This window comes from Quercus lobata, chromosome 9, assembly GCF_001633185.2.
Source record: "Quercus lobata isolate SW786 chromosome 9, ValleyOak3.0 Primary Assembly, whole genome shotgun sequence".
Lineage (NCBI taxonomy): Eukaryota > Viridiplantae > Streptophyta > Magnoliopsida > Fagales > Fagaceae > Quercus > Quercus lobata.
This window is the reverse complement of record NC_044912.1, coordinates 35,482,032-35,554,120: the sequence shown is the minus strand read 5'-3', so window position 1 is coordinate 35,554,120 and position 72,089 is coordinate 35,482,032. Positions and strand designations below refer to the sequence as shown.

Here is a 72,089-nt window from a genome sequence, read left to right as displayed (position 1 = left end):
AGTGTGGAGAGGTAACGTGTGTTAGTGGCTGATGCCAACTGTGGAGCAGAGAAAATAAAATGCAAAGAAAAAAGAAGGAAGAAAGTAAAAAGGAAAAATAAAAGATATTAACGTGTAGAAGAGTAGATAAATCATAAATATAGTATTTTATTATGGGTTTAGCTTACCTCTGGTATTTTTTTAACTGGAAATCTTCTTTTGTTTTAAATACACAATAGCAAGTGGAAGTGGGTTTTAATCTCCACATTTTATTTAGTTAATGGGTGATATGACAATTTCTCATTAAAACAAAAAGAGATTTCAGTTAAAAAAATACTAGAGGTAAGCCAAATCATTTTTTTTATAAGTTAAAAAAAAGCCAGTTAATATATAGATATACATTTAGCTTGCGGCTTGGTTTAAAAAGCCATTATTTTTTTTTATACTATTTAGCTTATTTTTGTTACTATTTAGTTTATTTTTGCTACTATTTATGGGTCTCATTGTACTTTTTAGTACTATTCATAAATCTCACTGTATTATTTCAGTTACCTTTTAGCTTTATTTATGGTACTTTCAGCAAAAAGTTTTCAGTTTCAATTAAATAAACTGTTTCTAAACAGACACTTAAAGTGTAGAGTTTTTTTTTTTTTTTTTTTAATTAGGTATTAACTTCTATAGTGGATAAAAGAGAAAGATAAAAATTAAATGAAGATTAAAGATAAAGATAGGAGAGAGAAAAAATAGAAAGAATAAATCAAATCAAATAGGAAAAAATAGAAGATTGTTTGTGTGAGTGAATAATCTTCTAACTCATATTTAATAGTTTTTCTGTGCATCGCACGGGTTAACGACTAGTTAATGTTATAATGGAGGTAATCAAGCTGAAATATGGCAAGAATTTTAAATAAAAAAAATCATGCAAAAAACTAAAAAATAAATAAAAATCGCAGCTAGCACTAGGTTCAAGTGTTGATTGGCACTTGGACTACCCCCTCCGTTTGCCAATCGATAGAAAGAGAGGGAATCCAAGTGTCAATCTTCACTTGGATTCCTCTAACTCAAAATTTTAACATTTTTCACTTTCATTTCAAATTTCAAAATTCAAATCTCTTTTATTCCTAGCCAACCTACCTACTCCCTCTCCAGAGTCTTATCCCCTTTGTAAATAGAGGGAGAATTTGCATTCCAAAGCCCACCACTCTCCCCTAGAGCTCTAGAGGATTGTGGCCAGGCATTCATTATCTCTCCTCTAGGATTTTAAAGAACTTTCCCTCTTTTTTTTCTTGTTTGATTTGTATGCAAGTATAGATTAGCTTTATTTGTTGTTACCATGCTTGAGTTAGTTCAAATTAACATGTTTGGTTTTGATATTACCATGATATTTAGGATCTAAAAGTTATAATGCATAGGATATTCATCTGCTAGATGTTAGTTTGTTGATGAATTCATGCAAAATAATGTTTTTCCTTGCTATGTTCATGTCATTCCTCTGTAATCACTCAATTTTGTACCCATAATTTAATCTTGGAAGATGGCTAGAGTGACCATTCATATACCCCAAAATTTATAATTGCATTACATGCATTAATTCATTCATTGCATATCATAAAAATGATCTTGAGATTCTAACAGTCGTGACAATATGTCCGATTTCCAAATTGGACTGTCAGATTGAAAGATATCACATGATCAAGTTTTCACAGTCTGTATGCATTTTATTTGGGTGGATAATTTTAATTCTGATTGGTTAGACAATTAAAATTAATTAAATAATTTTGTGATTGGTTGTTAGTTGGTGTCAAAAATAAGTCTGCTTGCATAGGAATAAAGTGGATAATCAGATGATAAAAAAGTTGTGGATAATCAAGTCTTTTTTGGAATATTTATCTACAATATAATTATTACTTTAAAGACCTGAATATGAAGAAAAATGGATTAATTTTTAGAATACGGATCAAAAATGCGTCTAGGTATGATTCTCGGCTAAAAAAATCCTTAAAAAGGGAGTCCAAACGCGAACCTAGCACCCAAGAGGGTCATTCAGCACTCTTGGAGTGCCGATCGGCACATGAGAAATGCCGATTGGCCCAAATTTGCGGCCCAGCCCGATGACTTCCTGATTAAGATAAAGCCTATCGTTTTCAACCTTTTAGAGATAAGAACGCGTTCCAATTCATATCTGATCTCATTCAGCATCCCAACCTCTATAAATAGAGGAAACAGATCAGAATTAAGGGCTCTTCTCTTCTGACTTTTCAATTCCCCTTATGTTAAAAACGTTCTAGAGGCTTTTGCTTTAGGAACTTCTTTTTTTGTAAGTAAAGTATTTTAGACTTCAAAGAGGTGAACAAACTTCTTTGATTTCTAAAATATTCTTTCATTAGAAAGGCACGTTCATGCAAAAGGTATCCTGTTCTTTTTCTTTCTTTTCTTTTTTCATTAATTAGTTTGGTTTTGTTTGATGCATGAATATGTTTAGTATATTTTATTATGTCTTGTTCTTAATATATAATTGCCATGTTTAGATACCTTGGATGATTATTTATTTCAATTCTTTCTTTTTGACTTCAAAATCTGCAATGATTAACAAATTTTTTTATAAAACTCAAAACTGATCTATATTTTCAGATCTGATTTTTTCTAAAACTCAAAACTGGTCTGTATTTTCAGATCTAGTTTTTTCTAAAACTCAAAATTGATCCATATTTTCAAATCTGATTTTTTATTATTATAAAAACTCAAAATTGATTTGTATTTTTATTAAATACAGATCTAATTTTTTTCTAATCTCAAAAATTGATTTGTATTTTCAGATCTAATTTTTTTTCTAATCTCAAAACTGATCTGTATTTTCATTAAATATAGATCTGACTTTTTTTTAATCTCAAAAGCTGATCTGTATTTTCATTAAATATAGATCTGATTTTTGTTTAGATGGGTTATGTAGGGATATTAGGCCCAGAAGTTCATTATCTACTTGTATATTGGGCCTATGGCTCAAGTCAAGGATGAGGGTTTGTCTGAGCAGGAGAAATCTTTATCAGAAGAGACTGTGTTAGTGAATAAAGAGGTTAGTTTTAGTCATAATGGCTCAAGAGGGTGGGCCAAGAATAAATGCATCCTCAGCTAGACAAAGCTAAGGTTCAAAGAGGTAGTCTGTTGATCAGGGTAACGTTCTAGGAAATTCTATTGGGGCGGATAAGCATTACAGAGACATCAGACAAGGAGGAGTCCTAAAATAGCAAAGGAGAAAGTTGCTACCATCGCATTAAATGCTCTACAGCTAACTCTTTGGCCGCATTAATGTGGAGGTGATACCTAAACAGTAGCCTTTAGGCTTATAGCTACTACCTAAAGACTTTGGGAAGGGGCTGATGGGACAAGTATCAAGATCAACCAATTTGGCCTGCACGTGGAGGGTAGACAAAGCCGAGGTTCGAAGAGGTAGTCTGTTGACCAAGGTAACATTCCAGGAAATTCTGTTAAGGCTGATAAGCATTGCAGAGACATCAGACAGGGAGGAGACCTAAAATATCTAAGGAGAAAGCTGCTACCACCACATTAAATGCTCTACAGCTAACTCTCTGGCCGCATTAATGTGGACGTGATACCTGAACAGTAGCCTTCAGCCTTACAGCTACTACCTAAAGACTTTGGAAAGGGGCTGATGGGACAAGTATAAAGATCAACCAATCTAGCCTACACGTGGATGGTAAAGATAAAAGGGGAAAAGGGTATAAAAGAAGGGGGAGCAAACAGAATAGGGGATCGAAAAAAAAGAGAGAGAAAAACACTGTAACACCAAGAACCAACTTTGTAATCAAACTTGAGAGAAATATAAAAGAACTGATCTCCTCGGACTATGCCGAAGACGATTTTCTTCAGTATAAACCTATATAATTTCATTCACTTGTCATCTAGATCTACTTTAATGTTTGTCTGATTCATTAAAGCCCAGTTTTCCAACCCATTCTCTACAAAGTCATTGTTTTGGGCTTTTTGAGCCGAAGTCCATCCACCTTTTAGGTTGAGGACTCAAATCTGGTCCTTACAGGTTAAAACTCTAAAGGATTCCAATAACACTTAAACTACTAATCCAAATAGGTTTTAATCTTTTATCATTTTCCTTAACTGATAAGGAGACTAAAAGTTTAATATGAATTCTTTTTATTTATTTTCTTTGTACATATCATAATATAAAATAATATCGCCTTCAAAATAAATTAAATAGTCGCTAACCGTGCTATGCACGGGAACCTACCTATTTGTGAGGTAAACTAAAATAATTTTATAAAATTTTAAATTGATTAAAAAACTACACCATTGCATGATTTGCTCTTATATGACTTCAATTTGTGTCATAATTTAATGAAGAAGTCATTGCTTGAACGTGTAGTGGTTTACAAAAAATTTGTCAGACAATTTTAAATACTAAAAAATATTAAAGAGTCAGATAATTCACTGCGTAGAAATTATTGAAATAAAACAAAATATATATGACTAAACAATAGAGAAATATAAGAGAAAGATGAGTTACATCCAAAAGAATAATCCATGGTTATAACTATTGAAAGGAATTAAAAGATTCACAGCCTACAAATTATAGAGATACATATATATATATGTGTGTGTGTGTGTGTGTGTGTGTGTGTGTGTGTGTGTGTGTAACCACACAACAGAGAAATATAAGAGAAAATTGTTTTACCATCAAAAGAATAATTCAGATGTTAAAATTTTTGAAAGGCAAAAAAATATTAAATAATCATAAGATTTACTTCCTATAAATTTTTGAAACAAAACAAAATGTATATGATTACAAAATAGAGAAATATAAAAGAAAAATTGATTACCTTCAAAAGAATAATTCATGGTTTAAGGACCAGAAAAACCAGCCCCTTAGGCCCATTTAGAATAGTGGCCGGATCGGTCCAACCATGGCCCAAAACAATGAATTTAAGAGTGAGGGAAACAAACAATTAAGGGGGATTCTGCCCGAGGAGAAAAATAAGGAGCAAAGGGCCGATCTTATTGAATGAATGGACTGCTTTCTTTATACAAATTGGCCTGAGGAGACCATAATTACGTAGAAATTATTACTGTTCACTCTCTTCTCTCTTAGTGTTTTTTTTTTTTTTGGGTCTCTTGATACTTGTGTCTCCTTTTCTGTCAATCTTCCTTTTCTTATATACTCCTCCCATTCTCATATCTCAACCATCCATCCTTACCTAACCTCCCTCCTCTCATGACACTTGTTACTTTTTACATCTAAAGAAGATGGTGGAAGAAGCCTGCTTAGCTGTGACTTACACTGTTCAAGTCACTTCCTCATCAATGCAGTTGATAAACCTGTTGCCCACCATTTAATGCGGAGGTGACAGACTACTCCAAACTAGAAACTTCCCCTATGACCACTAATTCTCTCTCTCTCTCTCTCTCTCTCTCTCTCTCTCTCTCTCTTCAGATTCTCGCTCCCACTTGGAATGCCTTAGAGTACTTTGACTTATCTCTTCCTCTCCTTAGGCAGCCTTCCTCTTCAGGTCCATGGACCGTGACCTCCCCACAATTATATTGCAACTCTTCAGATCCATCCTTGATTCTCAAGCACCTACAATAGCCCCCTAAAATGTTCGTTATTGTTTCTGAGACAAAAGTGAAGTTTTAGTTACAGAGTTAAACTATGCATGTGCCCTATGTGTTCCCACGTGTTAACATCCTTTCACTTGTCTCTAGCACGCTCTTGATGCTTCAAAATCCACGATTTCGCATTTATGGTGCCAGGTGGCTACTTGTCTCTACGGCTTGATCAGGATCCAACGGTTCCTATCTCCCATCATTTATGGGTGGGAAATTTACCACCCATTTTTTTACTCCTATAAAAGGAGAACTTGGGGTTGGCTGAGGCTCATATTTATGTTCTAGCGATTTGAGTTGAAGAAACCTCCCGAGGAGCATTTTTCGTGTTACTCATAGGTGTGTTGATTCTCTTGTTTCTATTTGTTCATAAGCTTAATATTTCATACCATAAAACTCCATGGGTAGATACGCTAAGTTAATGGACACTCCCAAGGCTAGGGCAGTCTTTTGGGCGCAATATAGGATTCCTGACGGTGTTGAAATCCGGCACTATGAATACGGTGAGTGGCTAGTCTTGTACAAACCCCCCGAATTTGTAGTGATTTCTATGATCGCCTTCATTGAAGGCGGGATGGAACTTCCAATGGGAAAGGTTACTAGAGATTTCCTAATAAACTATAGGCTAACCCCCACCTAATGCTCCCCAAATGTCTTTGGGGTCCTCAGGTATGTAGATATGCTAAATAGGAAAATAGGGACCAGCCTCACATGGCATGATGTAAATTGGGTGTACAATTGCCAAAAAGGGGAAAAGACCAAATTCTACATCAAGTGTAAAGTCCCTACTGTTAGATTAATCTCCTGCCTACCTGAGTCAAGCAAAGGTATGGATGAGGACTTCCTTAACGTCTTGGAAGACTAGTATGATGGAATGCATTGTCCCATCTAAGAAGGGGAACCGGGTAGGGTTCCCAAGGACCGAAGTCATACATAGGATCTTACTTGGCTTTATTAGTATGAAAGCCCCCCCCCCCTTTTTTTTACTCACAACCTTTCTTGTTTTACTTGGTAGACGAATACCACACCACCCCAACCAAGCACTTGGTGAATTTCAAAGACTTGAATCAGATTCTCAGTTCAGAGATCTTTTTGCACCGGGACAGCCAACTTCGAGCAGTTCACGTCATCCTTGGATACAAGCCCTCCACCAAATGCTTTCAAAGTCTGAAAAACATCATTAGAGCCAGGGACCTTCGCTTGGCTTTAATTTACGTAGCCGTCCCAAGATTCCTGCTATTCGAGAGGATGCCCAAATTCCAACCCCCTTAGCTGCTAGGCTCCTCTACTCCCAAGAACCACCTCTTCCATCGAACGATAAAGCCAAGGAGTCCATACCTAAGCCTGCCCTCCAAGAAGTCACTGACAAGGACTTCGAGGTCTTCTATCAACAAGAAGACCCCGTAGATGCTCCCAACACTTCACGCCCACATCTAAAACCCGCAAAAGTCAACGCCAACCAAGAGGCCACCAACATCCTAGAAGGCATGGGATTTGAAGAGAAAACGCTTGACCTCCTAGCCTTGCTTACTGCCCACGCTAGGGGTTCCTCCCTAGCCGTGCCAGTAATGACTCAGCCACCCACTCCTGCCCCAACACACACCTCTTTCGTGGAGGCAGCAAACAAGAAGTGGAAAAGGGCGCAAGAAGGCAAAGGCACTAAAGGTGCCGAGGAGGGAAAGGTCACCCAGTCCTCCCACCAACCCCCTACCAAAGAAGCTTGGATAGGGGGGGCAACAAAAGAATACCTCTTCAGTTGGGACTACCAAGGATAGAGGGGACCAACCCAAGAAGCCCACAATCTGGAGGCCCCTGTTCACCCTCAGCTTTGGTGGACCATTCCCTAGACGTGGCTAGGGAAGCTAAGAATAAGTTACAAACTGCTGAGAAAGCCCATGTGGATGTAGACAAGAAGCTCAAAGAGACTCTTGCCCAGTTAATCGAAGTGAAGAAGGCTCACAGGAATGCTGAGTCCACCCTCAAGGGCTACGAGAAACAAGCAGTGGACACCTTGGAGGCCCAGAAGAAGGCCAAGAACAAAATGGCTCTAATTGTGGTGGAGCTAAAACAAACAAAGAAGTAGTTAGAGGCTAAAAAGGTCGAGAAATCCCAAGCTGAGCAGGCGGCCTAAGATGTGGGTATGACTAAGGTAGCTGAAAGCCTTACTGCCGAATTCAAGGACGTTGCTCGAGCCTTTTGCTTAGAGGTATGGGGCCAAGCCCTGAGCGCTACTGGGTTAGCGTCAAATCAGAGCTCTGAGCTCCTGATAAGGTGTATTATCCCCATGCATTGTGTCTAGCACCCACCCTCCCCTAGTCTCCATTAGATCCCAGCTTCGCTCCTCCTTCTTCTTCGAACCAGCCCGCCCCTACTCCCTCTGCTGCCCTCACCAAGGACAAAGAGTAAGAGCAAGCCTTTCCAGTTGACGTGGTGGACGTAGAGACGGAGGAAATAACGGAGGCGGCTCAGCTGAAGAGGAAGAAGAAGGAGAAAGAGTCAGAGAAGAAGGGAGGGAAAGGAAAAGAGACCTCAGCCTAACTCCTTCTAGGACTTAAGAGGAAATAGCCATTTTGTAACTAGGCCCAAGTTTATCTGATGCCTCTCGTTTTGTACTTAATTTTTTTACAAATTAATGAAAGGGATTTAGAATTTATTTACTACTTCTTTAATTATTCAACTCGTACTTGTCAATTTATATCTTACACTTCTTTCTTTTCTTTATGACAATTTCATCATACTAACCAATAACTTATTCATGGAATTTCCCTATCCCTCCATCTAATTTGGAATGACTTGAACTACAATTAATAGATTGACCCACAAAACTTAGGAAAAATTTCAATCAACACTTACCTTAATTTGGACTTAGAATCTTATAGCAAAGCCTTTAGCAATGACCCTAAAACCCGAGGAGATAATTAAGGTGATTTACTTTACTATATATTTAAGCAGTCCATTGTAAGGATCACTCTATTCCCCTCTTATGATCCGAGGAGGCACGTCAGGTCTACGTCCCAGCCAATACTTAGGATTCCTCACACAACGTTAACTTACCCTAGGCTTGTGATCCTGAAAATTGAACAAGGCCTAGGTTCTGTTTAACACTTAGAATATTTCCAACAATGTTAATTTACCCTAGGCTTATGACCCGAGGAGCCGAATAAGGCCTAAGTTCTGTTTAACACTTAGAATATTTCCTGCAATGTTAATTTACCCTAGGCTTGAGACTCGAGGAGCTGAACAAGGCCTAGGTTCTGTTTAACACTTAGGATATTTCCAGCAATGTTAATTTACCCTAAGCTTGTGACCCGAGGAGCCGAACAAGGCCTAGGTTCGGTTTAACACTTAGGATATCTCATAGACTGATTATTTCAACAAATACATCCACAATAAGACACAACCAATCAAGATATAAGTGGTAAAAGAAATTATTAATAATAATAACATCATAGATTGTTTACATTCCAAGGGTGAGGAATTACATTTTCATCCAAATTTTCCAAGTAAAAAGCCCCAATCCCAACAATGGAAGTGATCCTATACAACCCTTCCCAATTAGGGCTTAGTTTTCCCCAGGCAGGGTTCTTTGCTATCCCCACCACTTTCCTCAAGACCAGGTCTTCTGGAGACAATGGCCTAGACTTCACCCCCTTTATCATATCCTTGCTTAAGTTTCTATTGGTGATATGCCATCTTTACCGCAACCACCTCTCTTCTTTCCTTGGCCACATCCAGGCTCTTTAGGAGTAAACAGCTATTCTCTTCAACATTAAACTGATCAATTCTCAAAGTTGGGAATCCAGACTTAGGAGGGATTACTGCCTCTACCCCATAAGTTATTGAAAAAGGAGTCTCTCTCATTGATCTTCAGGGTGTGGTACAATAGGTCCATAACACGTGGGGCAGTTCATCCACCCATCTTCCTTTAGCGTCATCCAACCTTTTCTTCAACCCAGCCAATATAACCTTATTGGTGGCCTCGACCTGCCCATTCCCCTAAGGATAAGTAGGCGTAGAATACCTATTCCTAACCCTTAACTCCCCACAATATCTTCAGAAGGCTTTATTGTCAAATTGAAGACTATTATCCAAGATCAGAGTGTGAGGAACTCCAAACCTAGTGATAATATTCCTCTAGATGAACCTCTTAGCGTCCATGTCCCTGATATTAGCAAGGGGCTCAGCTTTCACCCATTTGGTAAAGTAGTCCGTGCCGATGAAGAGCCATCTTCAGTTTCCTGTAGCTCGAGGAAATGGCCCCATTATATCCAAGCCCCACTAAGCAAACAGCCAAGGGCTAGATAACAGATTCAAGACTCCCCTCTGACTGATGAATATTTATGGCATACCTCTAACATTGGTCACACTTCTTCGCATAATCCTGAGAGGTTCTTCGCATGCTAGGCTACTAGTACCCTTGGGTGAGGGCCTTATGCGCCAAAGACCTACCCCCTGTATGACTCCCACATATGCCCTCATATAACTCTTCCAACAAGGGCTCCACTATTTCTGGGAGCATGCACAATAAATACGGTCCTGAGTAAGAGCGCGTGTACAACTTCTGCTCTTTGGATAGCCAGTAGCGAAGGGCACTTCTACATACCTTCTTTGCCTCACACTTGTCATCGAGCAACAATCCCTACTTCAGAAAGGTTACTATAGGGGTCAGTCCAGCTCAGCCCCACATAGAGGCTATACACCCCTACCCTTGATACCCTTGTAAGACTAAAGCTATCCATATCCTCAACAATAAAAACCCAAGGAAGACTTGATCCCAAAGAGGTGGCTAGCATTGCCAGAGAATCTGCATGAGAGTTCTATCCCCTAGGGATTTGCTTCAATACAAAACCCTTAAATTGAGCCTAAGCACTCTGCACCTTAGCAAGATACCCCTGCATCCTCTCATCCTGAGCCTTAAAGTCTCCATTTACTTAGCCCACGACCAGTCTAGAGTTAGAGTATAACTCCACCACTTCTCCACCTAACTGTTTGACCATAACTACTCCTGCTAACAAGGCCTTGTACTTGGCCTCATTATTGGTGGCTAGGAAACCTAATCATAGCGATTTCTCCATTATCAGTTTCTCAGGAGTAATCAACACAACCCTTATTCCTGCTCCCTTTCAGTTAGATGCTCTATCCATGTAAACCTCCCACAAGGGAGCAACAATGACCGACATAACCAATGCCCCCATAACTGCTTCTTCCTTCATGGGGGTACTCTTAGTGAAGTCCGCTACAAAGTTTGCCAAGATTTGTCCCTTTATAGTGGTCCGAGGCATGTACTTGACATCATAGGCTCCCAGCCTAGTTCCCCATTTAGCAATCCCGCTAGTATAATCCAATTTCCTCATAAGAGCTTGTAAAGGGAGTTGGGTGAGCACCACAACAGTATGGGCTTGAAAGTAATGAGGAAGCTTCCTAGTGGCATGCATTATAGCCAACACCGCTTTCTCCAAAGGTAAATAGCGTGTCTCAGCCTCTTGTAAAGATTTATTGATGTAGTAGACGGGCCTTTGAATTCTGTCCTCGTTTCTGACCAAGATAAGGCTAACAGCATAGTCTATGATTGCTATGTATGCATACAACACTTCCTCCTTCTCAGGTCTGGAAAGTATGGGAGGATGGGACAAATACTGTTTGAGGTCCTCGAAAGCTGTTACACACTCCTGGGTCCACTGAAAATCCTTCCACTTGTGGAGGAGTTGGAAGAAGGGACAACACTTGTCTACAAACCGAGAGATGAACCTATTCAAAGTTGGGGCCATTCTAGTCAATTTCTGCACCTCTGTGGGGTTCTGAGGAAGATGCAAGCTATTAATAGCCTTAATCTACTTCAGGTTGACCTCAATCCTGCGGTGAGTAATCGTGTAACCCAAAAATTTGCCCGAGCTCACACCAAAGGAACACTTGGCAGCATTAAGGCGTAGCTTGTGCTCTCTCAAAATTGAGAAAGTCTTCCCCAAGTCAGCCAAATGCTCCTCTACCTGCCTGCTTTCTATTACTATGTCATCAATGTAGGCCTCCATATTCCTCCCAATTTGTGACTCAAACATTCGTGTTAACATATGCTGATATGTGGATCTTGCATTTTTAAAGTCAGAGGGCATGACCCAATAATGGTAGTTCCTATTGGGAGCACGAAAGGCCGTCTTTTCCTGATCAGGGAATAATAGGGGTATCTAATGGTAACCCTGAAAGGTGTCCAAAAAACTCATTCGAGGGTGTCCCACCATGGGGCAAGATCTTTCGTCACCGCAATAGGATCTAAAGGCTGCCATATAATTGCCAACACCAAGCACTACCTAGTCGTGACCTGGCTACCCACCAACTCTCCCACTCTCCCCTAAGCAGGATATTTAACCTTCAGATGTAGGGTCAAGGACACGGCGCCCATAGAGTAAAGCCAGGGCCTGGCCAAGATAGTTGTATAGGGGAGAAAAGGCTTCTACCACAATGAAGTCAACCTGCACTTCCTCATCCCTAGCTTGCACAGGTAACCTGATCATTCCTCAGGGAACCACCATCCTACCATAAAAGCCCATAAATGGTGAGTCATACCTTTCCAGATCCTCGGGCCTCAGGTTTAGTCCTTTGTAGAAATCAAGATACATAATCACTGCTTCGCTTTCCTATTCGACTAGCACCTTCTTTACATCATAGCCCCCAATTCTAATGGTAACCACTAGAGCATCATCATGTGGTTAAAGAGTTCCCTCCTTATCCTCCTCCGAGAAACCTAGGGTAGGGGTGACCATTAGCCTAGCTCTTTTAGGAGCCCAATCACCAGTCTCCAATTCACAACTAACACTCACAGATATAACCTTAGCACCTGAGGCCCCTTTATTCCCTGGCTTGGCAAAGATCACATTGATAGTACCCAATGCTGGCCAAGGAGCACTATCCCTATGAAACTCAGTTGCGGAGTGACCGAACTATTCGGAAGGCTAATGTAGAAACGGGTTAACCTTCCCTACCTTCACCAATTGGCTCAGGAGATCCCATAGGGTTCTACAGTCCTCCGTAGTATGTCCTTTATCCTGATGGTAGTGGTAATAGAGGCTTTGGTTTCTCCTAGATAAGTCTCCGCCCATCTTATTAGGCCACTTAAAATAAGGTTCATTCTTAATTTTCTCCAGTATCTGATACACTGGCTCTTTAAACAATGAGTTGACCAACTGAGTTCCCAAAGGTGACGTTTGATTAGAAAACTCCCTTCGAGGGCGACTACCCTAGTATCCTCCTCCCCGAGAATCCTTCTTCTCTAGGAACATTTTTGCTTTACCTCTTCCTTGTATTTGGTCCTCCTCCACCCGCTTATACTTATCTATGCGATCTATAAGTTGGCGCATGTTCAAGGTAAATTTCTTCATCAACGACTTCCTTAATTTGTGCTCGGCAGGGAGCCTAACCTTAAATGTCCTCATGGCCACATCCTCAAAATTTCCATCAATCTCATTGTACATTTCCCAATATCTATCCGAGCAAGTCTTGAAGGTCTCTCCCTCCCTCATCGCCATAGATAACAAAGAGTCGACTGGCTTAGGGACCTTATTGCATGTGATGAATCTTGCCCCGAATGCCCTTGTTAGTTCCTCGTAAGAACCCACTGATCCCTCTTCCAAGGCATTAAACCAATGCATAGCCACAGACCTAGACTAGAAAGGAACACCTTGCACATAACGGCTTTCTTATTGGCATGAACTGCCATCTTTTGATTAAAATGGCTCACATGCTCCATGGGATCAGTCCTCCCATTGTAAATGGTAAACGTCGGCTGAGAAAAATGATGAGGAAGTTTTGCTTTGTTAATCCTCCTGACGAAGGGTGACTTAGAAATCTGCTACAAGGCCTTACTCATTATGTTATTTCCCATGCCATGATGGGAAGACCTTTTCTCACATTTATTACTACTCCTATCCAATCTATCCCGATGTGAAGAAGCTGAGTAGGACTCACTAGATGGAGTTCTAGACCTACGATGATATAAACGGTCCCTGCTTCCCCTAGAACCATCGCTTGGTAGGGAGGATGGACTCCTTCTATCATGTTCCTTGCGCTTTAGCCTCCTGCGCAGGTAATCAATTTCCAGCTGCAATTTTCTAGTCTCCTAATCATGCTAGACTTGACTCCTAGGCCTTGAATGACTCCACTCAGTATGGTAAGACTTTACCATAATGCTTGGTGTATGCTATCTATCTCTTCTTCACTCTAGGTTAACAAATTGGTTCTCCCTTTGCGAACCAACCGATTCCTCCCTATCCTAGCCCACGTTAGCCATGAATACTCAAGACAAATCCACCACACTTTGTTGTTCCCACAGATGGTGCCAATTGTAAGGACCAAAAAAACCACCCCTTCAGGCCCATTTAGAATAGTGGCCAGATCGATCCAACCATGGCCCAAAACAATGAATTTAAGAGTGAGGGAAATAAACAACTAAGGGGGACTCTACCTAAGGAGAAAAATAAGGAGGAAAGGGCCGATCTTATTGAATGAATGGACCGCTTTCTTTATACAAATTGGCCCGATGAGACCACAATTACATAGGAATTATTATTGTTCACTCTCTTCTCTCTTAGGGATCTTTTTTTTTTTTTTTTCTCTTGATACTTGTGTCTCCTTTTCTGTTAATCTTCCTTTTCTTATATACTCCTCCCTTTCTCATATCTCAACCATCTATCCTTACCTAACCTCCCTCTTCTCATGACAATTGTTACTTTTTACATCTAAAGAAGATGGTGGAAGAAGCCTGCTTAGTGTGACTTACACTATTCAGGTCACTTCCTCATCAATGCAGCTGATAAAACTATTGCCCATCATTTAATGCAGAGGCGACAAGCTACTCCAAACTAGAAACTTTCCCTATGACCACTGATTCTCTCTCTCTCTTTCTCTCTCTCTCTCTCTCTCTCTCTCTCTCTCTCTTCAGATTCTCGTTCCCACTTGGAATGCCTTAGAGTACTTTGACTCATCTCTTCCTCTCCTCGGGCGGCCTTCCTACTCAAGTCCATGGACCGTGACCTCCCCACAGTTATATTGCAACTCTTTAGATCCATCATCGGTCCTCGGGCACCCACACATGGTATAGTCATTGAAATCTACTAAACATGTTCAAATATTACAAAAACTAACACAAATTCAGATGTTAAAACTTCCAAAATGCCAAAACAGATATATAATTAAAGAATAAGTTATTGAAACAATTCAAAAAATATATGACTATTCAAAGCGAAATATAAGAAAAAGAAAAAAGTACACGAACCCATAAAGCAATAAGTTTTAAATTTTAATGGGTCTAAACTTTAAACAATGAAAAAAGTTCATATACAGTCACAGGCATAGGGTTTTGTCGTTCATGTAAGAAAATAACAAAGTAGAGGAGAAGAAAATAATAGATGAAGAGCTCATACCTCTACTCGGTTTTAAAAAAATAATATTGGGGGTTTGCACTACTTTTATAGTGTTCATTATTAACTTCGCAAGTTTGGAGATAAATTATCAACATTTGAGTTTGAGTTTAAGTTGGACTTATTAAGGATAAAGAGTTTCACTTCTTGTTAAGTTTGGACTTTGGTTGTTAATGTCAAAGATTAGTCCTCCTCAAGTTGAAGTTGATTTTTTAATTAAAAAAAGTTAAAAATTTTTAAAAAATAATAATAATGATGTGGCAAGCTCTAGAGAGGTCAATAAAAATTCATAGGCTTTGGTTATATATATATATATATATATATAATTCATCAATTTCAATCTAGAAGCAATCAAATTAAATTTAAGTGAAGCGGGTGTTACACACTTGGGATCTTCAATACTATGTCTAGTAATGGTGTAGACACCTTTAGATGACAAAAACATACCATAATGACAATGTTGATGGCTTGGGACAAGGAAAAAGAGAGAAATGAAATTTTTTATCAAAATTTGTACTAAAAAAATTCCTATAGTCCACTTAAAAAAATTTTGAAGCATTTATGGGGTGAAGAAACGATGTTAAAGGTCAACTTACATAACAACATAATATAAACATAATCATACAATATGTTTGTATATATGTGTGTGTCATGTGGGGGAGGGGAGAGGAACCATTTAAATATATTTGTACATGTGAACTTTAGCCACGCAATCAACATAAAAGCTTAATTATTCCCCTCCCCCCAAATTTCACTTTTAATTTTCCCACAACCATGCAATAAGGGCATTAACTACATAGAAGCATGGTCCAAAGTTTTTGGTATTTTTATTTTAAATTTAATGTTACACATTAATTTATATGGCACATATAGCATAATTCATAATATTATTAGCATCACTCTATTGTACCTAAAAAATAGATCACTGAAATGTTATTAATAATAATAATAATTATTATTATTATTATTATTATAATATTCAATTGACTTAATTGGTAGTATGCGTGGCATTGCTTTATTGTCTTACATGGTTTCTTTCTTTTCATAGGGGAAGATGACAAAAGCACAATTTTTTTTTGAAAGAATGTCATCTACCAACTTGAACTATTGAAATCGCTAAGTAAGACAATGATAATGTAGGAAGTATTTTTTTTCAAGACTTATTGGATAGCTCTATAATTGAGTGATACATTTGTGATGTTAGCGGATGAATAATAATTTAGATTGTTTCACGACTTTTCAAAGCTCACTTGGTTATACCTCTATATTTGTGGATTCAGAGAGAGAGAGAGAGAGATTTCATATAAAAAATGACCTGATAAAAATTTTCTACAGCCCACCCAAACAAATTTTTGAAGTGTTAATGGATTAAAGAAACAAAATTAAAATTCAAGTCACCTATGAATGAACATAACATAAATATACAATATGTTTATGTATATTTGTGTGTCAGAGGAGGGGGAGCATGTAAATATAGACTAAATTTCAATTGAGACCAAATCATTTTAATCTTGCCTCCTAAAGTTTCAAAATTTGGATCTATTCCTTTGGTGGCAAAGTCATGCTACGTCAAGAGGAGCCATGCATGCTCCCAATTTTTTTTTTTTTTTTTTTTTTAAATCAAGTGCATGAACTCATATATGAGTTATCCCAAAATTTTAAATTTTTTTCTTCAGCATTTATGCTTCTAGCTCCCCCAACTTTGGAGTCTTTGTTTAAAATATAAATTTTTATAAGAAAGTTAGCTTTAAAAAAATGTTATAAGAAAGTCTAAAGTTACAATTTACCTTCGTGTTAACTGGGTTACAATCCTATTACTGGTAAATTTACAATGAATATATAGTTAGTTTAACAATTACCTCAAAAAAAAAAATAATAAGGAGAAAGGAAAAAGGTTTCTAATTTTTTATCATTCCTTCTTCCAAAAAAAAAAAATCTCTTATGTGCTTTGAAGTTGACGGCATAATCAGGAGGTTGTGTTTTGCCACAACAATCTTAATAGCAACCCGCATCTTCTTCATTAAATAAAAAATAAATAAATAAATAAAAATTACACAATCATATGGTATCATCAATAGATTTGTATATGGGTAGATAAACAACTCAATTGGCACTCACAGTCCACATGAATCCATTATTGCTATTGCCATTAGTGGCCTTGTCGGCCTCTCTCTTTCTCTTTATAATCTTTAATTTAACTCCAGAAGAACCACAATTGATTCAACAAACACTGGTGGTTCACACTCTAAATTATTTTATTTTTTTGTGTAATTTTGTCTCAAACTAGTTCATGTAGTCCCACAATTTCCACCACGATCTACCTACTTACTACAATTACGAACAAGAGTCCTTGTTCTGTTATGGAGCTCACTGAATATTGGGGATTGGTTTGTGTGAACTTAGAATTTGTTGTTAATTGTTACTATTAGATAGCAATTGGGATTGGGAGGTGATGCTGCCATACAGTGCTATAGTGTTCTCATGAAGCAAATATATAAAGGAACGGGAGAGAATCACTATAAATTCAACGTGTTATGCTTAATAGCAAGTAGCTTCTAGAGAGAGAAATCAAAGGGAGTTAGAGAGAAAGGTAGGAGAGCCGTGGGTAGAGATAGTGAAGGAGGTGCGAGCCACTGTTAGCGGTGGCATTAGTGAGCAAGGCCACCAATGACAATGGTTGTAATGGGTTCATCAATGGTAGGAGCTCAATCTCTCTTAAATTTCTATTAATGGGTTTAAGGATCTCAAATTGGGCTTTTAATTTTTAATTTTTTTAATAAATGCTACTTGGCATCCAATCAACATAAATGCATTATTTTACTTTTTCCACTTGCTATATCAGATTTTTCCATCCAACACTTATTGTTAAGAATCTTTTGACATACAGACAAAAAGTTGAAAACGACACTAAAACATTTGAAAGGTTGTTAAGGACCAATGTGGCATTTAAACCTAATTTATCATAGTAAAATTATTAGTAATCTTTTAGGTTTTCCAAAGTTTCACATTTCTTATGTCAAGAACTTTGTAACTCAATCGACACTTATAGATGTTTTTAATGGAGATATCTATGACTCAAAACTTCCAACTAGGCCTCGTCAATGGGCCGGGCCGGGCCAGCCCGACCCGTTTTTACTTGGTCCATGGGTCTAATGGGCTGGGCTTAACGAGCTGTTAACTAGTCAATGGGCTGGGTCGGGCTGGACTGGATGGAAAAACCCTAGCCCATGGCCCTACCCATGGGCAAAGCCCATTTGGGCTTTAGCGGGCTGGGCCAGTGAGGTGGGTTTAATGGGCTACTCATAGGCATTTTTAACAGGTCTTCAATGGGGTTATAAAAATTTAACCAAAAAATTATAATTATATATTATTACAAACTATCAAATTGAAATTAAATCTACTAAAAAGATTCTATTAAAAAAAAATACTAAGACATACCTCTTAAAAAGGTACTAAAATAAGATTAATTAACTTTTATTGATAAGAATAAATAAGTACATTGAATTAAATATCAACTTTTAAAGGAAATATTTGAAGAATAAAATATCAATTCTTAAAGGAAATATATGAAGAATCAAATATCAACTCATTAAGGAGAGAATTTCTTCCAACCAACGGTAAGCTTTTTTTTTTTTTTTTTTTTTTTTAAGGAATTTTTTTTATAATTGTAACTTGTAAGGAAAGAATTGGAATTTATCAAGGAAAGAATGACTTTCTTTTCTAGAGGCACAGAGGTAGGCAACAGTCATCTTAGTAACTTTGTTTTAAAAATCAAAGCTACTAGACTAATACCCAAAATATATATTTATTATGCATATTGTATCACAATCATTCCAAGTATTTAGTGGTTAGGTGTGTGGTCTTAAAGTTTTTATAATGTCTAAAGTTCAATCCCTCACCCACCCAACCCCCAAATTATTTTGTTATAAATTTTGGGCAATGAGTCAGGCTAACTGGTCGGGCTACTGGGTTGGGCAAACGGGCCGGTCCACCGGGCGCCCATAGGTAAAGAAACCAACCCATAGCCTGTCCCATTGGGCTACTGGGCTGCCCACAGGTTTCAATATTACCGGACTGGGCTGCCCATTAGCCTGGTGGGCTAGCGGGCTGCTGGGCCAGCCCATGGGTCATGGGCTATTTGATGACCCTTACTTCCAACTCTAATATCAAAAAAAAAAAAAAATTAAATAAAATATATTCCATATTTTGTACAAAAGGAATGTGGTTTGCAAGATTCAGCCAAATTCTCCTATAGACACATATTTTGTCACACATTTCAATACAATTTGCATATTTGTTGACGAGTATGAAATTAAGATCACTGACGAGTACAAAGAAACATCATCCAAGTAAAGGACTATCTCGTCCATACCCGAGTCGGGGATGAGAATGAGCAAGAAAGCACGACGTCATTTGTCGTGCCTCTGAAGCTAGCCGAATCAGCACCTATTGAAGGCACACATAAATGTCGGCAAGTTAGCATATATGCAATAACTGCGCCAGACCGGTTACAAGAACAGTAATAGCTCAATGGAATCATTATTAGCAATCAATGCACCATTATTCTCAGGAGGAAAACGCTCAAAACAGCATTAACAGACATAACTACACCGACTCAAAGCAAACTATAAAAAGGTAAAGGGAATTCAGGTAAAGGGCATAAAAAATTACCAAAGAGAAAGAACTCTGAGAAGTTTATTCTGAGAACTTGTAATCTGACTTCAGCATCGGAGCATTCTTAGCTGGCCTCACGCCGGCTAAACACTTCTTTGTCTTTTCTTGTCTTGACAACAGGTCGTGAAGATCGTCCCTCGACATTGACGAGGAGCATGCTGACGAGGTCAACCTTCGGCTTCATCAGTTTGGTGCCGTCTGTGGGGAACATGTAACGAGTTGATTCTTACTCAAACCATTGTGCTCCTACCAATAAAGTTCATGTCTCTAGATGGACAATGCACCAACAATGCCTCTAGATCTTGTGGTGATGGCTCAACAAATCTAGGCCTTGATAGCAAATGTGCAAGAGCTAATGAGAAAAAACAAAGAACTGAAGTGACGAGCCCGTCCAGAGGGCAATAACACTTCGCATCATCGGCGAAGTCATAGCAGACATGATGAGGAAGCTAGCAGCCCTGGGAATAGCAAGGGAAAGGATACAACAGAATACACTGGATAGTCTGCACCTGATAACGACCATTTAATGAAAAATCTGCGAAAGGAGCTCGACGAAGTGAAAAATGCCATGAAGGGAAAGACAGCAATGAACCTGGATGGCATGCTCAAACGAAGGACCTTGCTTCACATAATCCATTTCACAGCTAGTGTTTTGGAGTGCCCCCTGCCTCCAAAATTTCATCTGCTGCAACTAGAGTTTTATGATGGTACAAAGGACCCCCTCAACCATATAGGGGCCTTCAAGACTATTTTGAACCTACAGCAGACCCCAGACAAAGTTATTTGCAAATCTTTCCCTGCCACCCTCAGAGGGGCTGCAAGGGTTTGGTTTGGTAAGTTGCCAGCATCTTTCATAGCAAATTTCGAACAATTCAGTGACTCATTCATTCTTCATTTCATTGGAGTGCAGCGCCACAAGAGGCCAACCTCTTACTTGTTGACAGTAAGGCAGCAAGAAGGGGAAAGCTTGATGGATTATGTGAAGCGATTCAATAAGGTAGTATAAGAGATTGACGAAGCTAATGATCAGGTCATGATGACGACCTTCCAGGTAGGGCTTAATAACCCCACCCTCATCTTTTCGTTAGGGAAGACGTCGCCAACTTCTATGACAGACCTGCTATTCAAAGCCCAGAAGTATATGAATGGGGAGGACGCCCTTACTGCTAAAGGACTAATAGGAAAACGGAAGAAGAAGGAGACTGAGGAGTCTCATGGTAGGAAGAAAGATCGTAAGGATTCATACTCGGAGGTTAAGGCCGGTAAGAGTAGTCCTGATGCCCCAAAGAAAAAGATGAACTTCACTTCGTTATTTATGCCTGCAGACAAAATCCTGATGCAGATAAAGGATGAACTGGGGTTGAAATGGCCTAAGCCGTTAAGCACGTCCTTAAGGAAGCGTGACCTAAAGAAGTACTCTCCTTTTCATAAGCATCACGGCCATTACACAGATGAATGCTGCGATTTGAAAAAGCAGATAGAGGAGTTGATTCAACGAGGAAAACTTCAAAAGTTTATCAAGAGGGATCACCAACCTCGATCAAGGGTTGAGGATAAAACTCATGACGACGCCAAGGATGACGGACGAGACCATCCAAAGCAGGCCGTAGGAGAAATACGGACGATAGCAAGGGGACCTATATCAGGAGGGTCGTATAAGTCTTTGAAGAAGACATATTACCGGTAGATCAATAGTGTCCACATCAAGCATCCATCCCCAAAGTATCGACGATCAGAGAATGACGACATCACGTTTTCTAAACGCGATGCAAGTGGGATTAAGCAACCCTATAATGATCCACTCGTCATTACATTGTGGATAGAAGGATTTAACACAAGGAGAGTGTTAGTTGATAATGGAAGTTCAACGGACATAATGTACATGACGGCTTACCAGCAGGTGAAGGTAGATCCTAAGAAACTTAGACCCTTCAATTCTCCACTGGTCAATTTTAGTGGAGATAAGATTTACCCAAACGGGATCGTCACCTTGTCCGTCACAGCTGGGGTACACCCGGCGCAAGTAACAATCCGAGTCAATTTCTTGATCGTTGATTACCCCTCATCCTACAACATCATCTTGGGACGACCAACTCTAAACAGACTCAAGGCTATAACTTCGACTTATTATCTGAAGATGAAGTTTCCAACTCTAAACGTGGTAGGCCAAGTATGTGTAGATCAGCTTTTGGCCAGGGAATGTTATCAAGTGGTGCTGGCTTCAAAAGAAAACCACACATGGGTGGTTGAGGAAGAACCAAAACAGTCGTCCCAAGGAAGAGGTGAACCTAGTAGAAGGGGATATTACCAAAGTGACAAAAGTGGGGATAGGACTTGACCACATTCTGAACTCATAAAGACATGCTAGGGATAGACAATAAAGTGATAGAGCACAAGTTGAATGTCAACCCCACCAGGAAGCCCGTCTAGCAAAAACAACGAGTTTTTGCTCTTGAGAGAAACAAAGCTGTTATGGAAGAGGTTGAAAAGCTTTTAGTTGCTAGATCTATCAGAGAAGTCTATTACCCCGAGTGGTTGGCCAACGTCGTCATGGTCAAGAAGTCCAACGGGAAATGGCACATATGTGTAGACTTTACAGATTTCAACTGTGCCTGCCCTAAGGACAGCTTTCCACTTCCCAGGATCGACCAGTTGGTGGACTCAATGGCTGGCCATAAGCTGTTAACATTCATGGACGCATTCTCAGGTTATAACCAAATTCGCATGAACGAAGAGGACCAAGAAAAGACTGCGTTTTTTAATAGCTAAGGGCTATACTGCTACAGGGTCATGCCATTTGGCCTGAAGAATGTAGGAGCCACTTATCAGAGATTAGTAAACCAGATGTTCAGCAAGCAAATTGGACGGAATATGGAGGTTTATGTAGATGACATGCTCGTGAAGAGCAAGAAAGTAGAGCTGCACTTGGATAACCTCAGAGAGACTTTCGATATGTTAAGGAAGTATCAAATGAGGCTAAATCTAGCGAAGTGTGTGTTCGGAGTTTTGTCAGGCAAGTTTTTAGGGTTCATGGTCTTACAGCGAGGTATAAAGGCTAACCCTGAGAAAGTTAAAGCCATACTGGACATGGTGTCTCCAAGGAGTGTGAAGGAAGTTCAGAGACTAACAGGGCACATAGCAGCCTTGAACAGGTTTTTGTCTAAGGCCACAGATAAATGCCTCCCATTCTTTAAAACATTGAAGCAGGCTTTCCAGTGGACGGATAAGTGTGAAGCAGCTTTCCAAGCACTTAAAGATTACTTGTCCAAACCCCCATTGCTAAGTCCGTTCGTCGAAGGAGAAGATTTGTTTCTGAACTTAGTAATCTCTCAAATAGCTGTAAGTTTGGCATTGATCCGAGAAGAACTTCAGATTCAAAGACCGGTTTACTACACAAACTAGGCTTTCCAGGGTGTGGAAGCAAGGTACCCAAGGATAGAGAAGTTGGTTTTTGCTTTGATCGTTGCATCAAGGAAGCTCCGTCCCTACTTCCAAGCACACACGATACTAGTCATGACGGACCAACCATTGCAAAAGGCTATGGGTAAGCCAAATGCAGCAAGGAGAATGGTCCAATGGGCAGTGAAATTAAGCCAGTTCGACGTTGACTATAAGCCTAGAATAGCAATCAAAGCCCAGGCGCTGGCAGACTTTGTTGCTGAATTCACCACAGTTGATCAAGATCCAGAATTAGGTTATTGGACGATGCAAACGGACGGTTCAGTGGCATCAGGCATGGGCGGAGTAGGGGTGATTCTCTTTTCCCCTGAGAAGGACGTCTTGAAGTATGAGGTCCAGCTTCAATTCCCAGCAACGAATAATGAAGCTGAGTATGAAGCGATATTGACAAGCTTGAGAGTTGCAAAGGCCCTAGGTGTGAGAAACTTGAAGTTGAACTCTGATTCAAAACTCGTGATTGGGCAGATGAACAATGAGTATGGGACTAAGAAGGATAGAATGAAGAGGTACTTAGCATTGAGTAAATAGTTAATTTCTAACTTTGATGATGTCAAGATTACCCAGGTACCCTGAGAAGAAAATTCTGAAGCATACGAGGTTGCTAGACTGGCATCATTAAAGACAAGTGAAAGACGACCTGGATTGCTCATGGAAGTGTAGTATCTTCCGAGCACTAAAGGGGTTGACGTGAATTATGTGTGATCAGGAGAAAGCTGGATGGACCCAATCGTCACTTACATCAAAAGTGGTAATCTCTCGTTAGATCCAACAGAAGCAAGGAAAGTCAAGATTAGGTCGTCCGGGTTTACGATCTTGAACGACGAGCTTTACAAGAGGGGATTCTCGCAGCCCTACTTGAAATGCCTCGATCTAGAAGACGCTCAATATGTTCTAAAGGAGATCCACGAAGGGGTATATGGAAATCATTTTGGACCATGTTCACTCGTCGAACAGGTCGTCGTGCAGGATATTTCTGGCCAACAATGCAGAAGGATGCAACTCAGGCCGTCCAGAAGTGTGACAAGTGCCAGCAATTTGGGAATGTGCAACATGTCCCAGTGGAGCATTTGACGAGCATAACTTCACCTTGGCCATTCTCCACATGGGGAATTGACATAATAAGCCCCATACCCTATGGTAAGAAGTAAATAAAATTCTTAGTCGTCACTATTGATTATTTTATGAAGTGGGTAGAAGCAAAACCTTTGGCAGTCATAACAAAGGCCAAGATACAGCATTTTGTGTGGAAGAATCTCATTCGCCGATTTAGGATTCCACGAATCATCATCTCAGACAATGGATGACAATTTGACAGTCATAAGTTTAAGGATTTCTACAAGGAGCTGGGGATACGGAACCACTATTCTTCACCAGGTCATCCACAAGCCAATGGCCAAACAGAAGTCACAAATCGGACTTTGCTCAAGTTGATCAAAACCCGACTTAAGGGGGCAAAAGGGGGGTGGCTTGACTAGCTCCCAGGGGTGCTATGGGCTTACAAAATGACGGTGAGAACCCCTGAAACACCCTTCAAGATGGCATTTGGGATAGAAGCAGTGATTCCTGTGGAAATTGGCATATCAAGCATTAGGAGGACATGTTATGACGAGAAAAGTAATGATGAGGGCCTCAAGCTAGCCCTTGATTGTTTGCCTGAAGTCAGAGACGATGCAGCCCAAAGAATGGCCCTGTACCAAGAGAGGATGACGAGGTATTACAACCAAAGGGTCAAGCTGAAGCGTTTTAATCCTAGAGATTTGGTTCTACAGAAGGTCTCAGAAGCCACCAAAGATCCAAATGAAGGGAAACTGGGCCCCAATTAGTAAGGCCCATATAAGGTCGTCCATTATTCAAGAAGGGGAAGCTACTACCTAGAAGACGCAAAGGGGAAACCTTTGCCTCATCCATGGAATGCAAAACATCTCAAGAAGTATTATCAGTAAGGAAGTAAAGCCTCTAATAAGTTCCAGGGTTTGGAACATCTCGTTGATTCATCCACAGATAAGCGAGATATCAATTTTCATTATGCATTGTTTCATTTCCCTTTCAGTACTTTGTTTTAGCACCTCTTTTGTTTCCATAAGTTTATATCCTTGTAATCACTCTTTATAAGCAAGGACGAATAAAACAGGCCAAGCGTCTGCAATGCCATTCTTTTTCAGAGCCACTCTTTTTCAAATGAGTAAAACAGCAAATGGTGAAAAAGTTTCTTCGAACTAAAAACTCTGTCGATACAAACGACGAAGTTAAAAGTCCACACCTAGTGATAAAAACTATAAGTTGAAATCACAAAGATAAAATCTCGTTAAGATGAATGACAAGATCAAAATCCAAGATAAGTTATAAAACCTATAAGTTTAAATCACAAGGATAAAAATCTCGTTAAGATGAATGACGAGATCAAAATCCAAGAAAAGTGATAAAAACTATAAGTTTAAATCACAAGGATAAAAATCTCGCTAATGACGAGATTAAGATCCAAAGTAAATGATAAAAACTACAAGTTTGAATCATACGGATAAAAAGATTGAATGACGAGATCAAGGCCCAAAGTACACGAAAAAAGTGCTAAGTTTAAATTGCGAGGTTAAAGACCTCGTCAGTTTAAGTGACGAGGCCAAAAACCTAAGAAAAAAAAAGGGCCTTAAAACCCCATCAACAAAAGCTAACAGAGACAAAATCACAAAGGCAAAAGGTTTAAACACAAAATCATAGCATATTGTTCAAGCATAATAGGCTCAAAACAAGGAAGCAACCATTGTTCGTCAAAATAAAAGCCCCAAAACAAGGGGACAACCATTGTTCTCCAAATAATATATATATATATATATATATATGTATATAAAAATAAAAAATAAAAGAGAAAAAAGAAGATAGAGAGGTTATGAAGGAAGGGCAGGAGATTCGTCAACATCTTTGTCTTCAATTTCCTTATCTTTCTCCGGGGCACCAAGCTAGGCTTCTTCTAGTTCCTTTGCCTCGTCTTCAAGAATCTCAATGTCAATTTTCTCAAAATTCAAGTTGGAAAAGTCTACAACTAAGCTATGGTGCTTCATAGTCCAGCGACACAAAAGTTCAAATCCCTTGAAGTACTGCATGAATTGAAGGTCTGAAAATTCTTCTGACTGCTTGAACTTCTTGATGACCTTATCCCTTTCTTTGTCAGTCTTTAGAAGAGCAGCGTGAATTTCTTCATCTTTCTGGATGACCAAAGCCTTCTCCACACGTAGGGCTTTTGTAAGCTCCTTGATCTTCTAGTTCGCGTCATTCTTCTCGTTCATGACAGCGTTTAAGTCCTTCTTCAATTGGGAACATTCAGCCTCCACGGATTCCACTTTTGATGTAGCCACTACAACCTTTTCCTCCACGTTCAGATAGTCAGTGGTGAGGCGCAACGACTCCCCAAGGACCTAATTTCAACAAATAGGGGGAAATTACACACATATACAAGACAAATTCTAAAAGTGACGCTGAAAGAACAGAGTTACTTACCTACACTAATTTATGGATGTGTCGACTGATGAGTTCATGAGAAGGAATAGACGATAAACCCTTCAGTTCATTGTTGGTAATAACATTGTGTGCACGGCCCAAGGCAGTAGCAGGGTCGTCCCATACACTCATCCCAATTTTGCTTTTTCCCTTTGAGTGAGTGAGCGGAGGGGTAATAGCAATCACCTCCAAAGATGGGGTTGGAGAAGAAGGGGCTACGTTAACAGGAGGAAGGACGGCAGCATTAACTTTTTCCTCACTTAGTTTTTTTTTCTTCGAGTCGGACGTTAGCTTGGCCAAAGGTTCGTTTTTCAGGTCTCTGATATGAGCATACTTATCTTTTCTATACCTGGTAGTCATTTCTAAAAAAAAAAAAAAAATTCCCCATTTAGACAAAGGACAAAGTTAAGAAAGACGAAGCAAGGGATAGATGGAATTACTCTTCTCTTCATGTCGGATTTTTTCCAAAACGTACTTGGAGGGCTCGAGGCCTAAGCAACAATCGTATAGGTGACGTGGGTCAACTAAGTCGTCAAAATCATCAATTTCATGGGCATAAGCAAGAGCTGCTTGAATCCGGTGGCAATGTTGATCCTCAAGGTCAGGACGATCAAAAGCTGCAAAGAGTCAAAGTAAGAACTTCGTCAGATGAGAAACCAAGGCATGGAAAAAGAACAAAAGGGGATCACAGAAACACGCACCAAGTGCTGGAACTTCCCATTTCCGTAGCAATCTCAGGATTTCCCCCTAAAAATCGTCAGACAAGGTTTCCTAACTCGATCCAGAAATGAAAAAGTACCGCGATTTCCAATCACAGAAGGACAAGGGAAAACCCCTCACAATCCTGGATTTCCTATCCTAGGGCAAGAGCTCAAAATACCCATAATGGGTAGAAGCCTTTAGACGATATAAAAACAAAAATTCGTTTAGAGTGATCATCTCTCCATCACAAGCGGACACCTAAATAGACATACAACTTATTATTGTCCTCCAAGCAGTGGGACGAGCTGTCTAGGGGCAATCTGAAATTTGTTCAGGAGATGCAAGATAAACGAATGAACTAGAAATCGAAGGCCACACAAAAAGTGAGCCTCATAGAAATAGACTTCTCCGTAAGAAAAGTTGCAGGCTTTCTCACCTAGGAGAGGCAGCCTAACGGAGGTGTTTTTGGGAAACTGAAATCTTTTCCTAAAACCCTTTAAATGACTCTCTTTCAAGGAACAAGATTCAAAAAGCGCATGTAATGGGCGAGAAGAAGAAGACAAGGGCAATTTTGAAACGGCAGTGTCTACCACCCTACTCAAAGACTCGGCATTGGAAGACAACCCAGTCTCCAATTTACTAGACCGAACGTCATCTACCCTATATTGAATGGTATCCATCTCCGAATGATGCCTTATCAGAGATTCGCGAATTAAAGGGTGAAGAAACAGTAAAACCGGCTTAAGGGCAAAAGAACGAGGAACAAATAGACCTACTTTGGGACGTCGACCTGAGGAATACTCTAAGAAAACCCTTAATTGAGCAAAGAAAAAAGAGACCAAGAGCATTCTTGGCTAAGAAAATCAAAACCAACCATTAAAGTATGAAAGAAAGAAGCCTTACCAGGGAAGTATGGAGATTTCTTAGGCATGCAGAAGTTCAAACCAAATAAAACAGAGGGAAATGAACAGTTTTTTTTTTTTTTTCCTAAAAGGAAAATGAGGAATTAAAGCGTGCCAAAATCAAGGAAGTTTTCACACGAACTACGTGTTGGAAAATGATACGTGCTCACTTCTTGAAAAATAGTCGTTTTGCGTTTAAAACAAGGGCCGAGTTCCAAGAATCAAGAAGAAACGAAATGTCATGACTGATCACATCCCTAGGATTGTCCAACTTCGTAACGACCCAGGAATTTGTGGGGGGGGGGGGGCAACTGACAAGTATGAAATTAAGATCACTGACGAGTACGAAGAAACATTGTCCAAGTAAAGGACTATCTCGCCAACACCCGAGTCGGGGACGAGAATGAGCGAGAAAGCACGACGTCATTCGTCGTGCCTCTGAAGCTAGGTGAATCAACACCCATTGAAGGCACACATAAATGTTAGCAGGTCAGCATATATGCAATAACTGTGTCGGACCGATTACAAGAGCAGTAATAGCTCAACGATCATCTGTTACACCTTAAAACGAAATCTGATAGGCCAAAAACGAATTGACCTCTTGTGATAAATTAACCAATTAATTTAATCAAGTGAATTAATTAAGTTAATTAACATGCAAATGCGTAGTAGCACAAACAAATCACTAATAAACTAATTTTGCAGTGGAAAATAAATAACACGGTGATTTGTTTACAAATGGGGAAAACCTAACGGCAAAAACCCCACAGGGTGATTTTCAGGTCACCACTCCCAAAACTCCACTATTATCACAACAAATGGTTACAAGTAAAGGAATCTCAAGTACCTTACCAACCTATAGTTGAACCCTTACCCCAATACCCAATTGGACTTGTTCTGTAGTAACAGTTTCCCCTTTTGTTGCACGACTCCCAAGTACGTGACTAACCAATTGCACAGATTCCAGTACGCGACTTCAATCACCAATTAAGAAGGTTGTTGGCTGCAAAGTTCTTCAGTTCATCCACACAATAAAGATCAAGAAGATGCTTGGTTACAAAACTCTACGGTGCACATACACAGCAACTTCTTCAAGAGCAAGAGATGAACTAGGGGAAGAACTTCGTCTCCGTTCACAATTTGCTTGAACAGAGTTTGCTCAATGTTTGTGCAAGTTGTGAACTATTTGACGGCCCTTAAAACAATCCTTTTATATGTCTAGGATTAGGAGAAAAGAAGGCCCAGAGACATATTCACGGATTCCAAGAAAAACAGATCAGAAATTCTGTTTTTGTAAACCTCGACAGATAGAAGCTGTCGAGCTAGCTGTTGAGCCACGAGGCTGAAACAGCTTCTTACACCTTGACACATGCTAGCTGTCAAGTTTTAGTAACTCTGCACTTTCAGCTTGTTTTCTTGGACAAACTTGAAAGCTTCAACACTTGATCTTGAAACATGGTTTCTTGAAGTATTTAAACACATCCTAAATCTACCCAAATACAAGTAAAATGCGTTTTGTCAAAGGATAAACCAATTACATAAAATAGTGACATATGTTCCTAACACGTAAATCACATATGTCCTAACAAAATCATCATTAGAAATCAATGCACCATTATTCTTAGGAGGAAAACGCTCAGAACAGCATTAACAGACATAACTACACCGACTCAAAGCAAACTATAAAAAGGTAAAGGTAATTTAGGTAAAGGGCATAAAAAAATAACCAGAGAGAAAGAACCGTGAGAAGTTTATTCTAAGAACTTGTAATCTGACTTCAGCATCGGAGCATTCTCAACTAGCCTCACGTCGGCTAAACACTCCTTTGCCTTTTCTTGTCTTGACAATAGGTCGTGAAGATTGTCCATCGACATTAACGAGGAGCATACTGACGAGGTCAACCTTCGGCTTCATCATTTGTTATAGTGTAATTGAGGGTCTATTTGTTACTATTATTTAGTCAAAGAAAACTATTAGCATACCGACCCCTCCCTTACTCAACAACCCCTTGTTAAGTACACTTCCTTAAGTAACGTACACTCCTTTGGACTTGGGTTTCAACTTCTTTTCATGGTTGAGCTTCTTTTATTTTTCAATGTTTAAACAATATTATACGTATTTTCACACTTTTTTACTTGTACATATTTCCAAAAAATTCAAACAACATTATTAGAATAATGTTACTAAACGGCCTGAATTACATTACTTACCCACATGAATTGCTATGGACACTTGTGAAAAGTACGCGTCTCTAGTCTCTAGTATTTTTGGACCCGTAGCCAACAATATTGATGCATTGTGAAAGTGAGATTGCAAAGAGAGGAAGGCGCGTGACCTAAGCGCTTAGCTCATTCCTGCTTTGTCCTTCGTGGACAACCAGGCTCAACTACGATTGGAGAAGTAAAACTCTACTCACGTCAAAGGCAATGAAAAAACATCACCTCCACTTCACACCAACTCGCACCGTACCAATCCACGCGCTCCCACAGTTCCCCCAGCAATCCCCTCCGCGCGTGTAATATCATACCTCGTTTCATTACAACTCACTCAAAAAAAGAAAACCTCTTCCCCCAAAAAAAAAAAAAAACGCAACGGAGAAATAGAATTCAAAACCCATTTTTGTTTTGCGTCCAAAGCCTCCTCGGTTCTCTCTCTGCTTCTGCGTCGTACTCTTCTCTCCCTGATGGCCCAGAATTTGACCTCACGCGCCCGAGCTGTGTGTTCGGTGTTGGTGGTGGTGGTGTTGTTCTTAACGACAAATCTCGTACCTGTAACAGAAGCGATATGGTTAACAATTCCGACCTCCGGTACCAAGTGTGTATCCGAGGAAATCCAGAACCACGTTGTCGTTTTGGCCGATTACTATGTCGTTGTAGACGAAGCGCCTCAACAATACCGTACTCCCACTATTTCTGTCAAGGTATGTGTCAGTGTATATAGATTTGGTGTTGTGAAAATAATCTTAGTTTTCTCTGTGTTAAAAACCAAAAAAAGAAAAAGCCTTCAATTTTTGACTTCGTAAAATATTAAGACCATAATTCACAATTCACAACCGAGAAATCCATCAATTTAAGTAGTGATTGAATTTGCAAACGAAATTGATCTAATAAATAATTGGGTTTTGATCAGTTATGAATGATATTGCCTTATCATTGATGATTGAAGATACAAGAACAAAGTGTTATCCACAATGAGTGTATGGGTAGCCTTAGATGAATGAACCACTAATTGGCTGTAATTTGACATGACAATTTGTTGTCTTAGTTTTGGGTCTTTTGGCATAATTTTTTTTTTTGGGTTGTACATCGTAATTAGATTTAAGTGTTTGGTTTGGAAATTTCAGGGCAAGACTATAATCTGATCTGATATTAGATTGTGTTTTAAGTTAATTGAGTTATGGGATTATGGCATAACAGGGATACAATGTAGCCTTTTATTTGTGAAACCCTAATTTTTACTTATAAATATAAGCCGATTGAATGGCCAAGAGCCTTGTAGCTTAACAGGTTGGCACCTCTTGATGTTTCCAATGGAGACATCCAGGGTTCAAATCCCCTTTCCCTCGTTATAACCGTTGAATTATTAAAAAAATAAATAATAATAATAATAAAAGCCATCTGAATGATGTTTAGCAAGCACCAAAACATCATGAATTCCCGGATTTTATCAGATAACAACCTTCAGTTCCTGTTGGAATTTGAAACACCTCAAGATTCATCTAACATGGCCCCCTTTTTTTTTCATCTTAATAATGCTATTTTATAAACTATTTTGTTAATTAGGATCATTTTAAAAGTATTTAGAGCTATATCCTATTTGGATCTGGGAGAGACAAGTTCCAGCACTGAGCTTGTTTACTGAAATCATGAAATTTGTCTCTTCAAACTCATCTCTTCAAGGATACCATTTTAAGCTCCTCTGTTAGGTACTCTTGATACAATTCAAAGCAAGGATATCATTGCCCACTTCTAATTTGTTGCTTGTTGAAATCTGAATGCATTGAGTTCTCTTCAAATTGGTACGATACCTTCTTGCAAATAGTGCATGATTTCTGTGTTTACTGAGGAACATTTTTTTTTTTTTTTTTTTGATAAGTAAGAAGAGAATATTATTGATAAGAGAATAGCAAGAGAAACACAAGGAGTTCATAGTAGTGAACAAAGGAAAAGAAAAAACAAAAAGACAGAAGCATCCCCTAATCTATTCTAATAGATGAAAGAAAATCCAAAAGGGTAGAACTATCCGAATAACCCCAACATCGAGACCAATCAAAGAGGGTCCGCTGGCAATACTCTAATAATTGAACCACAGTTTTTCCCTCATCCTCAAAAGACTGCCTATTCCGTTCAGTCCAAATAGTCCACATTAAACAACCTGGAACTAAATCCCAAATATCAGAGCAATGCTTCCCAAGCCAATGATACCAGCAAAATAATAAGTCCACAATTGAACCTGGCATGAACCATTCGATCCCAAACAACCGAATCATATACATCCACAAAGAATGAGCTATCGGACAGAAAAGTAACAAGTGATCCACATATTTCGCATTGTTACAGCACAAACAACAATGATTCGCCAAAGGGCGACCACGAAGCATAAGATTATCTAAAGTTAGAATCTAACCATGGGTTGCTGTCCACATAAAAAAAGCCACCCTTTTAGGGACCTTTAACTTTCCAAATTCCCTTCCAAGGTAAAGTGTAAGGAGCTGCATTTCGAATCTTATGATAAAAAGACCGAGTATCAAACTTCCCACTGCAATTAAGATCTCAACAAAGTCTGTCATGCCCTCCACCCCTAGGAATTCGGGTTTGGATGAAATAAAGAAAGGAGTAGGAAGCTGCCAACTCCCAATCATTGAATTCCCTATGAAATCTTAAACTCCACACTCTTTCATTATCACCCACTGGAGGGCTTAACACCTCAAAAATACAAGCCTCCTTATTTGCTGAGCACAAAAATAACTGAGGATACAGAATTTTAAGAGGAACATCCCCAATCTACTGATCATGCCAAAAAAGAATACAAGAACCGTCCCCCACCACAAAAGAAAAATGCTTAGCGAAAGATTCCCACCCTTCACTAATACTCCACCATAACCCACAACCAGGAGCCCTACTACAAGCTCTAGTGCACCAACCCCCTTTTCCTTCCCCATATTTCATGGCAATGACCCTACGCCACAGAAGCGAGGTTTCATGGCTATACCTCCAAAGCCATTTCCCTAATAGGGCCTGATTAAAAGGCACCAACTTCCGAACTCCCAAACCACCAACTCAAGCGGTAAGCAAACCTTTTCCCAAGCCACCAATGGAAATTTGAAACACTCAACTGTTGAACCCCACAAGAAGTTCCTTTGAATGCGTTCCAATCTAGTCGCCACAACTTTAGGGATAGTAAAAAGGGAAAGGTAATAAGTCGGAAGGCTTGAAAGGGTACTCTTCAGCAAGGTGAGTCTACCACCCTTTGACAAATAAAGCTGCTTCCAGCTTGAAAGCTTCTTATCCATCCTCTCAAGGATCGGATTCCAAATAGAGGGTGTTTTCTACAAAGTACCCAAAGGCATACCCAAGTAAATCATAGGAAAACTTCCCACCCTACACTGAAGGATATTAGCCAAAGACTGAATGTTACGCACCTCACCAGTAGGGACAATTTCACTTTTCCCCACATTCACCTTCAAACCAGTAAAAGTTTGAAAACAAGTCAAAACCAACCTAATAGAAAGAATCTGCTCTCTAGAGGCATCACAGAAAAGAATGTTATCATTAGCAAATAGAAGGTGAGAAACATGGATACTAGTAGAATTAACGGGACCCAAATGAAAACCTTGAATGAAACCCCCATCCTCAATTTTCTTCAGGATATGACTTAAAACCTCCATGATCAAAAGAAAGAGAAGGGGAGACAAAGGATCACCTTGTCTAAGACCTCTAGAGCTACCAAAGAAACCAGCAGGAGATCCATTAATCAGAACTGAGAAGTGAACGGTAGAGACACAAGTCTTAAGCCATCTCCTCCATCTATCCCCAAAGCCCATCTTCTCCAACAGATAAAACAAAGCGTCCCAATTTACATGATCATAAGCTTTCTCAATGTCTAACTTACACACCACTCTCAGAGTACAACACTTCAGTCTACTGTCTAAACATTCATTAGCAATAAACACATAATTCAAAATTTGTCTGCCACCCACAAAAGAATTCTGTGACTTCGAAATAAGTTTTTCCAGCACCCGTCTCAATCTGTTAGCTAGAACCTTAGACAACAGCTTATACACACTGCCCACTAGGCTGATAGGCCTGAAATCTTTGATATTTAAGGCATTATTTTTTTTGGGAATCAGAGATAGAAAAGAAGGATTCAGAGACCGTTCAAACTCTGAGCTCCTACGGAAGTGACCAAAGAATGCCATGACATCTATTTCCACTACACTCCAGCATTTTTGAAAAAAAACCATAGTGAAACCATTCAGACCTGGGGCTTTATCACTCTCCATCTCATGTAGAACCTTTACCACTTCCTCCTTAGAAAAATCCCTCTCTAAATCAAGCCACTCATCCTCCTCAATTCTAGCAAACTCTAATCCATCCATAGAAGGGCGCCAAGTATCTGACTCAGTGTACAACTTCTGATAGAAATTGACCACCTTAGACCGCACCTCATCCTCATCCTCATCCTCATAGAAGACACCATCTACCTCTATACCCCAAATATGATTAGTTCTTCTACTAGAGTTTGCAACTCGATGAAAGAAGCGAGTATTATTGTTCCCCTTCTTCACAAATAAAATCCGAGACTTTTGTCTCCAAGAAATCTCCTCCAAAGAGGCAAGATTAGCAATTTCACCTTTAATCTGAATACGACGAGTTTGATCCTCCTGAGAAAGACCAGGCAAATCCTTCCTAGCATCCAAACCTAGCAATTCAGATAAAAGACATTTCTTCCTAAAGGCCAGATCCCCAAACTCCTCCTTATTCCACTTTTTTAAGTCCTTTTTAAGAGCTTTTAATTTACGAGCCAAAACCCTCTCTACAAAGCCCTCTTCTTTCAACCACATATTCTCAAACTTAAAGGCACTCCGACCTTTATTAACACTACCCGCCACCACCAAAAGAGGGCAATGATCAGAAACTACACGAGGGAGTACCCTTTGCGACACATTTCCAAAGTGATCTACCAAATCCACCGATGTCAAGGTTCTATCAATTCTTGACATACAAACTAACCCCGAATCTCTAAACCAAGTAAACGAAGCTCCTTCAAGGGGTAAGTCCACAAGGTAATTAGCCTCAATGAAGTCTAAAAAAGCAAACATAGCTAGACTAAAAGCCTCACAACCAAATCTCTCACTCGGATATCGGATGGTATTGAAATCCCCAAAAACACACCAAGGCGTATTCCACCTAGAGTGCATTCTTGAAAGTTCTTCCCACAGAGCACCCCGCTGACTATCCTCATTAGGCCCATACACTCCTGAACAAGCCCATAAAAAATCATATGCAACCCCCTTCAGTAACACATTAACAGAAAACAGACCAACAACACAATCCACTTTTTCAAAAACTCTTTTATCCCAAACCAGTAACACCCCCCCTGCTGTATTGACTGCATCTAGAACAACCCAATCTAGGAACGGACTACCCCAAAGGCTTCGAACAACAAAAGAGTTTAAAGAAGACAGCTTAGTTTCTTGAAAGCAAACTATGTCACACTTCCACTCCTTGAGAAGATTTTTACATACCTCTCACTTCTGAGGATTATTTAATCCCCTAACATTCCAAGATAGCAGCCGTAAACTCATTTAAAACTGGTAATCGCCCCCGCACCTACTGAGAAGTCTCTGTTCCTCCCCTTAGAAGCTACCCCATCATAATTTATAGAAGAAATCAAACCTTTGAGTTCCCTAAGCCCTTTCTGCTTGGAGTTCACAATACCTTTAGAAGACCCAACACTAACAACATCAACACAATCTTGCTCAAGGAGACAGAACAGAGCCAGGCATTGATCTTCGTGCTTAATATAAGAGAATAATCAGTTTTCCTTCTAAAGCTATTAGACCTTTGAACACTGCTGTGGAAACAAACAGAAAACAAGTCAAATTTTCCCCAGGATTATTGATGCTTGATGTTTGAGGAATAACACTTAGCTGTCTCTCATCCTATGTGAATGTCCAAAGTCCAAATATGTATTTTAAATACATACCTTGAAGTTCTATTAGAAATTGTATTTTAGATTAGTAATTGTATTTTGTAGATTGTAATTTCTTCACACATTTTCCATATTTTCCACATATGTTCTTGTATTTTCACATGTGATTTTGTAATTAGTTGGAATTAGTTAGTTTGTTAGTGATGTTTTCTTGGTTGTTTGTCATATTTTCTTAGGCTACCTCTTGTTTATATAAGAGTCAAGAGTGCTTAGTTATGTATAATTAGTTGGAATTAGTTAGTTTGTTAGTGATGTTTTCTTGGTTGTTTGCCATATTTTCTTAGGCTACCTCTTGTATATATAAGAGTCAAGAGTGCTTAGTTATGTATCTTATACACATCAATAATACTAGAAGTTTATTTATTATACTCTCTTCTCCATTTTTGACAAGTTCGGGTAGTGCCAAGCATAAGTTTTTCACCTCACATTGGCACTCTCTTCAGGTGACATCTCCTTATGGTAACAATCTTCACCACGTTGAAAATGTTACCCACGGTCAGTTTGCATTTACAACTACCGAGTCTGGCAGCTACTTGGCTTGTTTCTGGCTTGATGGAGAACATCAAGAAGGTGTAGGTGCAACCCTTAACCTTGATTGGAGATCTGGAATAGCGGCTCGGGATTGGGATTCAGTTGCAAAGAAACAGAAAGTAGAGGTAACTTATTTGGAAACTGTATTTGCTGGATTTTTAAATGATATATTTAGATGTCTATAGACTCTATACAATTGTCTTTCCCTTATTCTTCTTATGACACATGTCAAATGCAGGGTGTTGAACTTGAGCTGATAAAACTAGAAGGAGCAGTGCAAGCCATCCATGATAATCTCAACTACCTGAAGGACAGGTACCTCCCTCCCTCTCTCTCTCTTTCTCTCTCTTTTGGGTTTTATTTATTTATTAGTAAGTTAACACACCTATATATTGGGTCTTGAACCCATAATCTCACCTGCCACCCCATGCTTATGAGAGGACAAAGTGATATTTTAGCTACTGGCAATATTTTTTGTCTGTTGAATTTATTGACGTTCTGCTTCAAGATCCCTTGTTTTGACGTTCTTCTCATTTCATTGTTTTAGCCTCAATTTTTCATTTTGCAATTTGTTAGTAAAGATTGGTGAGAAAATAAACAAAAGAAGATGAAGTATTACTATCTTTTCCTCCTAAAACCTAACTTTATCTCCAAAACAAAGTTATTGATGGACTACTAGAGAGGAAAATGCTGGCATATTCCTCACCTTTTTTTGAAAAGATGAAAATTTTGGATTTTTCTCTTCTTTTGTTTTCCCCGTGTCAAACAAAAGATAATGTAAAAGATTAGGAAGCTTGTAGAGATGATAAATAATTAATTACTTGAGGTCTTGAACTATTGATCTTAATGCAAACATTGAACATTTTCTTTTGGGAAATCACACAGGGAAGCAGAGATGAGGCAAGTCAGTGAATCAACCAACTCTAAAGTTGCATGGCTCAGTATAATGTCCCTTGGAGTCTGCATTGTGGTTTCAGCTTTGCAGTTGTGGCACTTGAAAACCTACTTTCGAAAGAAGAAGCTTATATAGATCAATCTTTTATTAATTTTCTGATGCAAAAATACTGCTCTTTTGAGTCATCTGTTCTCGTTGTAATATACTTGTTTTAATTTTTAGTTTTTTTTTTTTTTAATCTGCTTTTTTTTTTTCCCACATTTTTCTTTGTTACAGAGAGGGGGTGGGGGTTTGATTCTTATATCGTAACGGGCAATTGGAATTGTCAGTCAGTACGATATATGGATTTAGGGAGAAAAATGAATTTATAATTGTAGTAGTATCAGTTGTAACTATAAGATTGTTTCAATACACAAAAGCAGATAAATGTTTCGTTCCAGATCCATATAGAGGGGAGGTTAAGGATGTGTTGGAGCATTTTATTTTAGCTTTTGCAAAAATTTCGGTCTATTTTAGCATAAGAATCCATTTATATTATTTTACATCCTCAATTTTTAAAATACATATGCACTTCATTAAAATATTAATTTTTTAAATAATTTTTTAACTTTCCTTACACACAACGGCAATTTACTCATTTCTTTCATCTTTGAGATATGTAAAAAAAATAAAAATTATAAAAAATAAATGTAAAATAAATAGAGTGAATTTACACAATTATTGTAGAAAACTTATAAATTTACAAGAGTAATGTTATAGATACAAATTATTTTACAATATTTTTACAAACTACTAATGTAACTTTAATATTTTTCAAATAGTTATTGCAAATAAAAATGTGATCCATATTAGAACTAGTAAGAACTTGCTATAGCAGCAGTTTGTAAAAATGTTGTAAAATAGTTTGTGTCCGTAGCATTATTCAATTTACAAAATTATATATTAACTTATGTGGATTAATTTTATCTTAAATTACATAAATTTTACATATTTTTTTATTATATATTCGCTGATGTAAATGCCCTTAAATATTCTCGCTTTTAAATTCACTGTAAAAAATATGTAAAGTTTTTCTTCATTCTAATTCCTCCATATGCTTCTTTACATTTCCTCTTCTTGAGGTTACTTGCTAGCTTGACAACCAACCCCTTACCCAAAAAAGATTTTAAAAAATCAAGTGTTGAACTTCGATAGTAAACAGTCAATATAGCACCCATTCTTAAATCCTATTATTATTTCAATTAGTTTGTTTGGTAGGAACTATCTTCTTCCTTGAAGAGGAAATTCTTATGATGGAGAAAGTCAATAAAAATAAGTTTCTTGCTGCATTGGAGGTGACACTGATAATACTGCCGTGATAGTTACATAAAGTGTCTCCATGGTAAATTTTTTGTTTGTGCTATTTTAGACATGAAAGTAAGCATAACTTGTGCATGTGGGTATTCTGTTGCTTCAGCAATCACCTCTTTCCAAAAAACTCTTTCCATAAGATAAGTCAATCCCTTCAAAAAACAATAATAATAATAAAAAAAACTGAAATTTTGTGACAACAATTTTTTTTGCTACCCAACTATGGTGGATGAGATTTGGTTCATTAATCCATGGGCAAGGGTCTTCGGCCAATGTTGAAGGCTCCACCTTGATAAACCCAATATAAATCAAATCACTCTTATTGCCCTACTTGGTAACAAGCCTGTGACTACCAATTAAGAAAAGCATTTTAGTTTGCAATTTACCATTGTTTTCAATTCCTTTTTTGTGCAAATTCTGTTTATTTTTATTTTTATTAGAACTGAATATTTTGATATCAGTAAATTGAAACATATATACTATTTAATGTGTGTGTATATATATATTGAAAAGGGTAAAATTAGGGACAACAAGTCCATTTAAATGAACCTGACGATGCTAGAGTAGTTGGCTAACAATGGACGGATCCAAGATGCACGGGCGCAAGGTGGACGGATCTCAAGGCCACGTGACATCCACATGGTTTAAGTAACCTCCAAGGAACCCTAAATGGAAACAATTTGCGTCCCACAATCAACCCTAATCAATAGAGGCCCAATATGAATAGAATCCTAACGTAAGAAAGATCCCATAATATGCACCCATTAATGATGATCTTCTCCATAAGGAAACACCTTTCTACGCAAAAAACGGAGGTCGGTTCTACACTACTATAAAAACCCAAAGGCTCTCAAAAAACAAGGTACGCATAATTTATCCAAACTCTGGCACTCTAGAGTTGTGAAAGGTTTTCTGACCTAACCTTCGAAAGATCTTTGGCCAATACAACACCGGTACTCTCTTAGGGTTTTCCTTGTTTTTGTCTAGCAGGTATCATCTCGAGCACGTGAGTATCGTGTGGCTTACTGACGATTTTTTGCATCATCAATTGGCGCCATCTGTGGGAAACTGTGACTTGTAAGCCATACTATCGCCTCCCGAACAAAGAGTTGCATGGTGCTCACTCGCTCGATGGCAACCACTAGCGACGCTCAAGGAGACGAACCATGCGCGACGGTCCTTGAGAGACAGTTTCAAACTCTCGCCGTTGCCGTTGAGCACCTCATCAAACAAAATCACGCCTTGGAAGAACAGTTGAGCTAAAAGAATGCAGACCTTAATACTCAAGATGAGGATCAAGAAGGCACCAGCACTGAGAGGAGGAACCAAGAAGGGCCGGAAGGAAGCAATGCCCTAAGCAGACCAGAACGACAGGACACGAGCCGACCATCCGCCACCGATACGATTCCACCTCACATAGTCGCCGAGATGTAGATGATGAAAGAACAGATGGACTTTATAATGAATGCCCTTAAAAGACGGGTGTCTAGTGACCTCGATGACTTGGTCCATCGAACTGATTCACCATTCACAATGTCCATCACCTCATCATTCCACTAAAGTTTCGTATGTCGCAGGTGTGAAAATTACGAAGAATCCAAGGACCCCTTAGATCACTTGGAGTCTTTCAAGACCTTGATGCACCTTCAAAAGGTGCCAGACGAGATCATGTGCAGAGCCTTCCCCACCACGCTGAAGGGATCTGTAAGAATCTGGTTCAGTAGGATGACGCCTAACTCCATTAGTATCTTTAAGGAGTTAAGTGCCTAGTTCACCTCACACTTCATTGGAGGGACATAGGTATAAGAAGTCCACTGCATGCCTAATGAACATTAAGCAGCGGGAGGACGAGACGCTGAGGTCCTACATCACCCGCTTTAACAAAGAGGCTCTCTCGATCGATGAAGCAGACGGCAAGATACTCGTGGCTGCCTTCACGAACAAACTACGGAAGGGTAAGTTCCTGTTTTCCTTATACAAGAACAACCCAAAAACTATGTTAGATATGCTATACAGGACAACCAAGTACATGAATGCGGAAAATGCGTTGCTGGCCCAAGAAGAGAAGCCTAAGAAGAGGGAAAGATAGGAAGACGTATGGCAGGATAGGGGGCGAAACATGGCAAGGACCAGAGAACGGCAGGAGGACAGGCGTTCCAAGCCCTCTGTGGGGAAATTCACGAGTTTCACCCCGCTTACTGCCCCGATCAACCAAGTCTTGACGCAAATCAAAGACGAAGAAGCTTTGACATTTCCTGGCAAGCTGAAGGGAGATCCCAATAAGAGGTCTATAGACAAGTATTGCCGCTTCCACCATGACCATGGTCATAACACAGCCAAATGCTACGACTTGAAGCAACAAATTGAAACTCTTATCAGGCAAGGAAAGCTGCAAAGGTTCGTTAGTAAGGAGAGAGCGGATCCACCTCAAGAGCAGGCTCCCCGACTAGAGAACGAGTGTCCTAGGCTGCCCATAGGAGATATAAGAATGATTGTAGGGAGCACAACAGCTATTGGGTCGTCCAAAAAGGCTTGTAAGACTTACCTCAAAATGGTTTAGAACGTCCAGCTGACAGGTTCGATGCCAAAGGTGGCACGGATTGACAACCCCATTATCGAATTCTCGGAAGATGATGCCCGACATCTTCATCACCCGCATGACGATGCACTTGTCGTTAGCATACAAGTAGGGGACTACAATACGCACCGAGTTCTGGTTGACAATGGCAGCTCAACTGATATCCTATACTACCCAACATTCCAGCAGATGAGGATTGACAGAGAGCGATTGGTTTCGACGAACGCTCCACTCGTTGGTTTTGGAGGAACAAGGGTATTCCCCTTGGGCACAATCACATTGTCCGTGACGGTTGGCAACTACCCCCAGCAAATCATTAAGGACGTAACATTCCTTGTCGTCGACTACTTGTCCGCTTACAATGCCATTCTCAAACGACCCACCTTCAATTCATGGAAGGCTGTAACCTCAACCTACCACTTAATGATCAAGTTCCCTATAGATTATGGAGTAGGGGAGTTGCGTGGAAATCAGGTGGTTGCGCGACAATGCTACATAGCTATGATAGAGATGGACGACCACCTCCAGGCCATGAACATAGAAGAACACTGGATGATGACAAAGCCTGTTGAAAGGCTTGAAGAGATACTTCTTGACGACTCCAAGCCTGATAGAACTACCAGGATTGGTACCCTCGCCAACTCGACGGTCCACCAAGCACTTACAGCTTTTCTTAAAGATAACCAGGATGTATTTGCTTAGAGCCACGAAGACATGCCAAGAATAGACACTTCGGTCATGGTGCACAGACTGAACGTATTGCCCTCTTTTCCACCTTTCCATCAGAAGAAATGGGTATTCGCCTTAGAACGAACCAAGCTATAGTGGAAGAAGTTCATAAGCTACAGGAAGCAAACTTCATTAGGGAGGTCCACTACCCCGACTGGCTAGCAAATGTGGTAATGGTTAAGAAAGCCAACGGGAAGTGAAGGATATGCGTAGACTTCACCAACCTGAACAAGGCATGCCCTAAAGACAGCTATCCCCTCCTATAGGTCGACATCCTAGTTGACTTTATGACTCAGCACCAGTTATTAAGCTTCATGGATGCTTTTTTGAGCTACAACCAAATCAGAATGGACGAAGCAGATTAGGAGAAGACTTCATTTGTCACTAGCCAGCACCTCTTCTGCTATAAAGTAATGCCATTTGGCCTAAAAAACGCGGGCGCGACATATTAGAGGCTCATGAACAAGATGTTCGCATAGTAGATTGGGAAAAATGTCCAAGTCTATGTAGACGATATGCTGGTAAAAAGCCGAAGAGATGAAGATCACTTGGAGGATCTCAGAGAAACATTTGACACCCTTTATTCCTACAACATGAAGCTCAATCCAGGCAAGTGTGCCTTTGGGGTGACGGCAGGAAAGTTCCTAGAATTCATGGTGTCTTAGAGGGACATCACGGCCAACCCTGACAAGATTTGGGCCATAATAGAGATGGCACCCCCAAGGAACATGAAAGAAGTACAAAACATCAATGGCAAAGTAGCAGCGTTGAACAAGTTCGTATCAAGGGCAACGGATAAGTGTCTACCTTTCTTCCACACGCTGAAGAAATATTTTGAATGGACGACCGAGTGTTAGCAGGCATTTGAGGACCTGAAGACCTATCTTATGTCCCCTCAGTTGTTGAGTCCTTCCCAACCTAGAGAAGAACTGTTCCTCTACTTAGCAGTATCCTCAGCGGCCGTCAGCGCAACCTTAGTCAAGGAAGAAGACAGGGTACAGAAGCCCGTGTACTACACAAGTCGAGCGCTTAGAGGCGCAGAGGAAAGATACCCACCAATAGAGAAGCTCACCTTTGCTTTGGTTACAGCAGCTCGCAAGCTAAAGCCCCACACTATTGTTGTCCGAACTGACAAACCTCTATAACGAGCAATAAGTAGTCCCGAAGTTGTCAGACAAATGGCACTATGGGCAATAGAACTGAGTGAGTTTGATGTACAATATCGCCCACTTACTGCTATAAAGGGACAAGTGGTTGCCAAATTCATTATGGAGTTCACCAATATAGAAGGCCACGGGATAGAAGAGCCTCCTCACTGGAGCATACACATGGATGGGTCATCCAACAAGCACACTGGAGAAATCGGTGTAGTGCTCCACTCCCCAAAGGGAGACGAGATCAAATGCATGGTTCGACTCGACTTCCCCACAAAAAACAATAAGGCAGAGTATGAAGCTTTAATGGTAGGACTAGACATCGCCAAAGCTGCAGGAACGACAAGTGTGATCGTATTCTGTGACTCCCAGGTAGTCACTAGTCAAGTAAATGGTGACTATGAGTGCAAAAGAGAAAGGATGAAGAAGTATCTGGATCAAGTGCAGAGATGTGTTAATAAACTGCAAGCCAAATTCTTCCAAATCCCAAAAGAAGAAAACGAGCAAACTGATCGCCTTGACAAAGCTACGTCAATTGAATACATGCTTCTCCCGAGTAAAGTACTTTCCTTTGTACAAATTTCACCCTTGATAGATGACGTCGACGGGCAGGAAGTAAACTCAGGAAGCAATTGGACTACCCCAATAGTTTCCTATTTAAAAGATGGCACACTACTCGATGGAAGGGGGATCGCAAGAAAGCTGAAGGTTCAGGCAGAACGGTTTGTCGTGATAAAAGACGTCCTGTACAAGAGGGGCTTCTCTTGACCGTACCTAAGATGTTTAACTCCTGAAGAAGCAGATTATGTCATAAGAGAAGTACACAAAGGGATTTGCCGCAACTACTCGGGGTCGCGATCATTGGTACATAAACTGATTAGAGTTGGATACTATTGGCCTACTATGTAGAAGGATACCCATACTTATGTCAAAGCATGTGACAAATGTCAAAGGTTCAGCAACCTCATCAGACAACCAACGGAAGAGTTGACCCCAATGATAGCCCTATGGCCATTAGCTCAATGGGGACTCGACATCATGGGTCTATTCCCAATAGCAATGCGACAGCTGAAGTTCCTCGTAGTTGGTATAGACTATTTCACTAAGTGGGTAGAAGTAGAAGCCTTGGCTACCATTACGGAGAAGAATGTGAGGAGCTTCGTTTGGAGAAACATCGTCTGCAGGTATGGAATCCCCAGAGTCTTAGTATCAAATAACGGGAAACAGTTTGACAACGACTCTTTCAGAGATTTTTGCTCACAGTTGGGAATTAAGAACCACTACTCCTCCCCCGCCCACCCACAGGCCAACGGGCAAATTGAGGTCACGAACCGATCCTTGCTTAAAATCATTAAGACTCAGCTTGAGGGGGCAAAGGATGTATGGCCAAAAGAGCTGCCAAGCGTACTATGGGCATATAGGATGATAGCAAGGACACCTACAGGGAAAACATTGTTTCGATTAGCTTATGGAAGCGAGGTAGTCATCCCGGCAGAGGTTGGACTCACCAGCTACAGAGTGGATAATCATGATGAAGGAAGAAAGGACGAAACTATGCGTCTACAGCTGGATCTACCAGACGAAGTCAGAGCCATAGCTGAACAAAGACTCGCATGATACCAAGATCTCATGGCCAAACACTACAACTCCCGAGTCAAACATCGAGACTTTAAGGTTGGAGACCTCATCTTAAGGAAGGTAATGGGTGCAGCTAAAGACCCTACCCAAGGAAAGCTCGGCCCTAACTTGGAGGGACCCTATAGAATCACATCATGGTAAAGGAAAAGCGCCTACCACTTGGAGACATTGGATAGATAGAAGCTACACCATCCATGGAACACAAAGCATCTCTAAAAGTACTACCAGTAGAAGATAGCATAAAAAGCGACACTCCTCATTTCTAGTTTATTTTCTTTTAGTTAAATTTTTGCTTACAGTACTTTTTAAGCCCAAAGGGCAAGTTTTTTTTTATCATTTTTAAGAACAATCTTTTACTTATGCACGTATTTACCAAAACTAAGAGGAGTTATTTAGATACAAGTAGTGTATATTTTCTCTACTAAACTACTTTCGTTATCAAGTCCACAAGTGGACGAGTTCATCCTATAAGGATGCTTTCAAATTGTTAAGTCCATGAATGGACGAGTCCATCCCATAAGGATGAATTAATATTAGTCCACAAGTAGACGGATTCAAGATTAAGTCCATGAATGGACAAGTCCATCCCATAAGGATGAATTAATATTAGTCCACAAGTGGACAGATTCAAGATTAAGTCCATAAGTGGACGAGTGAATTATTATTATTAAGGCCTCATGTGATAGATCCATGATCAAGCCCACTACAAGGATGCTTTAAATGAAAAAGTCTACAAGCGGACCGGTTAATTAAAGTCCATAAGAGGACGAGTTCATCCAGCATGTTGATTAGAACCGTATAAAATCCATAAAATGGACGGGTTCAACCACACATTGAATCATAGTTACAAATCCATGAGAGGATGGGTTCATTGGATAAGATGAACAGAAAATTATGATCCATAATGTGGACGAATATAAGTTTGTAAGTGGACGGGTTAATCCTAAGGGATGAACAGAAAATTATCAAGTCCATAACATGGACAGGTTCATCCATAAAGTAAACAGGTTTAGTAAGCATGTTGAATTACAAGTCCATAAGTGGACGACCTCATCAAGATGAACAAAAAATTATTAAGTCCATAGAATGGACAGGCTCAACAAGCACGTTGAACTAAAATTACAAGCCCATAATGAGGACGGGTTCAACAAACACGGTGAATTAAAAGTTACTAGCCCGTAAAGAGGACGGATTCACCCAAGGGATGATAAGAACATTAAGATCCATGAAAGTGGACGAATGTAACCATAAACTAAACAGATTCATCTACAGAAATAAAAGTAGATGGATAGTTCAAAATAATTGAAAATTACTTAAAGCCCATAAAGGGAGATGTCTACATACAGAAAGTAACGGTTATATTAAAACATAAGATGTTCTTAAAAACCTTTACAATTTAGCCATATATATATATATATATATATATCTACTGTTGGACAGGAGCTTCATTTTTCTCTTCAAACATTGGTTCCTTAGGGTGATGGGTGTTGTCCTTAACTATCTTAGCTTGGCTTTTAACTTGAGTTGACTCTCTGTCAACACAAAGGTCCCCAGGGGCATCATCAGCAAATAAGTCCTTCGTACTCTCAGAGAGGACGGGCTGAACCGAGGTTTGGTTCAGGGCTCTAATAGAGACATCGGACACGTCCAAGTCCGGATAAGAAGTCTTGACCTGACGGAGAGTGTCATCGAAGCCTTCAGCAAACGAGCCTCCAAGCTCTGCCAGAAGAGCGTCGGAGTCATGATACTCACGTATCGCTTCCTCCTTCGCCTAACAAAGTTGGTCCTTGGTGTCTATGAGTGGACGACCATAAGTGGACGGCCTCATCAGGATGAACAAAAATTTATTAAGTCCATAGAATGGACGGGTTCAACAAGCACGTTGAACTAAAATTACAAGCCTATAATGAGGACGGGTTCAACAAACACGGTAAATTTAAAGTTACTAGCCCGTAAAGAGGACGGATTCACCCAAGGGATGAAAAGAACATTAAGATCCATGAAAGTGGACGAATGTAACCATAAACTAAACAGATTCATCTACAGAAATAAAAGTAGACGAATAGTTCAAAATAATTGAAAATTACTTAAAGCCCATAAAGGGAGATGTCTATATACAGAATGCAACGGTTAAATTAAAACATAAGCTGTTCTTCAAAACGTTTACAATTTAGCCATATATATATATATATATATATCTATTGTTGGACATGAGCTTCATTTTTCTCTTCAAACATTGGTTCCTTAGGGTGACGGGCGTTGTCCTTAACTATCTTAGCTTGGCTTTTAACTTGAGTTGACTCTTCATCATCACGAAGGTCCCTAGGGGCATCATCAGCAAATAAGTCCTTCGTACTCTCAGAGAGGACGGGCTGAACCGAGGTTTGGTTCGGGGCTTCAATAGAGACATGGGACACATCCAACTCCGGATAAGAAGTCTTGACCTTACGGAGAGCGTCATTGAAGCCTTCAGCAAACGAGCCTCCAAGCTCTGCCAGAAGGGCGTCGGAGTCATAATACTCACGTATCGTTTCCTCCTTCGCCTAACAGAGTTGGTCCTTGGTGTCTATGAGTGGACGACCATAAGTGGACGGCCTTATCAAGATGAAACAAAATTTATTAAGTCCATAGAATGGACGGGTTCAACAAGCACGTTGAACTAAAATTACAAGCCTATAATGAGGACGGGTTCAACAAACACGGTGAATTAAAAGTTACTAGCCCGTAAAGAGGACGAATTCACCCAAGGGATGATAAAAATATTAAGATCCATGAAAGTGGACGAATGTAACCATAAACTAAACAGATTCATCTACAGAAATAAAAGTAGATGGATAGTTCAAAATAATTGAAAATTACTTAAAGCCCATAAAGGGAGATGTCTATATACATAATGCAACGATTAAATTAAAACATAATCTGTTCTTCAAAACCTTTACAATTTAGCCAAATATATATATATATATATATATATATATCTATCTACTGTTGGACAGGAGTTTCATTTTTCTCTTCAAACATTGGTTCCTTAGGGTGACGGGTGTTGTCCTTAACTATCTTAGCTTGGCTTTTAACTTGAGTTGACTCTCCATCATCATGAAGGTCCCCAGGGGCATCATCAGCAAATAAGTCCTTCGTACTCTTAGAGAGGATGGGCTGAACCGAGGTTTGGTTCGGGGCTTCAATAGAGACATGGGACACGTCCAACTCCGGATAAGAAGTCTTGACCTGACGGAGAGTGTCATTGAAGCCATCAGCAAACGAGCCGCCAAGCTCTGCCAGAAGAGTGTCAGAGTCATGATACTCACATATCGCTTCCTCCTTCACCTAACAAAGTTGGTCCTTGGTGTCTATGAGTGGACAACCATAAGTGGACGGCCTTATCAGGATGAACAAAAATTTATTAAGTCCATAAAATGGACGGGTTCAACAAGCACGTTGAACTAAAATTACAAGCCTATAATGAGGACGGGTTCAACAAACACGGTGAATTAAAAGTTACCAGCCCGTAAAGAGGACGGATTCACCCAAGGGATGATAAGAACATTAAGATCCATGAAAGTGGACGAATGTAACCATAAACTAAACAGATTCATCTACAGAAATAAAAGTAGACGGATAGTTCAAAATAATTGAAAATTACTTAAAGCCCATAAAGGGAGATGTCTATATACAGAATGCAATGGTTAAATTAAAACATAAGCTGTTCTTCAAAACCTTTACACTTTAGCTAAATATATATATATATATATATCTACTGTTGGACAGGAGCTTCATTTTTCTCTTCAAACATTGGTTCCTTGGGGTGACGGGTGTTGTCCTTAACTATCTTAGCTTGGCTTTGAACTTGAGTTGACTCTCCGTCATCACGAAGGTCCCCAAGGGCATCATTAGCAAATAAGTCCTTCGTACTCTCAGAGAGGACGGGCTGAACTGAGGTTTGGTTCGGGGCTTTAATAGAGACATGGGTCACGTCCAAGTTCGGATAAGAAGTCTTGACCTGACGGAGAGCGTCATCGAAGCCTTCAGCAAACGAGCCTCCAAGCTCTGCCAGAAGAGCGTCGGGGTCATGATACTCACGTATCGCTTCCTCCTTCGCCTAACAAAGTTGGTCCTTGGTGTCTATGAGTGGATGACCATAAGTGGACAACCTCATCAGGATGAACAAAAATTTATTAAGTCCATAGAATGGACATGTTCAACAAGCATGTTGAACTAAAATTACAAGCCTATAATGAGGACGGGTTCAACAAACACGGTGAATTAAAAGTTACTAGCCCGTAAAGAAGACGGATTCACCCAAGGGATGATAAGAACATTAAGATCCATGAAAGTGGACGAATGTAACCATAAACTAAACAGATTCATCTACAGAAATAAAAGTAGACGGATAGTTCAAAATAATTGAAAATTACTTAAAGCCCATAAAGGGAGATGTCTATATACAGAATGCAACGGTTAAATTAAAACATAAGTTGTTCTTCAAAACCTTTACAATTTAGCCAAATATATATATATATATATATATCTACTGTTGGACAGGAGTTTCATTTTTCTCTTCAAACATTGGTTCCTTAGGGTGACGGGTGTTGTCCTTAACTATCTTAGCTTGGCTTTTAACTTGAGTTGACTCTCCATCATCACGAAGGTCCCCAGGGGCATCATCAGCAAATAAGTCCTTCGTACTCTTAGAGAGGACGGACTGAACCGAGGTTTGGTTTGAGGCTTCAATAAAGACATGGGACATGTCCAACTCCGGATAAGAAGTCTTAACCTGACGGAGAGCGTCATTGAAGCCTTCAGCAAACGAGCCTCCAAGCTCTGCCAGAAGGGCGTCGGAGTCATGATACTCATGTATCGCTTCCTCCTTCGCCTAACAGAGTTGGTCCTTGGTGTCTATGAGTGGACGACCATAAGTGGACGGCCTTATCAGGATGAAAAAAAATTTATTCAGTCCATAGAATGGACGGGTTCAACAAGCACGTTGAACTAAAATTACAAGCCTATAATGAGGATGGGTTCAACAAAGATGGTGAATTAAAAGTTACTAGCTTGTAAAGAGGACGGATTCACCCAAGGGATGATAAGAACATTAAGATCCATGAAAGTGGACGAATGTAACCATAAACTTAACAGATTCATCTACAGAAATAAAAGTAGATGGATAGTTCAAAATAATTTAAAATTACTTAAAGCCCATAAAGGGAGATGTCTACATACAGAAAGCAACGGTTATATTAAAACATAAGATGTTCTTAAAAACCTTTACAATTTAGCCATATATATATATATATATCTACTGTTGGACAGGAGCTTCATTTTTCTCTTCAAACATTGGTTCCTTAGGGTGACTGGTGTTGTCCTTAACTGTCTTAGCTTGGCTTTTAACTTGAGTTTACTCTTCGTCATTACGAAGGTCCCCAGGGGCATCATCAGCAAATAAGTCCTTCGTACTCTCAGAGAGGACGGGTTGAACTGAGGTTTGGTTCGGGGCTTCAATAGAGACATGGGACACGTCCAAGTCTAGATAAGAAGTCTTGACCTGACGGAAAGCGTCATCAAAGCCTTTAGAAAACGAGCCTCCAAGCTCTGCCAGAAGGGCGTTGGAGTCACGATACTCATGTATTGCTTCCTCCTTCGCTTGACAGTGTCGGTCCTTGGTGTCTATGATCTCTTTCTCCTTATCTTCTAGGACCTGCTTTTGTAGCCTTGTCTGCTTCTCCCGTTCGCCCCTAGCCTCTTTTGAAAAGGAAAGCTTCTTCTCCATGACCGTTCTACAGGCCTTTAGCTCGTTCAGCTCATCCTCTGTCGAGTTCACCTTTGCCTTAATATGGTCCAATGCCGTCTCGTGGTTCGGGCAATGGCCCATTAACCCCTTCATCATCAACATTGCCTGGAAACACAAAGGAGTTAGTAATAAGGCAAGCTGATGGAAATAAAAAGAGAAAGGGGACGGACATAGCTACCTGAGCAATGCAAAAAAGCCCCGTCTCCCCCATGGCTTTAGTAGCGTGGTTGCTCAGGTCTTCATAGTCGTCGAATGTGATAATAGACGAAAGCTTCTCCAACACATACTTAGAATCCTCACAGAGCAGGATGGGTGGTTTTTCAACAATGGGAGTAGGGCCCTTTATAAGACCCTTGCCCTTTCCTAGACCAAGAGGGGTGACCGTCTTCTTGGTCTCAGCCTTCAACCCCATGACGGACTCGGGGACAGTCTTGGGCTTCTTAGGAAGACGGTCAGACTTCTCTGTCAACTTCCTTTTGGCAGACGGGTTGGTCAAACTTGTCCCCTTGGGGGGTTGACTCCCATTTTGTTGTTTCTTCACAACAACTTGCTGCTTGAAGTAGGCCTTTCTCCTAGTAGCGTCCATCTCTGCACAAAAGTGGACAGATGTTTAGAATGAAATAGAGTAAAAAGAAAAGAAACCAAGATATAGGGTGATGGACTTACGTTGGCGAACTTGAGCGTCGTATCGACGGGAGGCTATAGTTGGCTTCAGTTTGTCACAATACCAGTGTAGAGTGTCTAAATTGACTAATTTAGCCCATGTCCTCTCCTCTAACTTTGTTTTGTTGAGAATCTTCTCCAAAAAACTCCACTGTTCAAGTGAAACTTAGGGACGGTCCCAAGCTGCAGTAGTAGACGGACAATTAAAATAACATGTAGAAAATTTAAAACAGTAATAAACATTAACATAGACGGACGCATACCAGATGGTGGCATTATGCCCCATGTTTTTTCGACGGGCATATATTTTTTGTCACCAGGGTGACACATGCACTCGTCACCCTCCATAAAGAAATAACGACTCTTCCAATCCCTGTTAGAGTTGGGAGTCTCACAAATGAGCCTCAACAACAGGCTCCTAGGCAAGAAGCTATACATGCCCTTGGACTGAGCAATCTCAGCAGGACGGTAACAATGAAAGAATTCTTCTATCGTCAGCCTTCGTGCTCCATTTGACATAGCCCCATATAGGACCTCCACACCAAGGAAGATCCTTTAGGCATTTGGGGGGATTTGGGTGACAGCCAACCCAAGGTATTGGAGGAGGCGACGGTGGAGTGCACTTAGGGGGAATTTGAGCCCCGCCTTCAGCATTTGCTCATAGATTCCTACGTCCTCAACACTCTCATAATAACACTTCTTTGACTTGTAAGGAAGACGGAGGGGTATGTGGACAGGTATCTGGTATTTATCCTTAAGTTTTTTGAAGTGTGATTCTTTGATTATAGAAACAAAATCATTAACCATCCACAAAGGAAGCATTATGAACTCCCTAAATCCATCAAGACCTATGGCGGATTGAATTGGGGGTTTAGCACTAACTAGGCCGTCACTAAAGTCATCCTCTGACCTATCCGTCTCCAAGCCCTCATTTCTTGAAGGAGAGGTGGTCGACGGATTCCTCTCTTCACTTGAAATGTCAGGGTCTTTTTGACCTGACGAAAATACTTCATTGTAGCTCGCTCCATTAAGGACACACGATTGGTTACTTGGCGCACTAGACATCTTTGTCACCTACACATGACGGTAAATCCTGAAGTACTAACGGATCTAATTGAAGACAGGAGTACAAAGTCTAAAAGATAAATTTAATGAAAGAAGAAGAGTACTTACCAGTTGAAAAGAAGCAGCAAAAATGTGTAGATGATGGATGCGCTAGGTGGATGGTATGCTCATTTGACAATGGTGACGAAAGCGCTCTGATCATAAGATTTTTATGGAAAGTAAAAAATGAGAGTTAAGGAGGCAGGTTTATATAGGAAGAACGGCACGAAAGACGAAGGGACACTTCGTTCCAAGAGATGGACCAATAAAAAGATGCCACGTGTCCCTACGACATTAATGACCTTAGGCCAGCCTGTCAGGTTGGGTGTGTTTCTCAGGAGGCAAGTTGAACTATCACTCCACAAGTTCGACCACTCAGAGATCATGGACCCATGGAGTGAGGGGGCAACTGAAGAGGGTAAAATTAGAGATGACGGGTCCATTCAAATGAACCTGACGGTGCTAGACCAGTTGGCTAATAGTGGATGGATCCAAGATGCACGGGCGCAAGGTGGACGAATCTCGAGGCCACGTGACATTCACATGGTTTAAGTATCCTCCAAGGAACCCTAGATGGAAACAACTTACGTCCCACGATTAACCCTAATCGATAGAGTCCCAATATGAATAGAATCCTAACGTAAGAAAGATCCCGTAAAATGCGCCCATTAATGATGATCTTCTCCATAAGGAAACACCTTCCTACGCAAGAAACAGAGGTTGGTTCTACACTACTATAAAAACCCAAAGGCTCTAAAACAACAAGGTATGCATAATTTATCCCAGTTTTGACACTCTAGAGTTGTGAAAGGTTTTCTGACTTAACCTTCAGAGGGTTTTTGGCCGATACCACATCGGTACTCTCTTAAAGTTTTTCCTTGTTTTTGTCTAGCAAGAATCATTTCGAGCACGTGAGTATCGTGTGGCTTATTAACGATTTTCGGCATCATTATATATATATAATTTTTTTTTTAAAAGAGAGTAAACTGAAATGAATTAAAATAACCAGAATTGGCTAGAATAACATGGAATGAAGTCCGAGATAAAGTATAAATCTTTATTTATTTTTTTTTTTTGAAAAAAAAAAAAATAGGACTTTAGGAGAAACAACTATTTTTATAATACTTTTCACAATCTATGTGGTATGATGTCTTATGAAAATCAGCCGATCACATGATCCTACTACCAATGTGGACATAATCGATAATTTAGAGCTTTATTTAAATTTTTTTTTTGTGGAGAAACTAGCTTTATTTATTTATTTAAATTTTAAACGCACAAAATGGGCCTTATTTTAAAACTCATCAATGTGTCTTAAAATTTGGAGAGCGGCTGTAACGAGTAACGACTTTAGCAATAGCAACCTCAGAGCGGTTGAAGCTATCCTGAGGACTGAGGAGGATTTGGAAGAATGGCCATGGCAGCAATGGCAAGACCATCCTCAATTGTAATGCTAACAGTAAAAAGACAAAGACCCAGGTGGGTCTTTACTCCTCTGGCTCTGTCTCTGTCATCTTCTTCCCCTACTCCATCTAGAAAACTCATTCTCTACTCAAAGCCTGGTTGTTGTTTGTGTGATGGTCTCAAAGAAAAACTCCAAGCTGCTTTCTTAATCTCCGGCCCTGATTCCCTTCACGATGTTGATTTGCAGGTACCTCCGTTTCTCTCTTTCTCTCTCTATTTGTATCTATATGTGTATTGTTGTGAATGTGTTGGTGGGTTTTGTCAGATAAGGGACATCACTAGCAATTCTGAGTGGGAAAGGGCTTACCAGTATGAGATACCTGTGTTGGCCAAAGTGCGTCCTGACGGCACTGAGGTCAGTTTTATTGTTAATTTTGGTACTATGGTTTTTTTGTTCATTTGTTTATGCTCCCATTTAAGCTTTTTCAAGCTGTGTATGTCTGGTTTTTCTTTGAGTTTAAGTAATTTTGTGTGCTACTTATGTCTTCAAAATTATATTTTTGAGTGCCCAACAACTAAGATATTAACATGTTAAAATCATTTCTCACCCTTGTTGAATTTATGCTTTGCTACAGTGCTTATGATCATGATATAGCTTCTGAGCCAACATGTTAGCCATAAAAACTGAAACTGGTGGTTTTCATGAAATGTTAGTTAACATGCTTGCCTCTTAGGTTCTTAATAATTGATCACCTTATGATGGTAATTGGAGATTGCAACTATGCTATGATTCACACTTTGTGTGTGGGATTAGTCCTAATGGTGGTTACAAAATTTACCATCTCAGACTGTTTAAGTATAGTAGTAGGATGTGTGAGTATGCATCATTATACATAATGGGTGCTACATGTGATTTTCCGGTTTGACAATCCAACCAATGGTTATGATGGTTAAAAAGGGTAAGAGGATGGTTGTATGGTAACCCATGGTTTCTATAAGTAAACTGAGGAATCCCTTATGAAAAGCCATCTTTTTGGCACATCGATAACTTCCATAACCAACTAAAAGAAAGAGAGATTGATAACTTCCCAAATTTTCATCATGGTAATTCTTTTCTAGAGATCCAAGACTCTCTTCTTTTTCTGTATGATTTTTGGTACTCTTTTAAGACTCTTCGTGTTCATCATTGTGAGAATGAAGTGGTCTTTCTTAATAAAACTTTATTACTTATCAAAAAAAAAAAAATTTAAAGTTTATCTGTTCTTCACCATTTTATTGCATATCCAAAGACCCTATTAATCTCACATTTGAATATTTGATAAAAATTCTTATGATGAAGTTTACCACCATCTCTTGGACCTTCAACATATTTTTAGGGTTTTTCTTGTTTCCATTTGATGGGCTTTTTGCACCATCAATTTTTTCATGGTAAATAATATTACCTTGAAACCCCTTTTTTTATCTCCTAATCCTCCAAAGTCAATCAATATAATTTTTCTGTTGTAAAGTAATCCATGAGATCATTTCAACAGTAATGCTAATGTAGGAGAGCTCTTAGATTCCAAGATTAGGGATTTTCAGATCAAAATATGCGTATAAAAGCTTTAGATTTTAGGGTTTAGAGGATTAGTTGATGATTATGAATGGGAAAAAGTTTTTTAAAACTGTGTTTTTAGTTTGAAATCAAGAATAAACAGTTGAAAGAATTTTTTGGACAACTACTTTTAAGGGGTTTTCTGGATGCTAGTATTCGGTTTAATGGTGGGGAAAGCTTACAAAATATGTGGGTTTTACAAGTTTCTAACAGTGTAAGAAGAGGGTGCAATGAAAAGGAAGTTTGGGAGTGCTTTTCGGGGACTGAAGCAGTGCACCAAGTATAGTATTCAAGTATTTTTTGGGTTTTTTGAATGTCATTCGGAGGTGGTTTTTCTGAGTGGTTTTGTCACGACCTAGGCTTGATTTAGGTTGTGAGTTGCTTTGAAGTAGTAATAAACTTTGGTTGTAATTTTTTTGGTGGGATAAGTGGTTTTGAAGTGCTAATATTTAGAAAAAATAAAAAAAATAAAAAAAATAAAATAAAATGGAAGATGGTGATGGTGAAAGAATTAGGAAATTGTGGAATCACACTAGGCCTTCTAGGAATCTCACCAAGAAAAGTCTTTTTGTATATAAGAGAGTTAGCTTGCAGAAAAGTTACATTCCTCAAAGCTCATTGTTTGTTTTCAATACTTGCTTATGTGAAAACAATAAACTAACACCTGAAAGAGTCTTTTCGATACTCTGTACTTTGAAAATAAGATGGCTAAGAAAGACTTAAATTACAAGCAAATAAGAGAAAATCAAGTTTACAACACATTTTTTCTTTTTAATTTTATAAATATTTTTTTATCGAAACAGAAAAAGCCTATGCATACAAGAAGTACACCAAGGATGGACAACTCAATGACATTGAATGTACCACAGATAGACAACTCAATGTGCGATTAAATGCATTATTATTCCTCTCTCTCTCTCTTGCCATATTGTCCACGTGAGGCAAAGGGGGGCCATTTCCAAAATAAAACTGTTTCTATGCCTTCCAAACAGACCCTTTCAACTGAAGTATCCTCAACTGTTCCATGCAAGGAGAAAGTTTATCCTAACAGGCTCAAGAACATGAACAAAGGCAACACAACCCAACATGAAAGGAGTGAGTGGACAGGGTGAGCAGCACACATAAACCACCAACCTTGGAAGGGCTTGAATTCATCCGTTGTACTCCCCACTTTATTTCAACTGCCATAACATATACTACTAAATCACTGCCTTGCGCATAAGTTGTAGATGCACCAGTCATTAGAAACATTGATCCATTATCAACCTCATATTGATAACATGGGTGATCATCAATTTACTGTAAGAGGACTCGTATAGGTTGAATTGATCTGTTTGTTGCTTTGCTTCAATGCAGCAGGAGGACTATGTTGCAATATCTTCTACAATATCTTGCATTTCATCAATTCTCTTTTTCTTCTTCATCTTTTTTTATTTTTTTCATCTTCATTCTTATCACCCTTGCTTTCCTAGTCCTTTCAATTTTCAGAGGTGAGAATGAAGTTTTGTTTGAGTTTTATATGATTCAACCTTCCTTGAGGTGTATAGCAGAGGAAACCTTAGGTATGATGCCTAGAATTTTTGCTTTTTTTTTTCATCGTCCTTAAATTTCTAACAACTTAAACCTTACAATCACACATTGATTTATTACTTTTTTATTTTTATTTTTTATAAGTAACAAAATTTTATTGATCAAAAAGGAAACACCCGTGTACACTAGGGGCGTACTCAGGGAGTAGTACAATTAATTTTTCAAATTACAATGCTCAAGCATATCTAATAAATTAGAACACGGAAGAGATTTAAAAGCAACACTCCAACCCAATAAAGTTTGAGAAAAAAGAGATTTAATCTCAAGAAGAGACCGTTTACATCCCTCATCGCATCTCGCATTCCATTCCCACCAAAGACACCACATAATGTAATGCGACACAACCCTCCAAAAAAGCTATATTCGGTGTCTACCAAAGGTACCTTGCCAAGCTGTTAACAAATCACGCACCCTCTGTGGCATAACCCAAAGAAGACCAATCAAACTCCACACCCTTTTTCATAACTCATACGCTATGGGACAATAAAGAAGAAGATGGTCCACCAACTCCCCACTCTGTTTACACATATAGCACCATTTTTCAACAATAATACCTCTCTTCTGTAAATTATCAAAAGACAAAATCTTGCTTAAGGCAGCAGCCAGCAGTCCATGAAAAGAAAGCTTCTCTAGGAGGAACCTTTGATCATCACACCAACTTCCAAGGAAATGACCTGCCAATAGTCAAGGAAATGGAAAGGTAGTATCCACGCACCTCAAAACCCTGACTCTTTGCTGGCTTGATTTGTAACCTTTAAAACCCTAAAATCCAATACTTCGATACACTAGACCACGCATCCATCAAATAGACCTAAATAATCCACAAACAACCAAATAATTTTTCACAAGTTACTTTTCACAGCCTAGGAACAACAACCCAAATCTAGGTTTTCCCCATTATCTAATCCACAAATCTTAGCATTACTTTTCCCAATTAGAAAATCTATACTTCCTTGATTTTTGCAGTCCTTTTTTATGAAGGAACTTAGAAATTCAGTATTGTATTAGGGTTCTTGATAAGATCTTGAAGGGTTCTTGTATGGTGTTTGATTTTTATGGTTTTAAGTAGGTTAAGTAATAAAAATATTGGATCTCAAAATGTGTTTGATGGTTGTTTGGAGTTAAACAAGTAATAGGATGAGAAACCAAGAAATATAAAACTTAGGAAATCACACATAGGTTTTCTAAGCAGTCACAAGGGTTATAGGATCTTATCAACAAAGTGAAAAAATCTACAATATCTAAGTCTAAACAGAGAGCTGAATTTCAAGGCATGCTAAAAAGCTAGAACAGCCTGTTGTAATGTTTGAACAAGAAGAAAATTGAGAAGAAAATTCCAAACAGGTGTGCAAACATTTAAAAAGAGCATGAAGATGAGTCCAAACAACAAGCTACAAGTTTAAAAACGAAGAACCTAAAATTTCCATTATAACAACAAAAGCTACCATACCAGCAGTTGACCAGCTTAGAGAAATCAGAAATGCCTAGAGTTCTAGCTTAGTTGTCCAAGGAGTGCCCTGATTTCTCTTTGAAAGATCTAATGAAGTCCTTACGTCCTATGCATGACTACTCCACTGATTTTGCCAAAGATACAAGTTGTTTGGTTATAACATAGGACATGTGATGCGGGAGACGCAAGAAGATTATTATTTAGTATTATTTATGTTTGCAAGTCAATTGTATTTTTATGTTTTAGGTCCTATTAGTTTATTGGGCTATTAGTATTTTAATTTGGAAGCAAGGTTATTTTTGTAATAAGGCAATTAGGGTTTCCTAGCCAATTAGAACTAGGGTTTAGCAATCCTTTATAAGCAACCTATTGTACTCCTTGAGAAGATAGTTGAGATTTTGATGAATGAAAAAATGGCCGTTTGGTTTTTCTTTGATCTAGTACTGACTCCAAGTCTACCTTAGGTTCTGACTCCAAGCAAAGCCTAGGTGCTGACTCCTAGGTCATATATCTTTATTTTATTGTTGTTTCAATTTTGTTCTGGTTGTCCTGCGTCAGTTTTGGTATCAGACCAAACACCGATCTATTGAAGTATCACCGCAAGAAAGAAACAGAAAAATCACACACCCAAAAAAAAAAAAAAATTAAAAAAAAAAATCCTTTGCATCAAAACACCACCGCACCACACTACAGTAACCCAGATTTCAAACCAAACACAGAATCTACCAAATTCACAGATCCAACGTGAATCACCAATCCCTCCTTCCTCAAGCCATATCACCACCATTAACATAAACAACCTAGCCACCCCAAGAGCCCAACCCTTTGCAACCACGAAGACAGAGAAGAAGCCCTGTTATTGCCGACCCGGATTGTCAATTTTGCCCTTCCTCGCGACGGCGATCCACCTCCATCGGTTCCTGCTTGACACTGTGACTACCACTATACACACTCACAAGCCCCAGTTGCAGCAACCCACCATGAGCACCTTCCATCCCTGCCTTGCGCCACCATGACCTTCACTTGCTCACTGCCGTTCCGCCGCAAGTACCCCATCAACCCGATCTCAAAGGTAACCCGGTACAGCCCCCTGTGTTATCCACTTCCTTTAGCCAAAATGAAAAAATTCTAACCAACCCATTTTAGAAGCAACCCCTTGCCCGACCCATTTGTTAACAAGCCCAAAGCCCACATTTTACAACACCAGTTTTCTTTAAAAAAAAAAAAAAAATACAAGACCCAACCCACGAAATCCAACCTGTTAACCAGCCTAGTCCCAGCAACTATTTGAGAGAATAGTCTTAGAAGCCTATTCCAACTATCTGTCCAGCAACCCAGGTTCTTGTTCCAACTTCCAACTATTTGTTGAAGCACTATTTTAGAGAATTATGGTAATATCCGAAGCACCTTCTTTTGATGGTTGTAAAACTAATCCACGGGATTTTGTCTATTGGATGAATGGGATGGAGCAATTCTTTGAGCAAGCAAATTTTGTAGATAACAAAAAGGTTAGGTATGCAAAGTTGAAGTTAAGTGGTAGAGCACAAATGTTTTGGAAGAATCTTGAATATTTCCGCTATCTAAATTATGAACCTGCCATTAGTGTATGGAAAGATATGAAAGAAAAGTTTTGTGATGAGTATTTGTCACCATACTTTCGAGCTAAGTATCTATCACAATCTCAGTGTGGTACTTTTCAAGTTAAAGCAAATAGGATGAATTCTCATCCCATTTCATGTCCTCGGTGCACTTTTGAACAATCTATCAAGAAATTATTTGTAAAGCTCATGAAAGATGTTCAAGACAGGATTGCTCAGATGAAGCAAAAGAAGACTCAAACTGATTCAATTGGAAAACCAAGGATACTTGATCACAATGAACTTGTTGCTGCCCCAATAGAAGACAACATTGATGATGATATCTTGGTCGTGGAGAATCCTCCAACAATACCAAAGCCTAATGTTGACACAGACGTACATGTCTCGACAAGTGTTGCTTTAACATACGTGCAAGGAAATGAATCTATTGAAGAGCAGCAAGGTGAAGAGATGGTGCCTAAAGAAAGTATTATGTAAGAGGGTGTACATGATGTGATATTGGAAACTAATGAATCTGCTTTTGATCAGCCTTCCACGGTGCATGAAGACAAACAGTTTGCTAAAATGGAGAAAGTGGATAACATAGTGCTTTCAATGGTTCAAGATAAGATTATGTTGATTCCACACATTGATTTTGTTATTCCAGAAGAGTTTGACAGGGTGGAATTCAAGGTTTTTCTTTTCTCTATGCTCCCTAGGGTGATTCTAGACTTGAAGCAAGTGTTACTTGTAAGCAGCCTAATCCTTCAACGCTTTAGAACTCGAGGTCGAGTTTTCTCCAACCAAAGGAGAATGATGCGGGAGACGCAAGAAGATTATTATTTAGTATTATTTATGTTTGCAAGTCAATTGTATTTTTATGTTTTAGGTCCTATTAATTTATTAGGCTATTAGTATTTTAATTTGGAAGCAAGGTTATTTTTGTAATAAGGCAATTAGGGTTTCCTAGCCAATTAGAACTAGGGTTTAGTAATCCTTTATAAGCAACCTATTGTACTCATTAAGGAGATAGTTGATATTTTGATGAATGAAAAAATGGCCGTTTGGTCTTTCTTTGGTCTGGTGCTGACTCCAGGTCTACCCTAGATGCCAACTCCTAGTGGTTTCCCTGCTTGGTGCTGACTCCAAGTAAGGCCTAGGTGCTAACTCCTAGGTCATATCTCTTTATTTTATTATTGTTTCAATTTTGTTCTGGTTGTCCTGTGTCAACATGCCAAGTTAAAGATAAATGAAGATGAATAAAGGGAGCTTGAAGTCACAATCAAAGGATACATGATAAACGATTAATGTAATCAGAAGGTGCCATCCATTCAGGGATTGAAAGTGTTGAAACTAGTCTTGACTACCATTCTCATTAAAGTTAAAATTGAAACAAAATTTCAAAGAGATGAAACCTATTGATGAAGGTACTTATAAAAAAAATAACCTACTGATGAAGTTAAAATTGAACAAGCAGTAAAAATAAAGCCCAAAGACTAGGTTCATGTTTCATATTAAAGCAAGGTCATATTGCTTGCATCAACTTTCAAGATATTGATTTTGTTATATCTGAAAATTTTATTTGTTCAATTGGACTGGTGAATTTATCATTATTAACACTGCTAAATCAGACAAAGAAAAGAAAGAAAATTCAAATTCAATCTTTTTATCTAATGTCAATGACGCACTTCAAGAAACCAAGACTCTTCCTACTACAACACTTAAAAACTTGAGTAAGTTTTCTCCAATCAGGGAAGAACAAAGCAGGTAGCAAGAAGTCAATTTTCATTTTAATTTAATTTAATTTTAAGAGTTTGTGGCAATACTGTAGTATTTTGGTTTCTGGACATGGATTGTACTATTGGTCCATTGGGTGTTTATTTTAGGGTTGATTAATTTTTGGGTTTTATTTGTGAGTGTAGTTATTTAGTTTTGGCTATCAAAGCCCTAGGAGTCCAAGTCTTCTTAGGGTTAGGTTTTAGCCATCTATTTATATTAACCCTTTCTATTCATGGGGAGAGAAGATGTTTTCAAATTTCTCAGAGGATATGAAATTTTGTTTGAGATTTTGTGATACAACATTCTCTAAGGAACGATGCTCAAGAGACAAAGCTTGATGCCTATAAGTTTATCTTTTTTTCTTCTTTGTCCTTAAATTTCCAGTATTTAAAAAAAAAAATCCCTGCAACTTGAAATCTTGCAACCACGCATTGATTTGTCACCCTTAAAACCCTAAAACATCCATCCATTAAATGGATCCAAAAAAACTACAAACAGCCAAAGTACTATTCTCGAGTTACTGTTCACAGCCCTGGAACAGCAACCAAAATCTTAAGTTTCCCCCTTTATTTGATCCACAAAACGTACTATTCCTTTGCCCGCTAGAAACCCCATATTCGCCACCATTTTCTAGCCCACTTTCCCACCAAACTTAATCCTAAATTCCTAATTCCTCAAAAATCTAGCTGTCCAGAACTTCTAAATCAGATTTGGCTTCGCCCTCCTTTGTCCTAACTCACCAGCCCAACATATGTGGGCCTGGACAAGGTTCTATTTGACTATACACTAACGATTTCTCCCAGATCCGATAAATATTGGACTGTGGAGCATAGATACAGAAGAAACGTTCTGTTCAATGTAAACTACCTAAAGGCCATGATTTATACATCCATTAAGCAACTTGGAAGTCATGGAAATTACATAATATTTCTCCAGGATTTTCGCTGGAAGTCTGAAGGATCTTGTTGACAGAAGTCTTAACATATCCTATAGAATGATTTCTGTAGAAAATCATGTCTAAGATGGTGGATTTTTCAAGGAGCCATGTCAAACAGGAGTTAAACCATCTTATGGCTTAAGAGTGGCTCATTACAGCTTTTATTATTTTAATAGTTTATAGGAAACAAGCCAGTATATTAAGACAAAGGCTTTGTTGAGTTCAGTATTTTATGGTTGAATTATCAATTAGTATAAACCTGTGATGGGTTCTGCAAGTGCTACCCATGCATCCTTCATGTTGTTCATCAACTTAAATTTGATACTGTTCCCCTAAGGGTGTTCGCGGTGCAGTGCAGTGCAGTTTTGGGTCATTTTTAGCACCGCACTTTGCAGTGCGGTTTAACTAAAACCTGCACCGCACCTTATTTTTGCGGTCATATGTGCGGTGTGGTATGGTGCAGTGCGGTTTAAAGTTTAGCCAAAACCATCACCACATCGCACCTCATTTTTACGGTCACATATGCAGTGCGGTGTATAAAATGTAGTTTGAATGATTTGAAATTGATACATATTTCAAATTTTGGGCTTTTTCTATCCAACCCAAAACTAATTTTTCCCTTTATTTTGGTTCAAGTTTTAAACTATTAAACTAGTTTTTCTTTATTTTGGGATGGCTTTCTTAATCAACACTTGCTAGGGTTATTAAACTTTTTTTTTTTTTTGAAAACTAGGGTTATTAAACTATTAATAATATATTTAATATTAAAAATAATTAAATATATTAATATATAGAAAGGGTGCGGTGCGGTTTGTGCAGTTTTCTTATTATAAAACCGCAAACTTCACTGCACCATGCGGTGTGGTGCGGTGCGGTGCACTATTACTTGTGGTGCGGTACGGTGTGGTTATGCTATTTTGCGGGTGTTTTTGGTGCGGTTTTTGCGGTTTGGTGAACACCCCTACACTTCCCCCAATGTTTATTTCTCCAGTTACTTTCCATCATGCTGTTTTTGCCAGAGATAATTGACTAATAGATTAGCTTGCACATAATATATATATATATATATATATATATAAAAGCAGAGACATCATGCGGGAGAGCATGAAGTTTTGCTATGTGGCGCACTCTGTGAAGAGAATTGAAATATTTTTAAGTCACATCAAAGATAAGAACAAATTTAAAAATAGGGACTTTTTATTCCTTTGGTTCAATGTTTCAAGGCTACTTATTGTTACATTTTTTATTCAATATTTTAAGACTACTATTTATTTCATTTGATTCAATGTTTTAACACTTTTCCTCTATTTTACACACAAAAAACTTTTTGCATTTCCATTCACCATTTTCCCTTCTACTCCTTTATATACATATGCACATAGCCCTTCATGCCATCCTATCTCAAATACACTTAGACCAAAAATGATGTCATTTACCTTCAACCTTTCAACGACACCAACATTGTAGTACCATTTGGAGGGGGGTTTGTGTTTTTTTATTCAATGACACTAGCTTATGGTTTTGATATTGAAGTCGGACGTTGTGAATTTTGTGAAGGTTATGATTTGCTTGGAGTCTTTGGGTGTTTGGGATTTTGGTTTGGGAAAGTCATAAATATATTTTGTTTTAGAACTAATCAACCTGATGTACAACATTTTACCCTAGTAACTTAACTTTCCTAAAGTTGATTGATGTCTGCAAAGGCTGTGTTTCGCTGTGGAAAAATAAAAATTTTCAATAATTTTGAATTGATTAAAAATCAAAACATTATGTTATTTATTTATTTTTTTTCATTTTATATCATGTTTATCCTCATCCATTTCTGACACAAATGAAAAGCAGTCCACATTTTTCATCTGTTCTTTTGATATCATTATCAATTCCCATTTGTCTTCTGTTCTTGATTTTGGTTTTCTTTCTTTTCTCCTGCTGCTGTGTCCTAATCCCACATGACACGTGCAGATGCATGAACCTGATTCACTCTGCCCACAATGAGACGTTGATCTGTTTGGATCTTCTCTATCATGCTTTTATCTTTTTAGTCAGATCTGTCATCCTGTTCATGGTGTTAAAAATTTGATTAGATTAGGTTTCTGGTGTTAAATTTTATTGTTTGCATTTGGCAAGCTCAGGGGTGGAGCTACGATGCCCCCCCCCCCCCCCCCCCCCCAAAAAAAAAGTTAAAAAAAAATTTTAGAGCAAGTAAAATTGCATACTTGAACCATTTTTCTAAGAACTGGCCCCACATGAAAAATTATTTGGCCCCCCCATTTGTCCACGTTTAGTGTTCCTTCCAAACTTGCTTTTCATCTTTTAATATTTTCCCTCATTTATTATTAGTCTTTACTGTTGAAATTCCTTCACATGTCAGACCATTGGCTTGATTAGAAATTTTACCTTTGCAATTCCCAAGCTTCAATATATGTTTCTTGATCTGGTCTGAGCTGGTATTGCTCTTTATTGTTATTATATTGCTCTATGTTGTAAGCTGATATTGTTGTCCGCATCTGTCGCTACTTGCTAGTAAATGTTGCTCTCTATTACTGAATATACCTATTTTTCCTGCTCTATTTTGCTATGGCCATTCTTTTGGCTTTGTATTCTTTCTTTTCTTTGCATAAAATTTATAATTTTGTCTCAAAAAAGAGTGCTGAGCTTATTTGGAACTAGCAAAAACGACTTTAAGATCTTGAGAAGTACTAGTGTATTCTTCTCTTTTTATATATATATATATATAATAAACCAATCGATAAGCTTTATTCAAAATTTCATTTTGGCTTCTATTCTGCTCAAACAACCAAATGTGAAAGTCATCTTGTATTTTTATATATAATTTCATATTGGCTTATAAGGATTTTGTTATTTTTATTTTCTAAAAATATTATATCTTCTTATAGAAGTAGTTGTTATATTTGTATTTAATTTCTTGAATGGTTTGAACTTATGGTTTGTTAAAAGGACTTAGAGAAACTTAGAAGGGAAAATGAACTTAAGATACTTAATTGGTCAATTAGTTTTGTTAAGTGCTAATAAGAATTACATTGATTAAACTAATGCACAAAAACATATATGTAGCATTTTGAGTTTTTCTTGAATTGTGACTCACTACAAGATAGTTTAACCTCGGCCCCCCAAATCAAAATTCCTAGCTCCGCCCCTGGGCAAGCTGGAATCTTATCATCCAGGGAATTTGCTTTAAATGGTGGGAATTTCTGTTTACAATCAAATTATGAACAACTTTTGAAAATAGGCATTAATATATCAATTGATTGGCCAATAATAGGCAGAAGCTTTTCCTTGCTTACAGACATGTGTTAAGTGAACTAACTCATTGGGCTCTTTCTTCTCTCTTTTCTATCTGTCTGTTTCCCTTTCTTTTAAAAGGGTTTAAGCCCATCACCTCAATTCATCAAAAAAGAAAAGTGTTGAATGAACTGGAAGTTTCCCTTGCTGCAAGCATGGGCCTTGTTAATCAGTATTGAATAATGCATTTTTTTTTTTCATACACAAAGGTGATGTCTGACACAAAATGAATCACTGTTTCAGGAAACCCTACCAAGATTATCTCCACGTCTTGGAGTGGAGCTCATTCAAAAGAAGATAGCAGCTGCTTTGAAACAATAAGAGGTTCTCTAAGGCTCATGAATGATTGATATTCAATTATATTTCATCTTTTTTATATATTTAAGTGAAAACACTGATTCTATTATGAATTTTTAACATTAAAGGTAGTCATGGACTGAATCTGAATGTAGGGACAGACAATTTTAAACATTGATTATAGAAAAATCTGTTTCTTCTGTTACGTCATACTACATTCTCCAATCTCCATGTTTCTTTTAAGCAAAATCAAGCTTAAAAGCTGATGCTCTGATTCCCATCAACAAACATGATTCTCTCTTATTTTTCCTTTATTTTGTGGGCAACTAAAGATCACTATGGGTTGCAGAAAGTGATTATTTTACGTCATTTTCATTGTTTTTATTACTGACTAGTCCATGATTGCAAAAGACAAGTGGCCATTCCTTGCACTTTGACTGTCATGCCAATTGCTGACCATTCCTTGCCACCTTTTTCACTTTTTTTAAATCTATTAACACACCATGATAGAAACTGGCAGCATAAAAAACAATGACAGAATGAAGCGGACATCAAGGTTTCTGTGTGTTTGTGTGTGTTTTGTTGTGAATGCCGCACACTAGGCTTACCAATCAAATAAGGACATCAAATGATGAAGGAGCCATGAGGTGGTGTCCTATGCTTGTGAAATTATGTCTGGAGAACAGTGTAACAACATCTGACGCTGCAAACAAGGATAATAATGTTCTGCCCCTAATGCTTCGTGCTTGCAAAGCTGAATTATGATAATGCAGCATTTTAAACCAGCCCCATGCTCTTCATGTTAAGCACTTGGCCATCAGACACTTGCAGCATCATTCTCTTCATCTTTACTTTTGAAAAAAAAAAAGCCTTATGCTCGACCAGAATGGTTCATAAAAACATGCTATCTATGAATGGTGCACTCTATTATTGTTTGGAGTAATATTCCACCAACAAAGAGACCACATTTGTAATTTTAGTCAAATTACCTTTTTTTTTTTTAGTCACATGACTCGTTTAAATATAACACATGGATAGTCTTATAAATCACTACATAATAGGATAGAGGTGATAGTTCCAAATTGATTTAAATTGAATATTTGTCCATTTTTTATTATCAAATAATTGGAAGATAATCAACAACAAAATAGTCATAGTGAATCATGATTCAGAATGTCATCAGACACGATCCTAGAGGAATTAGAAGAACTTGAATCCCATATAACATATTCTTCTTTGAATGCCCTAAACTAGCCAACTGGACTGAAGCTTGACTGTGTTATAAGATTCTTATAATCCTTTACAAGACAATATCATATCAATATCTATCTAAATATAAATTGCTTACTAGTCTAATTTTTTTTTTTTTTTTTTTTTTTAATTGCTTACTAGCCTCCATGGGCTTTGTCTGACATTGCTTAGAAGAGAGTTGAATATTGGCTTTATATGTGTCTAAGTTAGCTTGAAAGTTAGATTAGTCTTTCTGCAATGAGCTTGGGACTCACACTTATAAGGCCTTTATCCACTCTTCTCATTCTCCTTACTTAATACAAAAGAATTAAAGAAAAATAAAATAAAATTGCTCCATTGGAGCATAATATATCCCTCTCTTAAACATCCCTCCCCTACAAGGCGACTTCAATCCCAAATCACTTACTAATTGAGCTACCTAGTTGACATCTACAACTGAGGAACATGTATTAAGGAAATTAATGGAAGGATCTTCCTTAGTCAGTTAATTTTTGCAATTTTAATTTGACCAATAAGATTTCCCATGGGAAAAAAGATTTGTTTCTCTTAGAGCCATGCATCAAAATGTAGTTATCAAAAATTTTATTCATTTCACAATCACACCAAATCGTGTACTCATGTTGTCATATTGGACATAGGATATATTTTCTCAACAAAGGAAAAAAGAAGAGGAGACGTACGGAACTCAGCCACTTCTATATCCGTCTTCTTTTTTCCTCGTTGCCTTTCTCCTTTTTCTTTTTCTTCACCCAATAATACTAGAAAGAAAAATACGTGCACTAATTATTGATTGATATTAGGGTAATAATTAGTGCGCATATATTATTACACACAAAGTACACATGTTCACTATTTTGCACTTAACTCGTGACTTGAAGTGGTGATTTCTAAATTCTAAGCGAAATAAACACCACTCTAGATATTATCCATCCTCTTAATCAGAGTCCCTTTGCAATTCTGCGATGACCAAACCTATCATTAGCCATAAATATCATCCAAAATCCATATTAATGTAATTAATAACCTTACCAATATGTTTTCCATGAGATAAGAGAACTTTGATTGCACGATTGGTTCGCTACTTTTTTGAACACCTTTTCAAACCATGAACAAAAAGAGTTTTCCCTCTAAAGAATTCTTTCTGCAAAACCATGGATGTATGTAGTTGATTCCAACTTACAAGCCCCACTTATCCCTTTACAGTACTTTACCAAAAGTTAGGGAATTTGCCTGTTGACTACAGACTCTTAAAGGTCCCTTTGTTGGGCCAAGTGCAAAACCAATGAGCATTACATGTGTGGCATTTGAGAAGAGTTTTTGCTAATCCTTCTCTCTGTGATATTTCTAGTTCCTCACTTCTTGTTGAAAGCAACCAAAAGGCAAAAAGATGGTATAATTAATAGCCAATTAAGATATTTAATTTGTGCAAAAGCTAATTAAGATTAGATTATCTTTCTTCATGTTGACAACCAACAAATGATGGATTACATGCAATAACTTCAAATTGCAAAGGAAAAGCACGGGCCTCATTTCAAATAGCAATCAGTCTTATAGATTATATAAAGATAAACCTACAAAAATAAAGCTCTTCCTACTTTGGAATCCTTGCTTTAATTTATTGGAAGCAGACATTATTTCTATCACTTTATTTCTTTTAACTTTATATTAGCTTCAATGCAAACATCTTTTTCTAGATTTCCAGGATCATTACGTTGCCATTACGTGCCCCTTTATAATATATACTCATCATATGATTAGGAAAAAAAAATGATATGTAATATAGACTATATATAATGTATATATATGCTTTCTGAGTGTAGCATATCAATTTGGTGTTTTGTTACAAAATCTTGAAAAAAAGTGAGCGTAATAGTTTATAGTTCCATACTTTGCAAACTACTTTTATGATATTATACTAGTAATTGCACATCTTCATAATGCTAAGAATATATATGGAGTATTAATTATAGTTCGCACTGTGACAGTACTCTTCATTAATTACCAAGATGAATTAGGGATATAGCCAAAGGTTGAGTTGAAGTTTGAACCAACTTTGGTTTGTGCAGCTTATGATATATTAATGGTTTTTTTTTTTTACCAATTTAATAATTTTTAACTCTTCTAATTCTAACATAGACATTTTTGGGACAATATTATTAGATATGAAATTGAGTCTAATTAATTAGGTACTGTTTCTTGCAGGATTGATTGAAACATACACTATTTATAATAGTTTATAATTTGTAGTAAACATTTCTAATCTAGCTCAGTGCATGGTTGGCCATAATTGAGAGACGAAATTGTTGGTGTTTTATTTTCTTTTATTGCCAAGTCATGAGTACACGTGAAAATTATAGAGTATGCAGCGATGAATGAAAACGTAGCATTATAAAGTATAAATAATCACCAATTATATAATTGTAGTCGATCAAATTATCTTAAATTTAAAAAATAAAAATAAAAAAAGAAAGAAGAAGAAAGATTTTACTTTAAAGTTCTTCTGTCTCATCAAGAATTCATGTTGGACACGCGATAAATCAATTGATTTATAAAGCAAACCACTTACACAACCAAAAGTAGTCAATGTTGATATTTCTTTGACCAAGTACTTCTTTTTCAAACTCTTCCTTTCCCCGGCCTTTTGGCAAAGATCAAGATCTTTATCAAAGCAAATCGTCTCTTTTCATTAGTTTGTTTTTGAAATTAATTCTTAGGGTTTGTTTAGTTTACGTTATTTTCTAAATTATTTTATTTATTTCCTTAGGTATAGTTTTTTAAATTAATTCTTAGGGTTTGTACTTTATATAATTTATTTTTTAAACAAAATAACCCAATAAAAATAAGCTCATTTAACTTCTAGCCATTCTCTTTTCCTCCCCTCCCCCAAAAAAAATTAAAACTCATTTCTCCATCCCTTTTTATTTTTCTTTTTATGCGAGGGATTATGATAACTTTCTTTTACTCTTTTAAGCAATTGATCTACCTTTCTTCAATTAGATTAGGAGGAAGTTACCCCGATATGATTAAAATACCCTAAAATTTTTGGGTACCTTCACATTCTATCATGCAAATTCTAAAATTTGATATGTTTCAATTTAAAATAAGTGAATTAGATTTTATTACATTATCAATATTTAAATAATTGTTAATCATCATTATTTTGGTATATACTTAAATTATTGATATCATGGTCGTAAATCGATACTTAAATTATTAAGTTATTGATATTATCATTATCCTAAAAAATTTTGAAGATCTTAATTCATCTTGCACCTACTTAAAACTTGATTGAAAACTAATGCTATTAATTTCTTGTAATCGTTTAAGCCTTTTGGTTTTCATTTTCAGTTAATGGATGTGAATTCTTTTTCAAGAAAACTATGTTTCTAGTTTCTACGAGAAAATCATGAATTAAGCTTCTATATGCTCACCCTCAAAAAAAAGCTTCTATATGCAAGCCATGCCCTTATTTCTATTTCTATTTTTATTTTATTTTTTAATTTTTTTTCCTTTCAATTTTGAGCTAGAATCCTACCGGTTTAGCCTTTACTATGCGCAAAATTAATTTACTTTCTTGAACCTTTTAATTATGGGTTTTAAGAAATTTTAAGAAATGATAGCCTTTTCAACTTCTAAGAAATTTTTTATGAAACAAATAAAAATATATCAACTTTTTTTTATAGCTTTTTCAATTTCTTATAAAATTTTTTTAAAAATAAATGATTAATGTGTGCTCTAAGGGTATATATTAACTGTACCCTTTAATTATTTTGAATTTTTGAGTATGAAGGTAATTGCTGGTACAATTTTACTTTTACACTTAACTCTCTCCATTGATGATGGCTTCTTTCTTCCACTTGATTGCCCTCAAGCCTGACATTTTGCCTTCTTCTTTTTATCCTCCACCTTTTTTCTCTTTGGGCTATGCACACAATTTTTAGTATTTACAATCTTTCTTGCGTAGCCAGACAACTCAAACACAGCAAGGAAAACATGTTTGTCCATTTCAGT

At 38.4% G+C, this 72,089-nt stretch overlaps 3 protein-coding genes and 1 pseudogene across 3 annotated transcripts; 3 read left to right on the top strand and 1 right to left on the bottom strand.

Moving 5' to 3' along the window:
- Window positions 1-12,245: 12,245 nt before the first annotated feature.
- On the bottom strand, window positions 12,246-13,474 carry LOC115960208 (annotated as a pseudogene).
- Window positions 13,475-20,223: 6,749 nt separating this feature from the next.
- LOC115961657 lies at window positions 20,224-21,384 on the top strand. Its single transcript, XM_031080595.1, has 2 exons — window positions 20,224-20,694; window positions 20,749-21,384. Exons 1-2 carry the CDS (start codon window positions 20,224-20,226, stop codon window positions 21,382-21,384), a joined length of 1,107 nt encoding a protein of 368 aa, XP_030936455.1.
- A 9,413-nt stretch (window positions 21,385-30,797) lies between these two features.
- Window positions 30,798-38,357, top strand: LOC115960682 (transmembrane emp24 domain-containing protein p24delta5-like). The gene is made up of 4 exons (XM_031079649.1): window positions 30,798-31,172; window positions 36,910-37,122; window positions 37,236-37,312; window positions 37,883-38,357. Exons 1-4 carry the CDS (start codon window positions 30,936-30,938, stop codon window positions 38,025-38,027), a joined length of 672 nt encoding a protein of 223 aa, XP_030935509.1. The 5' UTR covers window positions 30,798-30,935; the 3' UTR covers window positions 38,028-38,357.
- Window positions 38,358-54,195: 15,838 nt separating this feature from the next.
- LOC115959277 lies at window positions 54,196-67,037 on the top strand. Its single transcript, XM_031077628.1, has 3 exons — window positions 54,196-54,547; window positions 54,626-54,715; window positions 66,774-67,037. The coding sequence occupies exons 1-3, from the start codon at window positions 54,308-54,310 to the stop codon at window positions 66,849-66,851; spliced, it is 408 nt and encodes a 135-aa protein (XP_030933488.1). The 5' UTR covers window positions 54,196-54,307; the 3' UTR covers window positions 66,852-67,037.
- The last annotated feature ends 5,052 nt before the right edge of the window (window positions 67,038-72,089 follow it).

What these genes read in the sequence shown, in the direction of transcription:
- LOC115961657 (XM_031080595.1), top strand. Translation starts at nt 20,224, where the DNA reads ATGAAAAATCTGCGAAAGGAGCTCGACGAAGTGAAAAATGCCATGAAG. An exon ending in ATGTGAAGCGATTCAATAAG is followed by an intron (nt 20,695 to 20,748) that starts GTAGTATAAGAG and finishes ACGACCTTCCAG; the next exon opens with GTAGGGCTTAATAACCCCAC.
- LOC115960682 (XM_031079649.1), top strand. Translation starts at nt 30,936, where the DNA reads ATGGCCCAGAATTTGACCTCACGCGCCCGAGCTGTGTGTTCGGTGTTG. An exon ending in CTCCCACTATTTCTGTCAAG is followed by an intron (nt 31,173 to 36,909) that starts GTATGTGTCAGT and finishes CACTCTCTTCAG; the next exon opens with GTGACATCTCCTTATGGTAA. An exon ending in CAAAGAAACAGAAAGTAGAG is followed by an intron (nt 37,123 to 37,235) that starts GTAACTTATTTG and finishes TGTCAAATGCAG; the next exon opens with GGTGTTGAACTTGAGCTGAT.
- LOC115959277 (XM_031077628.1), top strand. Translation starts at nt 54,308, where the DNA reads ATGGCCATGGCAGCAATGGCAAGACCATCCTCAATTGTAATGCTAACA. An exon ending in TTCACGATGTTGATTTGCAG is followed by an intron (nt 54,548 to 54,625) that starts GTACCTCCGTTT and finishes GGGTTTTGTCAG; the next exon opens with ATAAGGGACATCACTAGCAA. An exon ending in TGCGTCCTGACGGCACTGAG is followed by an intron (nt 54,716 to 66,773) that starts GTCAGTTTTATT and finishes TCACTGTTTCAG; the next exon opens with GAAACCCTACCAAGATTATC.